At 37.4% G+C, this 72,089-nt stretch overlaps 1 protein-coding gene across 1 annotated transcript; it reads right to left on the bottom strand.

The window, feature by feature from the left end:
- Positions 1-33,065: 33,065 nt before the first annotated feature.
- On the bottom strand, positions 33,066-33,704 carry LOC113739081 (uncharacterized). The gene is made up of 2 exons (XM_027266327.1): positions 33,414-33,704; positions 33,066-33,251 (listed from the first exon to the last, which is right to left on the bottom strand). Exons 1-2 carry the CDS (start codon positions 33,702-33,704, stop codon positions 33,066-33,068), a joined length of 477 nt encoding a protein of 158 aa, XP_027122128.1.
- Between the last annotated feature and the right edge of the window lie 38,385 nt (positions 33,705-72,089).

Genomic DNA, 72,089 nt, shown 5'->3' with positions numbered 1-72,089 from the left:
TTCCCACTCTTACTTCGTCGCGAGTGGGAGAGACGTTATACCTTTACCTCTCCGCTGCTGAAGAGGCTGTGAGCGCAGTGTTAATACAAGATGATGGTGCCCAAGTACCAATTTATTATGTTAGCCGAGTCCTCCACGGACCAGAGACTCGGTATACCCTAGCAGAAAAATTTGTGTTGGGGTTAGTCCATGATAGCCCGGAGGTTGAAATCTTATTTCCTAATTCACCCCATACAATTGAGAACAGATCAATCCATTAGGCAGATACTGTCGCGTCCCGAGGCTTCCGGACGCCTCACCAAGTGGGCTATCGAGTTAGGGGAATATGATCTGACCTATGAATCTCGGACTGCCATCAAGGCCCAGATCTTGGCAGATTTCTAGGTCGAACTCACCTTTCCAGGGAGCTAAGAAGCCACCCCGGAGGACATTGAGCCACCAAAGTGGACCTTATATATGGATGGATCGTCCAACAGTGATGGTAGTGGAGCCGGACTGCTCCTCGAAAACCCTCACGGAGAAGCGTACTCATATGCCCTTCGATTTGATTTCTCTGCTTCTAACAACGAATGAGTATGAAGCTGTCATCGCGGGCTTACAATTAGCTCGCATACTGGGTGCTCGACGCATTTCAGTTCATAGTGATTCCCAACTCGTCGTGTGCCAAGTACTGGGGGAATATGAAGCTAGAGAGGAAACCATGCAACGGTACCTCTCTAAAATCCACCAGTTAGCAGCCTATTTCGAGTTCTTCACAATCCAACGAATACCTCGATCTCAGAACAGGCAAGCGAATGTCTTGTTTAGGCTGGCCTCCACCTCGTTCTCTGCTCTCAACAAAACTGTTCTCGTGGAAGTCTTAGCTGAATCAGGCTACCTGGAAGATAGAGTTTACCCAGTGAGCTCGGGGGACACCTGGATGAGTCCTCTGATCAGATTCCTGGGTCAGGGTATTCTTCGAGACAATAAAGTTGAAACAAGGAGAATTCAGCGCAAGTCAGCCCGATACGCACTCTGTGACAGCAATTTATACAAGAAGTCTTACCTCGGACCCTGATTGCGGTGTATTACCCCTAAGAAAAGGGAGAATGCCCTACGGGACATACATGAAGGGCTATGTGAGGCGTATGTTGGCTATCGGATGTTGGTAAAAAAAGCCTTGCTTCTTGGCTACTTTTGGCCGACCATCCGACGAGATGCCCAATTCCTAGTCCTCTGCTGCCCTTCCTGTCAACACCATGCCTCGAAACACCACCAGCCAACTAATCTCATGATCCCTATCACGTCTCCATGGCCTTTTGAGCAATGGGGGACAGATATCAGTGGATCTTTTCCCCGAGTCGTGGGTAACTATGCCTATGTAGTAGTGGTTGTCGATTATTTCACGAAATAGGTCGAAGTCGAGCCCCTGAGAAGTATAACCGGCCTGGCCATCCAGAAATTCTTCTGGAAGTGCGTGGTCTGTCGCTTCGGCTTGCTTCGGGTTATCATCTCAGATAACGGGAAGCAATTTGCGGACAATCCCTTTAAGGCATGGTGCGAGAATTTTAGGGTCAAACAAAACTTCACCTCGGTGGGACATCCCCAAACTAATGGACAAGCCGAGAACTTCAACCGTACACTTTTTCATGGCTTTAAAACTAGGTTACATCAGTTCAAATTTTTTTGGATAGATGAACTCCCTAGTGTGCTACGATCTAACCGAACCACGTCAAGATCCGCTACTTAGGAAACTCCATTTTCCTTAACCTATGGGACCAAGGCGGTAGTTCTCGCCGAATTCCTTACCCCGATCCCTTGAATAGCGGCTTTCACAGCCGAGGCGAATGAAGAAGAACGAAAACTCGATCTTGACCTAACCGAGGAGAAAAGAGATGCCGCAGTAGCTCGAGTCCTCTTGTACAAGAATATTTTGGTTAGTTACTATAACGCCCGTGTCAGACAGCCGATTTGAGCCCCAGATCAAGTTAAACTCGAGGTGTCTCGGTTTAACCCGGGAGACCTTGTCTTGCGCAAGAACTCAGTCAGCCGATTTGAGCCTCAGGGCAAGTTAATTCTGAGGTAGGAAGGACCATACTGCGTAGTTGAGGCTAATCAGAATGGGTATTGTAAGTTGGCTTACCGAGATGGTACTCTAGTATCCCCAACTTAGCATGGCGAGAATCTTAGATTGTATTATCCTTAAACTGTTTATATTTCATGCCGGACTACTTGTGATATATCTTTTGTTTACCTAGTTATTTTCTTCGCATCACTATCCCATTTTGTTAAAGAAAACAATGGGACAAATAGAGGTGGAATAAGTGAAAGAACAAGTAGAAATGGAATACAAATAGAAATGAGAATAGAAGTGACTTTTATTGAAAACATAGCTATTACAAGAAAAGTTCAAGTACAAAACACCGAAGTGATGGACTCGTTTAAGAGCCTCGCACTTTGACTCCACCCGAGCCTTATCCCTCCCCAGCGACAACCTCTCCTCCAGTAGTCCCACTGAACTCATCATCCAACACCTGTTCGAAGTTTGCCATTTCATGATTGAATTCTTCCCAGATCTCGGCAAGATTCTTCCCAGTTTGGATACCCTCAGCCATGTGATCATAAAGCTCTTTGGCATCGTCATTATAGTTGGACTTGTCTTTGAATGTGTTTAACTGCTCTAGAGTGAGGAAAGGAGCTACATCCTAGATGGCCGAAATATAGCTAAACATGAAACTCGACAGGGTCAGTTCGCCGAGGTCATGAGTAAAGGTTTCAGAGGAACGGAAGGCCTTGACGGCCGAGCTGCCGGCCTTCTTAATAGCTTCCCGAGAAGACTGCTCCCCTTCGAGTAATCTGTTTTTCTCTTCTTCCAGGGCAGTCTCCAAGGAATTCATGGTGGCCTTAAATTGTTCCATCTCGGCCATCGTAGTGTCGTGTTGCTTCTGAAGCTGAGCTTTTTCTTCCTCGGCCAACTTTAGCTTCTTTTTCAGTAGAGACCCTTTATCTTGTAGCTCAGCAGGAGACTGGTTTTCGACCATATTAATCTGTCTTTGCATCAATTCGGAGAGAAAGGCCCACGCCACTAAAATGCTCTGCATCAGCTCGTCGAAAGTTAGCTTCTTGGCATAGGTGTAGTCCCTTGGCAAACTAGAGTGGACTAGAAGGTAGTGGGCCACTTTGGGGTCCTTGCACCGATCGTTAATACTCACGTTCCATTCTGAATACCAGCGTTAGCTGGGGTGCTTCTTGTCCTCTCCGGCAGGTTGAGATGGCACATGATTCCGGTTCTAGAGTGACGATCCTGTGATAGGCGCCTCGGCAGTCTGAAACTGTTTACCTCAGCCAGGAAATGGAGCAGCCACAGTCACGCCTCGGGTAACCACTCCTTCCGGAATGGCAGAAGCTCGTGAGGTGTGTGACGCCTGCAGGAAAAGAAAAGGAAATTTTATTTATTTATTTATTTTTCTGCGTGCATTTTCTTATTTTATTTTAGTATCAAAATTTTCCAGAGACTTTTATAAGTGAATATAGTTTTCCAATCATTTTTCTAGTATAAATTAGTTTCTGAGAAATAAAGAGTGTATATTGGACGTGGGACCCGCTCGTGGCGTTAAGTGCGATAAATTCGACCAATTAGGTTATGTTTTGTATACCGGGATTAATATACTAGGTGTTAAGAGATAATTAGAGGTTACTTAGATGGATTAATCTTGGAGAGACAAAAGGATAAGTTTAAACTCAAAAAGGTGACATGTGTCACTTTATGATTCAACCTTGGATTTGACCACTATTCACCAACTTTACTAAATATTAAAATTGACCCAAAACATCATCTTCATTTGCTCATCTTGGCCGGCCATTGAGGAGAGAAAAAGAGAGGAAAGTTTCATCTTGTTTCTTCAAATCTAAGTTCAAATCTTGAGCTCCAACCGTTAGTCTCTCAAATTACTCCATAGAAACTTCTTGCTAAGAAAGATTGAAACTCTTGGTGGAGTTGTTTTGGAAGAAAAACCCCTAAGTTACTACCTTTCTCGAGGAGTTAAGGTATTTTGCTTGGAACTCACTCTTTGCTCCTAATCATGGTAAATTAGTGATTTATGGTGGCTAAATAGGTTGTTTTATGGAAGATTTCATGGATTAAAGTGAAGTTAGCTCCATTTCTGATTTTTTAGGAATTTTTCTGTTTTCATATGATAGTTAGTGGTTGGCCATGAATAATGGTTTGATATGGTGTTAAATAGCTCTCTTTTGTATCAATTGCGGTTATTTGCGGAAAATTTCAGCTTGTACGGAAAATTTCAGGTTAGGGTTTCAAATCTGCCCTGTACTGACCGGATTTATTTGGGCACGTTAGAGGCCAAATCAGGCTTAGGTTAAAACGTAAAAGTTGTAGAAAATGGTGTTAGCTAGCTGTCTCAAAAATTTTAGCTCAATCCTAGCACTGTAGCATATGAAATGACCGAAATACCCTTGACTGCCCATGAGCATTATTTCGCGCCCAGATTTCTGTTTTCGTGGAGTTTTCCATTTTTGACCTTGGAAATGCATTATTTGGCTTTGGAGGTCTTCATAAGAAATGTAGGTTTATGTCTTGGCTTCGAAACGCCATAAGATTCGTTTCAATCCGATAAGTGTAGCTTCAGTTATGGATATTGTACCGAAAGGTGTATTTGATAGTCTATGATGTGTATGTGGTTGATTTGAGATGAAATGGTGTTGCTTGTAGGATGGAAAAGTAAGGAAATTAAGGGGATTTGCTGTCCGATCTTTGAAAGCATTTGATTGATTTAAGTTTGAGTTGAAGGGCTTGGATTTGGGCAAGGCAATGATATATGATGGATGGTTCCGGAGCCGTGGAGGTGAGTGACCCTAAACTATTTCCAAAGTTACTTATGAACTGTTTCCTGCATTCTTTATTCAATTGCATATCATGTGTGCTTGCATGGGAGTTCATGGCATGATTTGGTTTCAGTGAGTTCTTGGAGAGTCTTGTGCTGAACACCAACGTCTCCACCACTTGTTTATGTTCATCTGGAGCTCAAAAAGGGGCTCCCTCTTACTGTTCAACGTGAAATGTTCTATTTGAGCGTTGGATGTTTAAGTGCAATGATTTCACTGGCCCACCAAAGCAAAAATACGTACATTTGATCTCGGAATCATGACATCATCAAAATGCATTATTGTGAAATATATTTTATTACTGATTTTACTGGTTACTCACTGAGCTTCTACCTCACTCCAAAACTATTTTATTCCCCTCCACAGGGCTCGAGGCGAAGGTAGTGCTTGTAGTACTTATTCACGTGACTGGATGGCATATATCTTATACAGTTTAGATTTGGATTTCTCGTGTAATAATTGGGTTTGTATGAATGTTTGGACTTGAATGGATGTGCGTGTACGTTCCACGCTTGGGAATTAGTTTCCGCTGTGTTGGTGATATGTAATTCTTGGGGAATTTGATGTAAATTTGAGATATATCTTGTAATTTAATTGAGAACTGTAGTGAACGACTGAGTCCTGACAAGAGTTGGGCAGGCAGCCTGCCGAACCCTTTGATTTGCCTTAGGGGAGGTAGGCTGTCACAAGGTGTCCTCGGGGATGACAGTTAATGGAGTGTTGGCCGTGGCACCCGGAGTGTCCTTTTTCTTCTTCTGTGCTGCCGAGGTCTCACTAGGAGCCTTCCTTTTTTGCTGCTTCTTGGCTACCACGGCTGTGCTCAAGGTGATTAGATCTGACACTCTCACCGCTGTATAAGAAGAAGGGATTACTACTTAGAATCAATGGAAAAAAAAACAAGACGAGGCAATGAATTGAAAAGTACAGTGCTTTTGAAGTCTAGCAGAGAAGTGGGAAGGATGATCTCGGCTGATCAGGGTTCGATTGATCCCGCCGTCAACAATGACCGCCACAGGATAAGCCCAACTGTTGATTTTGAGGCTCGACCCAAGAAGTTTGCGAAAATTCTACTGTTCGTGTCGACTCGGGGAAGGATCTTTCACCGAAGTGGGCGGCCTTCACCAAAACCCCTGGGGAAGTCCTCGGAGGGAACAAAGATGAAATTTCGCTTCCATTCCTTTATGGACGAAGAAGCGTCCACACCAACTTCAGCACGCTTTTGTTGCGATTGCCAAAGTAGAACCAATCCTTCTCACTCCCACTGTTCTTGATGATATAGCAGCGGCGGAAGAGATTCACTGTTAGATTCAAACCTTGCTCTCGGCACAGCATCTCGAATCCAACGAGTATCCGAACTGTGTTCGGGACCAGTTGGGTGATCCTAACACCCCAGTACCTTAAGATGTCTCGAAAGAATCTCGTTGTGGGCATCCTCAACCCGGTGACGGGATTTTTATATCAATGCAAGTTTAAATCTGATTTTATCCCGTTGACTGCAAGTATACAGGCAGAAATCGTAATGTAAGGTATGTATCGGGTCGATCCCACGAGGAGGAAATTATACAAGTATTAGGCCCTTATTTTTCTCTATTATTTAGACTTACAATAAATCTGAACAAGGAAATTATAATGCTATTGTTTACAACTCTGATTTAATCAATGTTAAATGCAAATGGAGAAATTTCACTAAAGATTGAATTTAGGGATGTAGATTCCACTTATGGCATAAACAACACAAATGAATAGATTTACCTCTTGTTATTTTTCTTGTTTAACCAGGAATTTATTTTTAATGCATTTTCATGATGAAATGGCCTAGAGCAATATAGTTTTCCCTATTTTCATGGTGAAATACCAGTTCTACTGTGTTTTCCTTCACGAAATGCTAGAAAATTCACTTAAGTGTATCTATATTTTCATGAACATACAATTTAAACTCTACTCATGTATTTCCATTGTTACTACCAATTCTTATTGAATAATAACAATTATAAACATGCTATTGGTGATCAAGCAATAACAAGTAATTATTACATGCACAAATAGACAAGTTAATACAAGATATAACAAGTGTAAATCACATTCAATTCATATCATTTAGCCATAAGTTTCATCTACTCCTTAGATAAAAAAGGTTAGCTACTCATGAATAGTTTAACAATCAAACTCACAAGTTTATTAATGCACAACATCATAAAGTACAAGTAGAAGAAGGATAAAAGAAAGTTTAACCAATTGATGGTGAAGCCTTCCAATTTCTGCTATGTTCTTGTACAAGATGATAACAAGTGAAACTCCAAAAAATTCTCTAAGAACTCCTAGCTAGAGAGAAACGAGTTACAAGAAGGAAAACTAGCTACGTAAGGTCTTCCCCATCTTCTCCCTTGTGTCTCTGCATAAAAGGTCGTAGAAAGGTATTTTTTTCTCCTTCATGATTTCAACCACTTAGATTTTGTAAAGGATGTCAAAAGGTATGTTGTTTTGACTAGTTAATAACTCATTTGGTCTTCTCTTTTGTTGCAGAACGATCCGAGCTCGGATCAATGCGGATCCGAGGCCTTTCTCTAATGATCCGAGCTCGGATCATTTGGCCTCATATGCTTTGCTCCAGAAGTACAGACGAGGGCTCGGATTGCCCTTGATTCACACGGATCCATGCTGGTCTTTTTCCAGTTTTTCACTTCCTTTTCTTTTTCTTCACTTTTGCTCCTAATTTCTTGTGTACTTTATCCTCTGGACGATCCTTACATTTCCTTCATCTCGTGCATGAATTTCATATATCAATATTCTTCACAATTTCACAAAATTAACGCATTAATCCACTCATTTATCAAGTTTTGAACACTTAACAATATTTAAGCAATTATCACCAAAAGAATTTAAATATGGCTTTAATCTTCTCAAAACATACCAAAAGTTCATGCCAAACTTGTACAAAATGTACGTTAAATATTTACTTATCTCCCGGCCTCCAATTGGTCCGTGTAGACGGCCACTCTTCCTTCCGGGGGCATCTCGGCCGTCTGGTTTACCCGGGATGGGTAAATGCTATAGTGTTGATGAAAAGGGTACTTTCTAATCACTTTGTTCGCCGTGGCCAGGCCGATGACGCTGCGGAACAAGGGGAGTTGGTCGAAGTCTATGGCCGAAAGATCTAGAAGGGTGGTTGGCTCTTGCACTCCTTCGTCTCTGGGCACCTCGGATCCAAGTTCATCGTTGTATAGCACCTCGGATCCTTCTTGGCCCTGGTCTTGTGATGCCTCGTCCCTACTAGATGCCTCGGCTGTCTCTTCCCCCGAGGTCGATGAAGCACTTTCTTCCTCTTCGGACTGGTCGGACCTCTCCGCTGTGTCATAGCTCGGCCTAATTGTTTCCTTGTATGTACGGGCTACCCGAGCCATATCACAAAAAGGGAGAGAAGAGGTGAGAAGATGTGAACTTACTATTAGTGTGGGAAGGAAAGGGCTGAAGCTAGCTACTCAGACATTTCGGGTATTTGCTCTGACCTCAGAGGCTCACTATAGGAGTTGCTATAAATACTTGTGGTAAAAAGTTAATGACAAGAAGGAACTCCCCTATTTATAGTAGTAAAAAGGGTAGCGAAAGGGCAGCGTTTATTGAATTCCCCGAGGATGCACCCTCTCCCCTCATTTATGACCATCTGACGTTCTGACTGTTTGTCACGCGTCTTTTCATGCTGACATTATGACTGACAACTGCCTTATCGTCCCTCACCTTACCCTGATGTATTAATGACCTGCTATGTTCATACGGAAGCCCTATGAGGGCCACAAGAAACCTGTTCCTTCTTGGGGCTTGGGGGGCTTATTGAGGGTAGTCATTTTGGCTCGGTTCGATTGAGCAGGCTCCGTGCCTTCAAAATTCCACCTCGGCCTCGCCATACTGGCTTGAGATGGGTAACCCTAGGGTTCCGATATCCGTCCCGATCACTTCGGCCATCATAGTGGCCATCGTGACAGTCCACTGTGCCTGATGGGACAGATGAGGTCAGGTTACAGACTAACACTCGTTGGGAGAACAAGATGTCTGATAAAGCCTGTCTGACAGACCTGACGGGACAAACCTGACTGGGCAGACTAAGCATGTCAGTTTGCCAGGATTTGGGAAGTTGATCCCTATCGCCATTCCTTCCCAATTGTCCCCTAAAAATACAGAAATCCCACTCAGAAAAAGGAATGAGAAAAACACTCTGTAAGCACTACACCCTAAAAACTCTTTTACAACTTCCCTATTAATCTAGACTAACTAGATCGTCGGAGGTAAATCAAGGGACTCTACACCACCTCTGTTAACTTGCGCCGGTAACTTCTGTGAGGCCGTACCCACTTCCGGGGAATTACTCCCACGCTTAGGTACTAATTGCTGAACCCGAAAATTGCCTCTTCAATTTCCAATACATATTACCAGATTGTTTGAGGGATCAAATTAGGGCTTCAAAGATTAAGAAAATTTTAGGAAAAAGAAAAATAAATCACCAATGGGAAAAAAATTAAGCCCAAAAAAAAAAAGAACAAAATTCAATTTTACCGATTTTCGATGAATTTTTTGACAAACGGGGATTTAAGATGACTCGAACTTGATGCCTGGCCAACTCCTGATTTGACCGGTCGAATCGAACAGTCTAGTCGGAGTTTAAAATCATATGTCTTAACCTACTACTATTATAGTTGAACAAAACCAGTGAAAGTAAAAAACAAAAACTTATATTACTAGGATAGGCTTAGGGCACATAGAAACTGGAGTGTGCTTCCAAGAATCCAACTGTCATACCTCATTTTGACAAAAAGCATTTCGAGCTTAGTGATCATACTATGCATGCTAAACCTCTAAAACTTCTGCTAAGGCTTTTGCAATTGGTGAAGTTAGCCTAGAATCTTTCTCAACCGTTCCTTGTAATGAGGGTAGGCTAGATAATGTGCCGCGCCCCACTTTTTGATAGTGTGTGTGAAAGTAGTGTGTGAGATATGTATGTGAACGTGTGTGAAAATGAAAATAAAAGGCCGTGGGATTGTGAAATGCGACGGTTTGGCCAAAAATATAGTTCAAAAAGGGTTTTTGAATAGCAAATGGAGTCGCCACTTGGTATAGAGTTAGGGTGTACCAAGTCACCCAAAAATGATTTTTCTTTTTGAAAGAAAAAAGTAAACAAACCCTTTTAAAGAACTTTTTAGGTCTACGTAACCAAAAAAAGGGATCGGGGGTCACATTTGATAAGGGAGAAGGCAAAGGCAAAGCCTAAGGCACTCCCATATCCTAGCCAAAGCTAGTTGCGTGACTTAGCCCTTCTTTTTCTAATTTTTCTACCCAAAGTATGTGTTGCATGTTGGATATGACTAATGGATATGAAAACAAATGCAATCCTAAATCTAAAAATGTTTCTTATGAGGCTTTTTGGTCCCAACCACATGAATTGTGATGGCCAGTAAGGAAAGCCCTCATAGAAGTCATGAATAATGCAAACGAAGACTCAAGTATGAGTGTAAGTGTGCAAATGTAAGAAAAGTGCATGTGTGCAAGTGCAAGGAAAGTGCATGTGTGCCAATAGAGAAAATAAAAGTGTTTCTGTGCAAGTGGATGAAAATAAGGTATAATGGTAGTAAGTGCATATAAATGCAAATTGGGTGCAATTTGTGAGGTAGAAAATAAATAAAAGAAAAAAGAATGTGCAAACATGGCATGTGGATTGAGAAAAATATTAGTGAGAAAATGTGGATAAAAAAGTGAGGAGGTGATATGATAAAAATGAAAGTGTATGAATCTAGAGGAATGCATCAAGTCGGGGGAATGACTCCTAACTTCACGACTTTAATTTTCCCTTTGATTAGAAGGAAGGGCTAGCGTGCTAAGGCTATTTTGTAGCCACACTCGCTCGTTTCTCTTACCGAAAGGGGACTCTCAAGCAAATGTACTCTATAACTAGCATGAAGATGCAAAAACCTAAAATGAAGGGAAAAGGTTTGGAGGAGCATGCCAAATGCTAGAAAACTAAGAAAAATGCATGGAATGTAGTGAGACATGCAAGTATGTACTAACGAGAGAGATCCCTAAGGGTCTAGCGTTGGACTAGCCCATATCTATGAATTCCTACTAGCGTTGGACTAGTGGAAAACGGGACAATGAGCCACAACTAGCGTTGGACTAGTGTGGTGACGTGCATTCATCCATCATATTCATCCACGACTATAGAAAGCAAGTAGACATGCCAATCACTTATAAACACGTAGCACATAACACTTAGCATGCTCGACTAAATGCAAGAGCCTAATGAAGCAAATTAACACGTAGCAACAAAAGCAAACAATCAACACTAATGAGCCTATTACATTGACTAACTAAAACAAATGGGGAAGGGGAAAAGTGAATAAAAAATGCTCTCCAAACCCTATCTATTACAAGCCAAGAGGAGTACACATACCCCATAAATAGAAGAATGACTTAATAAAAGCAAAAGTAAATGAAATGAATTAAGGAAAAGCAAGGAAAGCAAGCAAAGTAGACATGCAATTCTCACTTAGCACGTTGGATCACATAGGGAAGAGACAAAAAAGATAAAAGAAGTTATACCTCCCTTGAGTAGATGCCCTAACGAAGTGAAATTGCTAATTTACCCTCCAAAATAAAAGAAATGGTCAAGGTACCAATTTATTGGGGCAAATTAAAGAAAATATGCAAATACAGACTCACTGGGTCATAACGCTCTTAAAATCATGAACTAAGTGCAATTTAAACAAAGCATGGTGATTAATTGAAGCAAACAAGCAATGAAAAGTTGGACAGTTAGAGCTGCCAAGGACCAAATTGAGGGATTATTCAATTGATTGGGTCATAGCAGCATTAGTTAGAAGCCAAGGGGTCAAAGTGCAATTTCTGAAAACCATTTGCATGCAAATTAACGTGGGAAGACATTTTATAACAAAACTTCAGCAACTGATGAAGCTCTTGGCAAGGTTCTGCCGCATACTTTCATGCACAAAGTTCCGCAATTTCAGCAAAGCAGATTCATACAATAGCTTCGAAATTACTCCAATTAACATGGCTGAACACCCCTTAAAAATGCAAATAATTGGCAGAATTTCATGCAAAGTTTCATGCAAATACTATGAAGAAACATTCTGCAACAAACATTTCTGCTGAAAGCTTTCCGTAACAAATGCAAACTTCCTTTCATTCAAACATCCCTTAACAATTTCAACCGAACCAAAAACTGGAATCAAAGCAACAAGATAACAAAGCTTTCTTCCCACTTTTATCCTAGAATCTTGATGTTTATACTCCAGAAAATTAAACCGAAGGTAAATGACAAAGTTCTGCAATTTCTTTCGGCAAGCTCTGCTACATTATCACTTACAAACTTGCTGCAATTTTCTGCTATAACATGTAGACTCTCGGCAAACAGAAATTCACATAACAGCTTTGAAACGAATCCAATTAGAACCATTGCTCTACACCTCCTCACAAAACGTGAACACTTGAAACTAACCAAATGGACCCCAAATAAATATTTCAACTCCTCAAAGCATCGACTTGAACAAACAAAAGAAAACCAAATATGTGGTCCATCCTCCCTCCCCGTCTCAAACAATCAGCTTTTCTTTATTCCCTGGTTTTTAGTGTAAGTGTGCAAATTCATTGAGCAGCTAATTCAGGAAAACAAAACGCACACAAGCTGTCCGCGCGCACTGCTGCAACAAGCAGAGAGCTTCGGCACAAAAATTCTTTTTACCCAAATCTCAGCTTGCAAACACAGTCAGACCCCATTTAACTGAAGCAAACAAAACTAATACCTTAACTTCTCACTTTGCAACCTGAAAATTTCTGGATTTAAACACAAAAAATGAATAAAAGGGCATACAAGCATCGCTGAGATTTTTCCAGCCGCACTTCTCTACCATTGTTGTGTTCATGCAAATGCCATTTTTTTTATCCAAACCCATCTAACATCTCTACCAAACATCAAAGCCTTGATCTTAAACCAGAAAAACAACAACATTCAACGTCGAAACATGCCAAAATCAGTCCCAAAATGCAATCTTTTCTCAAAGATTTTCTTCTTCAGTTCACAGATTTTTAATATAAACTCTTTCTGGGTTCATTCAGCATCCACAACCTAATAACAAAAGTCTAAATGACAGCTTCAAACAGATCCCAAGCATTAACATACTTAACATCCAAATAAACAGTAAAAGACATCATCTTTGGGGCTATAAAACACAAAAAACAACGCAAGATAAAAACAAACAGCAACCCACAGATGATGGAGAATATGTTTACAGACATCTTAATATTAAAACCTAAACACCAGGAAAAGGCAGGAGCTTTTACCGTAAGAAAGTAAAAAATTTGGCCGCAGACAAAGTTGACGCCCAAAGCTATGCCCTTTCGATGCCGTTTCTTCCCTTCGCTGCTGGTTTTTCCTTTCCTTGCCCCGTAGGTTTTTCTTTTCAAGCCGCCAACCCAGATTCTAGCCGTCACCCTCTCTTTTCCTCTCAGATTGTTCTAGCCATCCCCCTTGTCTCTATCTGTTTTGCGTTCTCTCCAGCTCCTAGCCCAGCTGAAACCTTCCTCTGTTTTATCTTCGGCTCCTTTCGCTACCCTCAGGTCCTAGCCGCCTCCTCTATTGCCTTTCCTTCTCTGTCTCAGCTCTGTTTTTTGTCCAAGCTTTGACCCTCAACTCTCTCTCTAGTTCTCCCTCAGTTTTTCTCTCCAGCCGCTCCCTTAGTTTTTTTTTCTCCAGCCGCTCCCTTAGCCTCCCCGATTCTCTCTCCCGTTTCTTGCTTTTCAGCCGTCAACTTCCTCTCCCACTTCAGCCTCCCTCTATTCCTTGCTGCATTTTTCTTTTTATATCAGCTGCCCCCCTCAAAAACCTTATCTCAATGGTTGATAAATAACCTCAGTTCACCTCCTTTCTTTAGCCATCCGATCCAGAAAAAACTCCTATGAAAAAATGATATTATTTTTCCATGCTGCCGCATGTGCGGCATTCTTTTTTTTTTTTTTTTAATTAGGTAATAAACAAAAATATAAAGAAATATAATAACTGAAATAAATTTGAATAAAAACTAAGCAAAACTAGGCATAAAAAAATAAAAATGAAATGCTAATTTCCCCCTTTTTTTTCCTTTTTTAAAATTAAATAACAATGAATGAAAGCATATTTTTATGAATGATTTTCCCTTTTTCGATAAACTTTATGCTAAAATGGCTTAAAAATAAAAATATAAAATAAAAGTAAATAAAAACTAACATGACAAATAAAAAAAATAAAAAATAAATAGTAAATGAAATTATACTAAAAAAAAAAAATTTAGTGTCTACAGTTTGCCACTCTTTGTCTGAATTTTGGAAAAATTTGAGACAAAAAAATAGATACCAAATACCTACCTTCGTTATTCTGCTGCGAACGCCTCGAACGATGGACGCTTTAGAAATGGGGACTGACCCCAAAATTTCAAAATGGGACTGACCGAAACAGAAAAATTAAAATTGGGACTGACTAGAGAAAGAAATTTAAATCATGGGACTGACCCGAATAAAATGACAATCATGGGACTGGTCCAAATAAAACGAAAATCATGGGACTGACCCGAATAAAACGAAAATCATGGGACTGGGCAGAATAAAACGAAAATCATGAGATTGGCTCGAATAAAACGAAAATAATGGGACTGACCCGAACAAAATGAAAATCAAGGGACTGACCCGAATAAAATAAAAATCATGGGACTGACCCAAATAAAACGAAAATCATGGGACGCACGCTAGTGGGACTGACCCGCGGCTAGCGGCGGGGGAAAATGAAAGGCGCACTAGTGGGACTGACCCAACGGCTAGTGACGATGAAAATGAAATGCACACTGGCGGGACTGACCCACGCTCCAGTGGCTGTGAAAATGAAATTCTCACTGGCGGGACTAACCCACGCTCCAGTGGCGATATAAATGAAATGTTCACTGGCGGGACTGACCCACGTTCCAGTGGCGGTGAAAAATGAAATGCTTACGGAAATGCACACTGGCGGGACTAACCCACGCTCCAGTGGTGATGTAAATGAAATGTACACTGGCGGGACTGACCCACGTTCCAGTGGCGAAAAATGAAATGCTTACTGGCGGGACTAACCCACACTCCAGTAGCGATGTAAATGAAATGCACACTGGCGGGACTAACTCACGCTCCAGTGGTGATGTAAATGAAATGCACACTGGCAGGACTGACCCACGTTCCAGCAACGGTGAAAAATGAAATGCTTACTGGCGGGACTAACCCACGCTTCAGTAGCGATGTAAATGAAATGTTCACTGGCGGGACTGACCCACGTTCCAGCAATGGTGAAAAATGAAATGCTTACTGGCGGGACTAACCCACACTCCAGTGGTGATGTAAATGAAAATGCTTACTGGCGGGACTGACCCACGTTTCAGTGGCGGTAAAATGAAATGCTTACTGGCGGGACTAACCCACGCTCCAGTAGCGATGTAAATGAAATGTCTTGACAATCGGACAGTGGGATCAAACCCGAGCCTACCGTGATGAACTTGATTTGATTTTTGATTTTTTGATTTTTTGATTTTTTGATTTTTTGATTTTTTGATTTTTTGATTTTTTGATTTTTTGATTTTTTGATTTTTTGATTTTTTGATTTTTTTTTGATTTTTTTGATTTTTTTGATTTTTTTTGATTTTTTGATTTTTTGATTTTTTGATTTTTGATTTTTGGTTTTTTGATTTTTCGAGAGAATCTTTTTCAAAAATAATTTGCCCCAGTTTCCACCAGTTATTGTGCAATCGATCAATTGATTTTCATTACGGCATGGTTGCTCCTCCTTGAGGTTTTGATTCGTAAGATTCCGACTTACGCTCCTTCGTCGATTTCAGCCATGGATACCTGCACAGGGGGCTTGCCAAAGTAAAACATGCACTTAAAAATTAATGCAACTACCACTCATGGAAAGAGTAGCGTGATTGATTTGAAAGTCTTGCTTGAATTTTTGACGAAATCCTCAAATGGACTATAAAAAATTTGCCCCAGTGTGGGCTTATTTTGCGAAAATTGGCTTGGGTGCCTCTCCATTTATTTAAACAAAGTAAGAAACTATGTTTCCTAACAGACAATTTCATGATGAATTTCTCAAAATAATACCAAATTACAAATAATTCCTTCCTCACTTTTAGCATCTGTGCTTAGAGTAGCGGGTCACCACTTCTTGTTGGCTCATCTTTCAAAACCAATCAAGTGGGGCGTTATTTTTGATTTGGAAATGGGAGGTCAAGATTTGTCTTATTCTTGTGCCCAAATTGCATGTAATCCCTTCAATACCACATCTTAGTGAAAGCAAATAGTTTGTCACCCCTATTTCTTAAGAAAATTTAGTCACATATAAGCTTTTTAGGTTTGTGATGTGTGGACAAAAATGATAGCTAAACATGTGGATAGCTAAAATGATTGATGGATTCCTAGAAGCATAATCCTCACTTCGAATTGTCATGAAGGATAAGTCAACGATGGATTTTATGAGCTTGTAATGTGGCTTGAAAACGATAGTTAAAGAAATAAAATTCTCAAGGACATTGCACTGAAGATCGCATTTTTCCAAAATTGCCCCTATTTTGAACTCAAAATCTTAGACTTGGTGACTCTCACCATCACTTAACGGGGACTTCAGCATCGAAATTTTTGCATTTCCTTTGCATTCATTTTGCTTTTTCTTTTCAAAGGTGCCCTTGCGGATTTTCACATGATGAACAGTGTCAACCTCATCTAATCAATTCAGAAATACGTCTAAAAAATTTCTCGGCATCAGTACACGAGCATCACTTGCCAATTAGAAAATTTCTTGACAGAGATATTGCAAAGAACAGAAGTCAGGACTTTCGGCTTTTGTAATGGGGTCTGGTGGGGTGCTTAGACAGGTTAAGGCTTGAAAGTGGATTTCAAAAGCGGTTTGAATGATCTGAGATCGCATTATTGCGTCAACCCTATTTTAGGGTTAAATCAGAACTTGCCCCAGTTTATTCTCAATTGAGACTCTTTTCTCTTTCAACTTTCTTTTTTTTGATTGATTTTCACTTTCGGCCTTCCGCCATTCCTTTGAAATTTCAAAATTTGCCCCAGTCTATTTTTGAACTTGAGGTTCTCTTTTCTCTTTTGATTTTGTTGCTTTATCAATTTTCACTTCTTGAGACTTTTCCCTTTTCAACTCAAACTTGCCCCAGTGTGGGGTTTGCGATTCTCAGGAGTTGCCAAACGAAATAATTTATTCTGAAGGCTCAAAAGGGATAATTAAAGATAGAATGTTTGATTGGAAAAGAAGAGGGTCTAACTTTTCACTCCGTTCCTTACATTAACTCTGAAAGGAAACTTTCATTAATGCAAAATTTCTTGCATGTACCTGAATTAATTAACTGAGGAAAACTCCTATTCGTCCATATCTGTGAAACATAGGGGATCCGTCGGACAACTTTTCTTTCTTTTCTCTTTCTCTCTTTTCTTTTCTTTTCAAAATTGAAACCCAAGTAGAATCAAAATTTTCCATTTGGGGTTCTCTCTTTTCCTTTAATATTAGCATTTTTGCTTTTTCTCCTTTTGGAAAATTCTCCAATCTCCTTCCCCAATGTGGGGTGCGATCGTAAGTGATTTTGAAAAGAACCACCCATTTTAGCTCAAATGAGGATGCAAGGGATAAATAGTGTTTAGGTTGTAGAAACGATAGCCAAAGTATCATTCTTACACCTCATGACAACCAAAGTAACAAAATGGTTATTGAAGATTCACTCCCTTTTTGATATCTAAGAATTTTTCAATGTAGGGTAGTGATCATTAAGACTCTTAACGAAATTATTCTTTTAAAGGCTCAAATGGGAAAGCAAATGATAAAAATCTGTATGGGTAGAGAAACGAACGCTCGAAGTATCATTCCAAATTTTCAAAACAAACAAGAATAATGCACATTTTTGCTTTCACTTAGATGTGAGTTGAATCTAATTAGACACAGTGGACATTTTCAAGCAAAGATTGCCCCAATTTGCAATTTATCAATCAATGTGACTGATTTTATTTTGGGGTACTTTTGTGAAGGAGAAAAGGTATCTCATTGGGTCTTTTGAGTGACCGCTCACCTTCTTTTTCTTTTAAACTCTGAGCACCCTTATTGTATAGCTCGGATCACCAATTGAGTGTACGTAAGGATTTTAGAAAGCATACACTCGTGAAATTTCAGGTTGGAGGTTGAGAAAATCTCAATTTAGCTTTATTTCTCAAAATTCATCATGAAATCTCCGATGAGCAAAAGAATGAAACGTACATGATTATATACAAAACAATAATTGTCTAAAACTTTATTGCTGAAAAAGTTTAAAACAAAATTTCTCGTTCAATTATAATACAAATGAAAAGAGAAAAACTTCTAAAGAGCTCCACATATATACACTTGTTTGCCTCCTTTTCGGAACAGAATTTTTCTTTTCTTTGAAAAGTAATGATGAAGACTCTTAAAGGCTTTAGCCTAGCGCTTCCAAATAGATCTTTCATGTTTTTATTGCAGGGTCCGCCCAAGAATCAAGTAATACTTGTAATTTTCAAACTTTATTAGATCAAAATTGTTATCAGATATAGAAAAATATTTTCACCTTATTAAGATATTTTTTATGAGTGTAGGGGGCAGGGGGAAAAATAAAAGAAAAATACCCAGAGTTAGTAAGTCAAATTGTAAAATCGGTATGCATGTCCTATGGGGGAGCCCTTTTTGTACCTAGCATGAAAATGTGATCCTCTAGCGTAGGCACTATACAATACCTGATGTATCCGATCAATTGATTGAGTAAAAAATGATTTGAAAAATTTGGCCAATTTGGAGTGAGAAGAAACATTAGTCCTAAAAAAATGAGGACAAAGTCCGAATGAATTGCTTATTTTGATCGACGCATGATGTGTCAAAAGGGGTAAAATGGTCAAATTTATTGAATGAAATTTGATTATTTATTGAAAAGTGAATGGATAACCCTAAAAATGAATTAAACTAATCAAATGAATTGAATGAAATCAATTGATCAAACCGATCGAGTGAAAGAATGATTTATTCAAAATCGACCGAATCGCCCTAAAAATAGGTAAACTAGTCAAATGGATCAGATGATTTATTCAAAATTGATTAGATCACCCTAAAAAGGGTAAACTGGTCAAATGAATTTAAAACCGACTAGCTTGCCCTAAAAATGAACAAATTGATAAAATGGACTGGATGTAATTGGTGAATAAAATGATCCAATGGATTGAATGGAATTGACGGCTTATTGGTAGTTTCAAAAATTTATTGCGATGCATTAGTCTATGAGCCTTCTAATATCAGATTTTGGCCTCAATTTATTTATCGTCTCAATAGCGAGGAATTATTTGTGAATTTCTTCAAATTAATGTCCTTTTTGCAAGGGATTTTTACCAATTTGATAAAATGGCCAAAAAGTGATTATTAAACGCTCATATTCCAAAGATTGCTATATGAAAATGATCGGATCCTACCTTACCTTGTGCACTACCCCTTTGGATGGTATAAAATGTAAACGTTCAAGTCTCCTTGGATTAAATATCCGAGACACAAGGTGGCTTATTCCTAGCACGGGATCGCCTAAATGGCATTCCCTTCTAAGGCGGATGCATGATGCCAGTTTATTAAACCAATAAAACATGCGATTTAAAGAAAAACGTGCTCTAAGGAGCCCTTTATACGCCAGGGTAAGCCTAAAAATGACATGCCATTATTAATTTATGAATGAAATATACCAAAATTTCTAAACGTGCAATAACCTATCTATAAGGGTAGGTCCTAAAAGAGGATCGTGCCAGACCTCTTATTTCCTAACGTTTGTGAATGCAAAAGACAAGAGACAAGGAAAGTTAGTTCAACACATAACCACATAACAAGTTGGACAATTTAGATAATATAAAGCAACAAAGATATATAAGGAAAGGGGGTGGGATCCCTCCCCTCGTGAATGGTGTCCCTAATAGGGTAAGGTCGACTCTACCCTAGGCAATTCTAGTATGGATGCATGAGGCTGGGGTTCGCTAATGCATCTAGACTCGATAAGTTCAGGTCCCCGAGCCTTCAGACTTGGAACCAAGGGTCATCAATCTCAAGGTTCTTTGTCGGTGGCTCGAGCGATTCCCCAAACACCGCTACGCACACATCGTGTCATGGCTACGTGTTTGAGTGAATCTATCAAAAATCCTCAACCTTCGACTAAAACCTAAAGGCAAACAACCCACAGCTTAAAGCGGAAGATTGAGTGACCCATTGGATCATGCTACACACACATCGTGTCATGATCACACGTCCAAGTGGGTCGCCTAATCCTAATAGGGTGGAGTGGCGTGACAAGCCACTAAAAGAAAAATAAAGGAGGGATAAATAATAAAGCGTATGCACGTATGCTAGTGCTCGTTTGGAGAGGAGGGATCGAGAACCAACGCGAGGCTCTAGGGTAATATCCCCCACCCAAATGCAATGCAAAGCGCGAGATAAAACAAGTAAAACATACATCCAAGCAACCAATCATACATACATGAGTGAGGGAGTAGTTTGATACGAGCGCAAGGCAAAAGGTCCTAAAATGGAAAATGCAACCCTAATATCCAAATGCTATGCATAACAAGGGTAGAAAACGGAAAAGAATGGCTAAATCAAATGCTTGGACCCACTTAGGAAATCCCCAGTGGAGTCACCAACTGTCGTGCCCCACTTTTTGATAGTGTGTGTGAAAGTAGTGTGTGAGATATGTATGTGAACGTGTGTGAAAGTGAAAATAAAAGACCGTGGGATTGTGAAATGCGACGGTTTGGCCAAAAATATAGTTCAAAAAGGGTTTTTGAATAGCAAATGGAGTCGCCACTTGGTATAGAGTTAGGGTGTACCAAGTCACCCAAAAATGATTTTTCTTTTTGAAAGAAAAAAGTAAACAAACCCTTTTAAAGAACTTTTTAGGTCTACGTAACCAAAAAAAGGGATCGGGGGTCACATTTGATAAGGGAGAAGGCAAAGGCAAAGCCTAAGGCACTCCCATATCCTAGCCAAAGCTAGTTGCGTGACTTAGCCCTTCTTTTTCTAATTTTTCTACCCAAAGTATGTGTTGCATGTTGGATATGACTAATGGATATGAAAACAAATGCAATCCTAAATCTAAAAATGTTTCTTATGAGGCTTTTTGGTCCCAACCACATGAATTGTGATGGCCAGTAAGGAAAGCCCTCATAGAAGTCATGAATAATGCAAACGAAGACTCAAGTATGAGTGTAAGTGTGCAAATGTAAGAAAAGTGCATGTGTGCAAGTGCAAGGAAAGTGCATGTGTGCCAATAGAGAAAATAAAGGTGTTTCTGTGCAAGTGGATGAAAATAAGGTATAATGGTAGTAAGTGCATATAAATGCAATTTGGGTGCAATTTGTGAGGTAAAAAATAAATAAAAGAAAAAGAATGTGCAAACATGGCATGTGGATTGAGAAAAATATAAGTAGTGAGAAAATGTGGATAAAAAAGTGAGGAGGTGATATGATAAAAATGAAAGTGTATGAATCTAGAGGAATGCATCAAGTCGGGTACGGGAATGACTCCTAACTTCACGACTTTAATTTTTCCTTTGATTAGAAGGAAGGGCTAGCGTGCTAAGGCTATTTTGTAGCCACACTCGCTCGTTTCCCTTACCGAAAGGGGACTCTCAAGCAAATGTACTCTATAACTAGCATGAAGATGCAAAAACCTAAAATGAAGGGAAAAGGTTTGGAGGAGCATGCCAAATGCTAGAAAACTAAGAAAAATGCCTGGAATGTAGTGAGACATGCAAGTATGTACTAACGAGAGAGATCCCTAAGGGTCTAGCATTGGACTAGCCCATATCTATGAATTCCTACTAGCGTTGGACTAGTGGAAAACGGGACAATGAGCCACAACTAGCGTTGGACTAGTGTGGTGACGTGCATTCATCCATCATATTCATCCACGACTATAGAAAGCAAGTAGACATGCCAATCACTTATAAACACGTAGCACATAACACTTAGCATGCTCGACTAAATGCAAGAGCCTAATGAAACAAATTAACACGTAGCAACAAAAGCAAGCAATCAACACTAATGAGCCTATTACATTGACTAACTAAAACAAATGGGGAAGGGGAAAAGTGAATAAAAAATGCTCTCCAAGCCCTATCTATTACAATCCAAGAGGTGTACACATACCCCATAAATAGAAGAATGACTTAATAAAAGCAAAAGTAAATGAAATGAATTAAGGAAAAGCAAGGAAAGCAAGCAAAGTAGACATGCAATTCTCACTTAGCACGTTGGATCACATAGGGAAGAGACAAAAAAGATAAAAGACGTTATACCTCCCTTGAGTAGATGCCCTAACGAAGTGAAATTGCTAATTTACCCTCCAAAATAAAAGAAATGGTCAAGGTACCAATTTATTGGGGCAAATTAAAGAAAATATGCAAATACAGACTCACTGGGTCATAACGCTCTTAAAATCATGAACTAAGTGCAATTTAAACAAAGCATGGTGATTAATTGAAGCAAACAAGCAATGAAAAGTTGGACAGTTAGAGCTGCCAAGGACCAAATTGAGGGATTATTCAATTGATTGGGTCATAGCAGCATTAGTTAGAAGCTAAGGGGTCAAAGTGCAATTTCTGAAAACCATTTGCATGCAAATTAACGTGGGAAGACATTTTATAACAAAACTTCAGCAACTGATGAAGCTCTTGGCAAGGTTCTGCCGCATACTTTCATGCACAAAGTTCCGCAATTTCAGCAAAGCAGATTCATACAATAGCTTCGAAATTACTCCAATTAACATGGCTGAACACCCCTTAAAAATGCAAATAATTGGCAGAATTTCATGCAAAGTTTCATGCAAATACTATGAAGAAACATTCTGCAACAAACATTTCTGCTGAAAGCTTTCCGTAACAAATGCAAACTTCCTTTCATTCAAACATCCCTTAACAATTTCAACCGAACCAAAAACTGGAATCAAAGCAACAAGATAACAAAGCTTTCTTCCCACTTTTATCCTAGAATCTTGATGTTTATACTCCAGAAAATTAAACCGAAGGTAAATGACAAAGTTCTGCAATTTCTTTCGGCAAGCTCTGCTACATTATCACTTACAAACTTGCTGCAATTTTCTGCTATAACATGTAGACTCTCGGCAAACAGAAATTCACATAACAGCTTTGAAACGAATCCAATTAGAACCATTGCTCTACACCTCCTCACAAAACGTGAACACTTGAAACTAACCAAATGGACCCCAAATAAATATTTCAACTCCTCAAAGCATCGACTTGAACAAACAAAAGAAAACCAAATATGTGGTCCATCCTCCCTCCCCGTCTCAAACAATCAGCTTTTCTTTATTCCCTGGTTTTTAGTGTAAGTGTGCAAATTCATTGAGCAGCTAATTCAGGAAAACAAAACGCACACAAGCTGTCCGCGCGCACTGCTGCAACAAGCAGAGAGCTTCGGCACAAAAATTCTTTTTACCCAAATCTCAGCTTGCAAACACAGTCAGACCCCATTTAACTGAAGCAAACAAAACTAATCACCTAAACTTCTCACTTTGCAACCTGAAAATTTCTGGATTTAAACACAAAAAATGAATAAAAGGGCATACAAGCATCGCTGAGATTTTTCCAGCCGCACTTCTCTACCATTGTTGTGTTCATGCAAATGCCATTTTTTTTTATCCAAACCCAACTAACATCTCTACCAAACATCAAAGCCTTGATCTTAAACCAGAAAAACAACAACATTCAACGTCCAAACATGCCAAAATCAGTCCCAAAATGCAATCTTTTCTCAAAGATTTTCTTCTTCAGTTCACAGATTTTTAATATAAACTCTTTCTGGGTTCATTCAGCATCCACAACCTAATAACAAAAGTCTAAATGACAGCTTCAAACAGATCCCAAGCATTAACATACTTAACATCCAAATAAACAGTAAAAGACATCATCTTTGGGGCTGTAAAACACAAAAAACAAATCAAGATAAAAACAAACAGCAACCCACAGATGATGGAGAATATGTTTACAGACATCTTAATATTAAAACCTAAACACCAGGAAAAGGCAGGAGCTTTTACCGTAAGAAAGTAAAAAATTTGGCCGCAGACAAAGTTGACGCCCGAAGCTATGCCCTTTCGATGCCATTTCTTCCCTTCGCTGCTAGTGTTTCCTTTCGTTGCCCCATAGGTTTTTCTTTTCAAGCCGCCAACCCAGATTCTAGCCGTCACCCTCTCTTTTCCTCTCAGATTGTTCTAGCCGTCCCCCTTGTCTCTATCTGTTTTGCGTTCTCTCCAGCTCCTAGCCCAGCCGAAACCTTCCTCTGTTTTATCTTCGGCTCCTTTCGCTACCCTCAGGTCCTAGCCGCCTCCTCTATTGCCTTTCCTTCTCTGTCTCAGCTCTGTTTTTTGTCCAAGCTTTGACCCTCAACTCTCTCTCCAGTTCTCCCTCAGTTTTTCTCTCCAGCCGCTCCCTTAGTTTTTTTTTCTCCAGCCGCTCCCTTAGCCTCCCCGATTCTCTCTCCCGTTTCTTGCTTTTCAGCCGTCAACTTCCTCTCCCACTTCAGCCTCCCTCTATTCCTTGCTGCATTTTTCTTTTTATATCAGCTGCCCCCCTAAAAAACCTCATCTCAATGGTTGATAAATAACCTCAGTTCACCTCCTTTCTTTAGCCATCCGATCCAGAAAAAACTCCCATGAAAAAATGATATTATTTTACCATGCTGCCGCATGTGCGGCATTCTCTTTTTTTTTTTTAATTAGGTAATAAACAAAAATATAAAGAAATATAATAATTGAAATAAATTTGAATAAAAACTAAGCAAAACTAGGCATAAAAAGATAAAAATGAAATGCTAATTTCCCCCTTTTTTTCTTTTTTTAAAATTAAATAACAATGAATGAAAGCATATTTTTATGAATGATTTTCCCTTTTTCGATAAAATTTATGCTAAAATGGCTTAAAAATAAAAATAAAAACTAAAAGTAAATAAAAACTAACACGACAAATAAAAATAAAAATAAAAAATAAATAGTAAATGAAATTATACTAAAAAAAAAAATTTGGTGTCTACATAATGAGCAACTGACCGAATTGTTTGACAATGTACTCGCTAATCTAGAATTTGCTTGGCCTGTGAGTCACACCTCATCACTCCAAGATCAACAACATAACTTTACAAATGCAGGGCCTTTGTGATAGTCCTGATCTTGGAGGTAACATGCTTATTTATATTTTGACACCTTTGTTGTTCACCTTTTCTGCTTCTCTTCAAAACCTACGTTCTATTAATATTGGCACATTCTTTGTTTCTATGCCGTCTCCTTCTTTAGCCTTCAGTTTTTTGCCATTTCTTTGCTAAATTCCAACTATTTGCAAAGGTTCTTTCTTCATTACTATTCTTGGACCTTCTTCGTTTAGGGCTAAAATGCTTTAGCACATCTTGATCAAGGCTATAATGGTGCAAGAAAAAGAAAATTCTTTATCTTGCTCAACTAAGCCTGCTAAGCATGCTAAGGCTATGCCTCAGACTCAGCAATCAGGTTGTTTTTTTAGTGCTTACCTGTGCTTTATTAACTTTACTGCTATTCCTTTATTCGACTCTAGTAATTTTTTTGGTCCCTGAAAATTTTCCTTTGTCAAAAGTGATTAGCTAAGTGATAGACTAATTTTTGCAAGTGTATAGGGTCGATCGTAATAATAATTTACTTGGAATATTCCAACGGTCGAATCTATAGGGATGAGTTAATTTCCTATCTTCATTATTCGAATAAATTGCAAAAGTTAATTTAAAAGATTAAATAATTGATTATGAAGCAAAATAGTGATCAATCAAATAAAGAGTGGATGTGTGACAGCCCCACCTTCCCCTAAGGCGAACCAAAGGGGTTAGCGGACTGCCTGCCAAGCTCTCGTCAAGACTAACGGTGCAGTTTAGAGCGATCTATTGCTTTCCGGAACTTACAAACGCGCGTAAACAAGTCAAAATGTCAAAATAAAAAAAAATAAAAAAAAAGAAATCCGGAGTCGGCCATGAGTAGTAACCGACCCGTCAGAACCCAACCAAATATCAAGCAAATATTCACATCTTGAACTTTAATATTTACAGCCCAAAGTGGCATACAAAAGTATTCAAAGTGGATACATGTATGGTTTGCCAAAACAAAAGAGAAACGGACCCAAAAGTACATTTAGGATTTCAATAAATGAGCTATACAAAAGATATGTCCAACTAGCTTAATTCGGCAACCAAATATCAATTGCAGTCCAAAAGTATTTATTTTCCTGTAAGGAAAACAAAAGGAATAGAGTGAGCTAATTGCCCAGTGAGGTAATACTACTCAAGCAACCAAGTTCATACATGCATCAAGCTTTTTAGTCCAATTCATCAAAAAATAAATAAAGACACACATCAATAATGATGATAAAAGGATACGGGCAGCTCTCAAGAGCCCTTTTCCTCGTTTGCATTCTTGATCGGATCTCATTGACTCTCTGTCAATGTTTAAAAGTAACCAACCGTAGACTTCACTTTACTTCCATCCCTTCTACCTAACATTCCCCTACCGGGCCCGAACTCCAAACACTTGCACTGTGATATTACTCGAGTATACCGGAATCGAGAGTCTCTCATACTATAAGATTCCATAACAGTCCCCAAGGTTCATTAATTGGCACGACCAAGCCCTTGCCGGCTCGATTCAATCAACTACCAATGGGGTTGAGCTCAATGGTAACAATCATGGTCGTTGGATATTCGTCCAAACGACACCAAGTCAAGTACTTTCATTTCATGTAACATTTCATGTAACGTTCCAATAACATGATAAGTAATAAGTGAGAGTGATAAAGTACGCTCTCACTTCAATCATTTAACATTCAACGCATCAAGTTCAAGTATCAAAGCCATATAGTATCACACAAGTGAGTAGTACACTCACCAAGCTTGCAAATGGTGTTTCATGCACTTCCGTCAAAAGAACGTTGTGAACCACCGTCACGCCCTAAAACATGCAAAAAAAAGTACAATGAGACTCGATAACGAGTCATAAACCAATGCCAAATACGACCCCAATAGGGTTCCATAAGCATATACAAGCATTAGAGGAAACCAGAAAAATTCGGAAATGGAATTAGCTTTAGCCCTGAAAAACAGTTTTTGACCTTATTTTACGGTAATGGCACCAAAGGCACTACAATTATCGGATGAAGGTGCAAGACTCACCATTTCAAAGCTAAGAGATAGGGCTACAATGTTCCAGAAGGCAACTCTGTCCAGTTTCGAATGTAACAAGGTAAAAAATGCAAGATACTACACCAGAACCGGAAAAACAGATTCACAAAACGTATTCTGGTGTAAACATCATAAAACAAGCTACCTAAGTCCAAATCCAGTAATTCCAAAGCCATCCGAAAGCTTAGAAACAGGGCTACATTTCATCAGAAGACCTCAACAACCATATCTGAATCATTCCTAACCAAAATAACCAATTACAGACGCAATTCTCAAATTCGGGTAAAACCAGGACAGCAAGGGTAATTTCGATTTTTCTCAAGCTACACTACTCCTATTGACCTGAAATTTTGTAGGGACCCCTAAAATATCATTCCCTACAACTTTCATGTTTTAACCCAAAGCCAATTCGGCCTCTAACCATGAGCTACAAAACCAGGCAGAATGTATAACTTTGAAACCCTAGTTTTTCAATTTTCTTCCAAAACAGAAATTGCTTGCAAATAACCACTTTTCCCACCTCCTAGCTTCATTACATACCAATTTCAATCATCATACATGCCCACATAATCATATTCATATGAAAACAGAAAATCTCCAATAATTATAAAACTTCACCAATTCAACCAAAAATCAAAACTTGCATCTCATACTATCACCAAGCATGAATTAAACATCATTAGAGGGAGGAGAGGGGTTCATCCACTATTCACCTTAGTAAAACAAGAGGGAGAGCAACTTGTCACCTTAGCTTCCCAAACAACTTCACCAAACACCCTACAAACACTAAGTGAAGAGGTTTTATGGAGTAATTGCAAGTTTAAGTGGTTGATTTGGTAGATTTGAGCAAGATTGAAGGTAAGAAAATGGAGTAGTTTTTCTTCTTTTTGCTTGAGAGAGAGCCGGCTTCAAGAGCTTGAAATGAAGCTAATTTTTGGTGATTTTTGGTTTATTTGGTTATTGGGTCAAATGGTCAAAAAAATGAATAGTTGTCATAACTCAAGACTTAATCATAGGGTGACACTTGTCACCCTATTTAATGCATCAATATCCTTTTGTTCCCTCTCACTCTAATCCATAAGGTATCCTCTAATTATTTCTTAGCACCCGATAAATTAAACTCAGTATCCGAAACATAATCTAATTGGTCGAATTTTTCCGAACTTTCCGCACTAGCGGGTCCCACGTCCGGTATATGCTCTTAATTTCTCAAAACCTATTCGATACTAGAAAAATCATCTAAAAACTATATCCGCTCATTAAAAATATCTAGAAATTTTTCTAATCACGAAAATGCAGAAAACAAGCCATGAAAGATAATAAAACCTAGAAAATGGGAAAAATTACAGGTTCTCACAGGATGGGCAAATAATAGATAAAAACCTAAGGTTTTAGGTATTAAACCAGAATTTGTATTAATTCCGTTGTTATCTTCTTAATAAGCGATAAATGTATCACACAATTATATTTTAGATTATTTGTCGATTCATCTAATGTGTCTTTAACTAAATCTCACATCTGTCTCGATATTGCAAGTGTTCAATTAAACCTTGTAAGAATTTAGGTCATATAATTGTATGATACAAACCTTAATCTACTTTCCTAATTAGTCTAAGTACATTTATCTATCTAGTGCATAGCTGTATCTCACTTTTCAGTTTAATACAAATCCAAAGGGCATGTTCATGTTGATCAGGCATAAACAAGTCATCAAGAGCAAAATATATAAGTCATAGTAGTAGTCAATAATTTAACTGAAAAAATTAATCAAAATTCCTTCATGAAAACCCTAACCGTAGAAGTAGTTTAGTTCAACATGTTTGGAAAATTAACACAAATTCAAAGAGTTAATACAAAATAAGAATAAGAGTAAGAAAACTTTTCAATTGCTTGCTCTAATCTTCTACTTGTGCTCTTCTTGATTCATCCATATTTGATCTTGATTTCTCAAGGAAAAGCTATGAAAAGTGGTTGGAACTAAGCTATACCATTGTTTTCTAACCCCTAAAATGTCCTAAATATCTCCCATTTATAACTACTAAAAATTACAAGTGAATCCCAATTGTAATAGGTTTCTTAAAGTTGAAGAAAATTTGCATGTGACCAAGTCCCGATGAAGTTTAGCTACAAGTCCGAAGTAATGTCTAGCGTTGGACATCAGTGGACTACTGATCATTATGTCTAGATAGAATACACCTCGGAGCCAAGTCTAATGCTGAGCATCAGTACATTTTCTACACCTTTGTTCACTTGCGCATCCAATCCTTGCTTTCCAAATTTTCCCTGTGAGACCCAATATATACTAAAATGAGGCATTTTTCATTTAATTTAAACAATTAGGGGATAAATAACCACAAGCAAATATAAGCATACTACAATTTACATCCTATCAAACTCACCCACACTTAATTCGTGTTTGTCTCCAAGCCTTTTAATGTGAACATTGGAATATTCCTAAATGAATTAGTCCGATTACTCAACTTTCATTACTAAAAAATCATATACTCATAGCTATCATCACTATTTGATGTGAAAGTCAACACTTTTAAGTGAAGACTCCTAAGTACAAGACAACGACAACCAGTAAAGTAGAGCTCAGTTTAATAAATAAGCATATAACCATAATCAAGAATAGAAAATCTTGCTTCACATCCTAATAATATAGATGATATGAACTACGCCAACCCTGTGACGCAACCCGAACATGATAAGCCCAATATCTAGAATTTGGTATCAAAATCTGAAACAGCGAAAGACCTCACTTTTTAATCATATGGTTAACGAACTTTAGTATAAAGGTAGAAGACACTACAATCAAACGTGATCTTTGATTGATAAGTCAATGAACACTTAAAGTAAACTCTAAGATGCTTAAGAAGCTTTCAAGAAAGCCAAGAGAAAGTCTCTCAATTTTTGTGTATGATTTGACTTCTTGTTCAAACATTTACAGTTAGGCTTTTATAAAGCCTTACAATAGGTTTTCCTAATAACACTAGGAAACTTTAACCAACGATCCATTCCTACTAAACTAGGACATTAGCTTTGGCCTTAGTCAATCAACAAGCTGGTTGAAACTTGATAAACCTACTTAAAATATCATAAGAATAATGACTCAAGTACCACTAATGAAATTAACTCCAATCGGACTAAATCAAGCATCCAAGTAAGTACATCGAACCATGCCAACCAGAAGACTACAGGCATGTTAGGCATGCCCACATCTAACCCCGTTTCCAACTTGAAGCAATTAAGACTTGAATTTGATCAATCTGTCTCCTCCTTGACTCAAACCGAGTTGACAAGTTTCTGTTCGGACAAGTCAAGCCCTTCAACACTTGTTTGGTTAGTTCCATGGTCTTGGACGACTTGAACTAGTCCTTGCAACTCCTCAAGAAGCCTCTTAGCCCTTGTGCATGTAATTGGACCTAGTGGAACTGGAATCTTATCCATGTAAATTGATGGCCGCTCTTGATTTTCCACACCATTCCCCTCCTCTTGAGAAGGATTTGCCCTCAAATCATGTTCAACCTCTGTAAGAAAAGGATGTAGATAAGAAACATTGAATATAGCACTAACATTATACTCACCTGGAAGATTGAGTTTGTACGCATTGTCATTGATGCATTCAACAACTTGAAACAGCCCATCTCCACGAGGTAGTAACTTATTCTTCCTTTGAGTTGGAAATCTCTCCTTTTGCATGTATAACCATACCTAATCACCTGGATCGAAGATCATCCTTCGACGACCCTTGTTAGCTTGCTTAGTATAATGTGCAGTTCTTTGCTCAATACTCAATCAGACACGTTCATGCAATTTCTTAACAAAATTTGCCTTTTTAGCACCATCTAGATTAACACTCTCAGACAAAGATGAAGGTGAAAGATCCAATGCTGTTAAAGGATTAAGACCATAAACAATTTCAAGAGGTGAACATTGAGTAGCACTATGCACTGAACGATTATAAGCAAAGTCAACGCATAGTAAACGCTCTTACTATATTTTAATATTCTTTTTAATAATTGCACGTAAGAGTGTAGACAATGTCCTATTGATGATCAGTTTGTGGGTGACTAGTAGTAGAAAAAAGTAATTTAGTTTCTAATTTTTCTCCCAAATTTTTTCAAAAGTAACTTAAGAATATTACATCCCTGTCAGAGACAATTGTCTTAGGCATGCCATGCAGCCTAATGATCTCTTTGAAAAATAAATCAGCAACACGAGATGTATCATCAGTTTTGTGACAAGGAATAAAATGTGCCATTTTTTAAAATCTATCAACAACAATGCAGATGCTATCATTACCGCTCTTAGACCTAGGTAACCCTAGCACAAAGTCCATAGAAATATTAATCCGATGTGCCTTTGGTATAGGTAAATAAGTATAAAGACCATAAGGTTGAAGTTTGGACTTAGCTTTCTGATATGTGATGCACTTAGTTGTCACATGTTCAACATCTCTCTTCATCCTTAGCCAATGAAAATGTTCTTGAAGGATTGTTAACATTTTTTATATGCCAAAATGTTCCATCAAATCTCCTCCTTGTGCTTGCCTAACAAGTAAAGAACGTATAGAACAGTTAGGAATACACAACTTATTAAGGTAAAATAAGAAACCATCAAGGATGTAGAACTTATCTTGTACAACCAAACCACAAGATGAATAAATGTGAGAAAAATCTAGATAATTGGAGTACAATTCCTTTACTAATTCAAAGCCTATCAACTTAGTATCAAGTAACGTAAGTAAGGAATGTCTACGTAATAGTGCATCAGCAACTATATTAGTTTTCTCAACTTTATACTTGATCACATAAAGAAATGTATTAATGAATGCAATCCACCTAACATGATACTTATTCAATTTATGTTGAGACTTAATATGATTAAGCGATTCATGAACAATGTGTATGACAAATTTCCTTGGCCTCAAATAGTGTTGCCAAGTTTCTAAAACCCTAACCAATGAGTACAACCCTTTATCATAAGTAGAGTAATTCAAAACTGTCCCATTGAGTTTTTCACAGAAATATGCAATAGGTTTCCCTTCTTGCATCAAGACGGCCCCAATTCCCACACTCAAAACATCATACTCAATTTCAAAAGTTTGGTCAAAACTTGGTAACACAAGTAATGGTGCATGTATGAGCTTGTGTTTCAGTAATTGGAAAGTGTTTTCTTGTGCATTTCCCCATGCAAATTATTCATTCTTTTCAATCGAAGAAGTTAAAGGTACAACAATGGTACTAAAATCCTTAACAAATTGCCTATAAAAATTTGTTAAACCATGAAAGCTGTGTACCTCACCAATCATTTTGGGAGTTGGCCATTCACAGATGGCTCTTTTCTTTTCCTCATCCACTTTGATTCCTTGTTCATTCACTACAAATCCTAGGAATACAAGTTGGTTAGTACAAAAAGAGCACTTCTTAAGATTATCATATAACTTTTCCCGTCTAAGTACTTCAAGAACAAGGTTTAAATGTTCAATATGATCCTCTATAAACTAGAATGTCATCAAAGTAAATAACAATAAATTTTCCTATGCATAGATGAACTACATGATTCATTAACCTCATGCATATACTAGGTATATTAGTTAGACCAAATGGCATGACTAACCACTCATACAATTTAAAGGCTGTTTTCCACTCATCACACTCTTTCATCCTTATTTAATGATAAACACTCTTTAAATTAATTTTTGTGAATATCAGAACGCCATACGACTCATCCAATATATCATCTAATCGAGGAATAGAGTGACGATACTTTACTGCTATTGAATTCATAGCTCTACAATCAATGCACATTCATCAACTTCTATCCTTCTTAGGAACCAACTTGACTAGAACTACGCACGGACTCAAGTTCTCTCATGCCCATCCTTTCTTCAAGAGCTCATCTACTTGATATTGAAGCTCTTTAGTCTCCTCTGATTCCATCCTATAAGCTGGTTTGTTAAGAAGTGAAGCTCTCAAAACCAAATCGATTTGATGCTTGATCCCCCTTATTGGTAGTAGTCCACTTGGGATCTCCTCGGGGAAGAAATCTTCAAAACTCTGCAAAAAAGAAACAACACTTGAAGGTAAAGTGTTAGTCAGGTCACTAGAAATAAACATCACTTCTTTGCACTAAAGTCCAAATATAGGTGTGTCAAAACTTAATGCTTTCCTCACTTCTTTGGTTTTTACCAACATATTTTGCTTTCTCTCTTGTCTTACCTCTTTGGCTGACTCTAAATAAGCCTTTTTCCTCTCACATTGCTTAGCCAACTCACTCACTTTTATACTCTTGGCTTTCTCTTTTTGTCTCTTTTCATTCTCAATCTCCCATTCCTTTTGTAGGCTTTCTTGATCCTCATGCACTTGATTAGGTGTTAGGGGTACAAGAAAAGCTTTTCTATTACAATGCTGGAATGAATATTTGTTAGAAATACCATCGAAGTGGATGCCCTTGTTGAATTGCCATGGTTTGCTGATGAGCGCGGGGTATACATATAACAATAAACTCATTCCATAGTCAAGTTTTACATTTATAAATCCTAAATACCCACATGTGATTTTTTGTAAGTATACGAGTCGTTTATTGAGTATAGGGGTATTAGATATTGATCCCACAGAGAACATTATCAATTACCGGTGGTTTTCAAATTTCTCTATTATTTAGACTATCACAAGTATAAGAAATTAAATCTATACTACAAATGTAACAAAAATACAATAGAAAGCTCTTAGAGGTATGAAATTCTTTACTACTCTTGCAAATGACATTACCGGTTAAGTGAATGTCATTATCTTGACTAGTTATAGCGTAATTTCCTTATGTATGTTAAACTTACTTTCATAGTGAATCAACTATACTTGTAACTAAGCCATACCTACTCTCATGGTCAAGAAATTAACAACAATCTCATTTCTTCTATGAAATTACATGAACCAATTCACTAAAGCCACAAAGGTTCACCGCTATTCTCGTGAATGTATTCCCAAGGTTTACCACTTCCTTGAACTAGTGTTAAATTCCAATTTTCATTGCAAACTTAACACCTTAATATTATCATAATTAATGGCCAATTAATTATGATTAGAAAAGTAAAAGTGATAAACAACTTGCTCAAAATAATATTATCAATTAACCAAGTAAACATCACTAATAAGATATAGAAAGTTCATTCATACTCTAGGCATAAACTTTATCTAAACATGAAAAACAAGATCTAACCTTGTATTATAGTTAAACATGAACTTAAATACAAAAGAGAAAGTGATAGGAAAGAAATCACCTTTGTCACATGAGTTTCAAGCTCTCCATCTTTACTCCTCAAATGTTCATTCAAATCTAGCTGCAAATATAAGAAGGATAAACTACTCCAACTATACTATACTACCCTAACTAATGAACCAAGGAAATTTTAGTGAAGACTACATTTTTGATGAGTTTCTCTAGCCTTCCAAAGTTGTCAAAAATGGTCTCCAAAGGCTGCTATTTATAGAGGATACAAGAGCCAAATGAGTTGTTTCTAGATTGGCAAATTTGTTTTTTGAACTCACCAAGAGTTGTTCTCTAAGTTTCCACACTCTTCTTGGTCAGATACAACCAAAATTACTTGTTGGAATTGACCTGGAAAGTTGTGTGAACAAAGAACAAGTTATAGAGTAATTTGTGGCTAAAAATGATAAATACGCTACTCAAAAACACGACCTTAAGTTGCGTATTATATCCCACGTATGGCCTTATTGTAGGTTTGCACTTTCTGGATAGATTTCATCCTTGCTCTATTTTTGGTCCAATTTCAATTGATATTTTCTTGTTGATAAAGGCTGAACTTGTTCTTATACAACCATGAAAGTTAGTTTTCCAATGCATCAGAAATCATCCAATTTGGAGCTCTGTGGACTGATAAATAACCAAAATAACCTCGACTGATCAAAACTCTATTTCGGCTTTCGACCATGAAATTACGCTTCTATATTTTGACTTTTTGACTTGGAAAACGACTAAAATGGACTTCAATATCTTCATACCAAATGTAGATCTATCTCTTAGCTTCAAAGTGGTTCAAGAATCACCTCAATCTAATACTTGTAACCCAAGATATAGCCAAAATATCACAAGGTGTCAAGGCTGAAAAACTTGCATTTCATCCTTTGAGTATTTTGCACTACATGTTCTTTTTTTATCACTTCAAATCATCAATAATCATCTAATTATCTTCTCAATTCACTCCAATTGATGATTGAATCATTAAACCTACAAAAACATGAAGTTTTCACCATTAAAATTCATAGAAATGCAATTTTTACGCTTTGAACCACAAAATGCATATTTCACTAAAAACTTAGTTAATTAGCTATAAAAGTAGTTAAAACACATCAAAACTAAATAATAAAACACACTTAAAACATGTAAAATATGCACTTATCAAACTCCCCCACACTTGAACCATTACTTGTCCTCAAGCAATAAGAAATACTAACCAACAATGATCCAAAATTTTGAAAATAAACATATGTGCATAATTCAACTTCATTTCCTCAAAACAAGATGAATAACTATTATATAATCATTCAACTAAACTCAAGTACTCTTAATATCAAGTAAAAAAGAGTCAATTATATGATAATTTTAACTAGTTCAACTCAATTTCTCATCCTTACCCAATTTTACAAGCAACGCCTATGGCCAATAAAATATTTCCTAAACCCATGATCATCTTCTTATTCATATTTAAAGAGCGATTATTCATATAACATAGCTAAATATTACTCAAGTTGCGAAAGTGCCTTTTGAGGCGAAGATTGAAACACTTCACATTCTTAAGTTGCCTTGCATACTCTTAATTTAAGTACCGTTTTATGCAAAAGTCGATATTTTTAGATGAAAACTTCCAGTTACTAAGTACATGAACCATTAGAGTAGAACAACTTTTATTCTTTTCTTTTTTTTTTCTTTTTTTCTTTTCCTACTTTATTTTTTTCAAAGCAAAGATAATAACATTCCCTCAAAAAATAATCATGAGAAGAGTGTTACACTTATTAACTATATTAATTATTTAACTATGTAAAATCAAATAAAGAGAAGCAATTTCATCAAATATGCAAAATGTAGGCATAATTTTCTCTACATTTCAAGATATACTTTCCTATAAATACACAAATTATAATCACATAATAGTCATTTCCAAATTAAATGAGAAAAGAAGTTTCCAAGTCACATATATTTATCTTAAAAGTAGAAGGAATTTGAGTTACTAATGGTGTGGAACTTGTTACTCATTGGATAAAATTGAAAAAATTAAAACTTTTTGGGGCATGCTGCGATTTTGGACAAAATTTTGGTAGAGTTACCCCTTATAAATAGAGAAAACTCTCTGCCAGCAAACCCAAGATTGACAAATTTAAGCACAAGAAATATTTCCAAGGCAAGTCCAAATTATTTCAATCACAAGTCAATCACAACCGATGCATATCATCTCAATTCTCTCCCCCTCACTTAACATGCACATTGTCTTCAATGTGTAAGAAGGGAAAGCAAGATACAGAAAAGAATACTCCCCTATTATTGTGATTGAAATGTGTAACATTGAAACTTCACAATCCATTGTCCGTGTTTCTTCAAAACTTCATGAGTTCCATTTGAATCCATTAGTAATACAACCTAAAATGCAAAATAGCAAATAAATTAGGTAAGGGTCAAGGATGCAAAAAGTGACAAAGGTATGAAGAATATTTTGCAAATAACTCTTTGCCAGAGTCTCTCATATCATCACACCATATTTCCCAAACTCTTTAAGCATTTAACACAATTATCACCCTCTTTACCTAGAATAAGAAGTACAAACATGTTTCCTTCTCTAGGTAATTATAATATCACCATATAATAACGAAATTAGGTGCAAAACTCATTCTAAGAACATACATTATGCACATGTTCAATTTTACCCATAAATTATCACCAAAATTGCCAAATTCTTCACATATTCAAAATTCATCATCCAATCATACTCTATATGAAGATTAAGTAATCAAATCGTCTAAAATGTTACCGTATAACGAATGTGTACATGTAAGTATCATAAATAAGTCACATTTTGGCAATTTGAACCACCCAATTATGCTTAACAATATTCCAAGAGCAATTACTACATTTAATCATAAAATAGGAATATGCAAAAATTGAAACATTACATAGATCATCGCATTTCCACATTTTGATGATCTAAACATGCTTAGAGATGTTACATAAGTATAATAAAACTTAGGGCAAAAAACTTCAGCGGCCATTAAACTATTGACGGGATCATGTTTTGGCCATCGACCTATTTTTTGTCAATAATTGGACATTAAACAATTTAATTGTGAGGACCCGAAAATTTCTTATTTCTATCTTATTTTACTGGCTTAATTAAATATTTATTCACCTGTTTTCTCTGAATAATTTATTTCAACCATTTTAAACCCATTTACGCGGAACGATGTCTCACTTACATTTTTAAAACGTCCCATTAGCAAATTTAATTTTTCGGAGGCTCGTTTAGTAAGGAATAATAAGTACACATTTTTCGAGGTAAAACTCGATCCGAGAGTGCAATAATCTTGGAGATTTGAAGACTCATGTTTATTCTTAAAATAGTTATTTTTATAATTATTTACCTTAGAGTTTGTTAATTATATCACCGTTACATAAATTTCTTGTAAGTTTCGCTTTATCTGGAAAGGGTAAATGGAGATTTAAGAAACTTGTACTAGATTACTAAGAGTGAATAATTATAATGTTAAAGGAAGTACATTAGAGATTTAGTGCACAAGTGAAACAAACCTGAGAGAAATCAGTGATACGAAACCCACGCGCGACCACTAGTGAGAGTTGACTTTTTGCACATAACTTAAAGTAACTTTCCTTCATTATTTCTCCCCAAGTTTCGCTACACAATCACTCCCTCACCATCTCTCATTTTCGGCTAGCCAAGGGTAAAAGGGGGAAAGAAAAATTTCATTCTTTGGCTCCAAGTTTGCTAGCTAATCATTATTCAAGCTTTCCTCACAAGGTAAAGACACCAAAAACGCTTCTCTTTCTCTCATCTTGGCCGGCCAAAACAGCAAGGAAAAGAAGAAAGAAAGCTCCAATTCATCTTGTCCAATTCTTGCTCCAAATCACTTCTAACTTTGCATCCAACTCACAAACCACTTGGGAATTCACTTAAGCTAGAAGAAAGATTTCATCTTGGCGGTTTTCTTGGAGCTTTTGGTGCCAAAAAAATTTCTGGTGTCTCTCAAAGCTAGGAGGTAACCATCCAACACCATCCAATCTTTCATTCTTGGCTTTAATGGGTTTTATCCTTGGCTTTGAAGCTTGTAGTTTCATTATTGTTGTTATTACTTGGATTAGATTGATTGAAGTGGGCTCTATGAATTCCCACCTTGGTTGTATGGGCTGATATGATGATATAATGCTTGATTTGAGTTGTTTAAGTGTTGGTTAAGATGATTATGGATAGAAAATCGAAGGAAAGTTGAAGGAAAATTTCGCATGGTTGCTGACTGAAATCTGTCCTGTTGTTGCCGTGCATTTAGTTCGAATTTTTTATTCTCAAATGACTTTGAAACTGATGTATATATGTTGTGTATGGTGTGTAAAAAGTTTCTACCAAAAATCATTTGAATTGGTTGGATAAAAATTGAATTTTGGCAAGAACAAATCTGGAAAAATTCGTGTACCAATGGTCCACTGGCAGTGTTCTTTGAACGAACATATCTCTCTGTTCAGAAGTCAGAATTGAGTGTCGTCAGTGGCATTCAAAACTAGACATCCGTAGTTTTCTAACGGTGTAAAATGTATCATCTAGTTCAAACTGAGTGAACCGTAGTAGTTCACCAAAGTTTCCTATTCTGTTCTGCTGTTCTGTTCAAATGACAATGGTAAGCTGCGTCTTGTCGCTTGAATTCGAACTACCTATGAACTAATTTTCAAAAGGACTTCTTCTGATCAAATGTAACCTTTTGAATCTGGTTTTCAACGCCACTGACCATTCTCAATTCTGAGTTGTATTGAGTGAAATATGATTCAATTTCCAAACTATAACAAAGCTGAAAAACCCTTCTTTTTGCTGGCCAACTGGTTAGTTGTTGGAGAGATGTTGTATTTCAAAATTTTGATGTCAACCAACTACCAATTGCTTATGAGATGTTTCTTGGTCCTTGGTTTCACAAATGAACCAAAATGGGACTGGTTTCATGGTGCAAAGTGTTTGAAAAGGAAAAGAAAACAAGAAGACAGATTTGTCTTGAAAATTTCTTGAACTTTGGTAGTTTTGTAAACTACCTTTCCATACGAGTTTTTCCATGAAATTCGATAGAGGAATATCCCTCATATGTAAGTTGAAATGTACCGAGTTTAGTGTCATTCTAAGACCATTTCGATACCCAAATGATGTGTCAAAGTTGTTCTTCAAACCTAGAAAATTTACTGAACTGTCTTCGATTTTGGCCAACTTTGAATGGCTATATCTTGATGCTCAAAACTCCAAATTTAGTCTCGTTTGGCCTGTTTGAAACTTTGTTAGGGACTCGTATTGTGTTACAAATTTAAGAGGCTAGTTCACTTTCTGTGAATTTTGCCGAATTTCCGAATTTTGCCGAATTTCCAAAATTTGCAGAAAAAATAACCAAAACTGCCTTGCTTGTTCAAATCAGCCACTTTGAGCTGAAATTTGAATGCCTTCTGTTTAGAATCTTGGAAAAGTATCTCTAAGAACTTTTAGTACTCTGAACCAAGATTCCAATGGTATATATTTTTCCAATTTTGGACCTACTGAGTGCAAGTTATGATTTTTCTAAATTTGACGTGCAAAACTAAAATTTTCCAACTTAATGGGAAATAAGCTTTTGGATACTTTTCCCTAATCTTTGATATTGATTGATTGTTTTAAACTTGATTTCACGGAGGAAATTAGTTTTTCTTGTTTTATTAAACCCTACTTTTGAGTCTCGATTTTCGAGTAATTAAGGTTCTCTTTCATGACATTTTCTTAATATGGTACAAGTGTACAATCTTCCATGTTAACAAGGGATTTACAAGTAATAGTGTGTGATAGTCAATTTGTGACGCCCCGAAAAAAAAAGAGTTTGAGAACCCGTAAAAACCCTAATCTTTTCCGAGGGTTTTATTTCCTTTAATAGCATGTTTTCTGCATTTCCTGGCTTAGGAAATTTTCCTGAGGAATTTTTATGAGTAATTATAGTTTTTAGATGGTTTTTCTAGTATTGGAGAGTTTTTGGAAAATTAAGAGTGTATAATGGACGTGGGACCCACTAGTGCGAAAAGTTCGGAAAAATTCGGCCAATAAGGTTAAGTTTCGGATACTGTGTAAAATTTATCGGGTGTTAAGAGATAAGTAGAGAGTAAGATTTGATTGATGTGAGAGGAAAAAGAAGTGATAAGATTGCATTAATGAGGTGACAAGTGTCACCCTCTTATTGGTTTTACTTTAAGATTTACTATTCCAATTTTTGACTTTTTTTGACCAAAGGTTAAATATCTTAAAAATTGCCCAAAAATCACCATTTCTTACCTTTGGATGGCCGGCCCTCTCTAGCAAGAAGAAAGACAAAACTCTTCAACATCTTGGCAAATTCCTAGCTCAAATCATCCAAACTACTTGCCTAAATTAGTTTTTACTCCATAAAATTCCTTCCTTGGGTACTAGTAGGTAGTTTAGTGAAGTTTGTTTGAAGAGCTAAGGTGTCCAACATCTCTATCTCTCTTGGTTACTAGGTGAGTGGTGTGTGTATCTTCCTCCTTCACTTAATAAAGCTTAGGTTATGCTTAGTAGTGGCTAAAGTGATGATATATATGGTTTATTTCTTGGTTTGAAGTGATTGGGTGAAGTTTTCATTTTATTGATGAATTTTCTGGTTTAATGTGGTCATGATGGTGTGGTTGTTTATGATGATTGGCAATGGCCTATAATGACACTAGTAGGTGTGAATTGTTGATATTTGCAATCAATTTTGGGTTTGGAATGAATTGTGAAAAGTTAGGGTTCATAAACCCCTAATTCTGTCCGGTTTTAGATCATAGGGTTAGAGGCCGAGTTGGACTTTGCTCAAAACATGAAAGTTGTAGGTATTGATGAGTTTGAAGTGCCTGCAAAATTTCAGGTCATTTGGATTAGTGTAGAGTGAGATATGTCGATTTTACTATTGCTGATCTGGGTTGCTCAGAATGTGAAAACTGCGCTTGTAATCGTTTGTTTTGACTGGAATTGGTTTGGATTTTGTTGTTGGTGTCTTCTGAGGAAATGTAGCTGGATGTCTTAGCTAACATATGCCTTTGGAACTTCGGCATTTGGACCTGTATAGACTGAGTTAGACTCATTACAGCATTGTGTGATTTGTGAACCTGTTTTAGTGGTTCTGGTTTGGTATTTTTGGCATATTTGACCTAGTTGTGCTAGGATTTGGATTGAGTGGCCTTCTACATTGTTGTAGCCCTGTTTCATATCTTCGAAACGGTGGGTCTTACACCCCCATCCGATAATCATATTGAAATTGACACCATTACCGCAAAATGACGTCAAAACTATTTTTCTGGTTTTGAGCTTAACCTTCATTTCCGGACTTTTCCCTAGCTTGACTTGTCTTTGTACTACTTGGAGCTTGCTGAATGGATATTAGATGAACTTATTTGTGTGACTTTGGGACTGGCTGAAGTAATAATGAAGCCATGATGGCTGGAAAATTTAGCAAATGTAGGGGAAGTGCTGTCCGAACTTTGAAGGGACTTGTTTGCATTGGGTTTGTGATCTAAGGCTTGGATTTGAGCAAGACAATGTTATGTGATGGATGATTTCTGAGCCGTGGAGGTGAGTGACCCCAAACTATTGTTAAAGCTTCTTATGAACCGTTTGTTGCACTATTTACTTGATTGCATATCATGAGTGCTTGCATGTGGCCCATGACATGTTTTGGCTTAAATGAGTGCTTGGAATTCGTGTGCTGAACACCAACGTCTCCACCTCTGTGTACTGTTCATCTGGAGCAAATGGCTCCCCCACTGACTGTTTACTGTTGTAGACACCAAATTTTTTATTTTTAACTTTTTTTGTTTAATTAATTTAATTTTTGCTTTATTGGTTTCAATTCTAGAGTTTTTATTTTTATTTTTATTTTATTTTTGTTCTAGTTCATTTTATTTTATTATCTATTTATTTTTGCCTTCATCCTAATTTTCAAAAAAAAAAAAGGTGGAAAATGAAAAATACAAAAATACAAAACAATGTGGAATAGGTGGAAGTGTGCATGTTGAACAAGTGTACAAAATGATCATTAGACAAGTGTCAAAGGAAGTATGAGACAAGTGTATAGGAGGTGGCATTTGGCAGCAGCCGACAAAAAAAAATCTAAGGGGGCTGAATGGAAAAAGAAAAGAGAGGCGGACGGCTGAAAAAAAGACAGAAAAAGAGAATGGAGTGGCGGCTGAGGGGTTGGCGGGAGTCAACAACGGAAAAAAGAAAAAGAAGAGAACGGCAGAGGGGATCGGCTAAAAAAAACAGAGGAAAAGCTGAGGGAAACAAGAGTGAAGGAAAAAAAGGGCTCAGAAAAGAGGGGAAAACAGAGGCGGCTGTGGATTGAGATGAGAAAGGCGCGGCGACGAAGCAAAGGAAAAAAAAGGAGGAGTTTTGCAGAGCGTTTTTGGCAAAAAAAAACAACGGAGAGGAAAACAGGACGGGCTGACGGCTGAAAGGGAAAAGAAAACTGGGCAAAGGAAGGAAGGGGCGGCTGAGTATTGAGGAGGGTGTTGAGGATGGTTTTGACGGCTGAAGGTTGAGGCGGAGAAAGGGAGGAGCTTTCGGCTGAGGAGAAAAGGAAGCTACGGGTTCAAGGAAGGCTAAGAAACTGAGAGCTTCACGATGGCGGCAACTCTAAGGCTCAAGCAGAGAGGAAGGTGCGTTCCAGCAGTGAAACAGAGGTTCAAGCTGGAGGTTGGAAGCATTGAAATGAGCTCAGGAGCGGACAACCCGTGAAGAATCGGAGCTGCTGCCATCACCGGAACTTCCCACCACCACCTGAAAAATAATTTCACGAAGCAGGAGCAGGTAAGCTGTCCTTTTCCTTTTAAAATTTTGGTTCTGTTTAAGCTCTCAGAGCATGTCTGCTGTGGGATTTGAGGTTGCAATTGTTCTATTGATGGTCTGTAATTTTTGTTCGCATATATCTTCTGTGTTTGTTGGACTGAATTCCTTGCTTTTTCTGATGATTTTGGGACCGGTTGTAATGTAAATTGAGCAAAGATTCGTTGAACTTTTTAATGCCCCCAACCTGTTCGACAAAATGCCTGAGCTGAAAATCTTTGTTGGAAGATGAATTGTTTTACATTTTTCCGTGTGAAGAAACAGGCTAAGTCAGCAAGTTCCTCTTTTTGCATTTCAGAAATTGAGTGTATTGGTGCCTTGCATTTTTTGTTCCTCATGCTTCCCTATGTATCGATTATCGATTCGAGCTACTGCTATGGGAGGAATGGCTACAGTTGAAACCAAATTGTTGATATTGCTTTGATTGAAAAGAAAGCCAAAATGGTAGTCGATGTTAGCTTGATGATTTCTTGTTCGAAACTTGGGTTACATGATTTTGTAGGGGGCTTTGAATCACATGTTTAAACTACTGCAATATCTTTTTTCTTGTCTATGCAATTTTTGAATCCTAACTTGAGCTATGTTTTGGAACTTTATTTGGGAATTCATGTGGGTTTAGTTGCTGTGTGTGCAAGAATGCATGAATGTTCTCTTGGTTTCGTTTGTGCATGAATGCAGAATTGCTATGGCTAGGGGATGTATAGTGTACAGTTTGGTTTGGATGCTAAGACGGATAAAGGGTCATTTTAATTAGGAAAAACTGCTGCAATGAGATTGTCAAACCTGAAAAAAGATAGAGGAAATCAGTGAGGAAAAGTGACATGTTTTGTTTCCATTCTAAACTTTTTGTTATTTGTTCGGATGTTGAAGTCTGTTCCTGATTTCGTTGCCGAAGTTTTTAGTTTGATGTAAATCTGTGGCTTGTCATCCTAAATTTCCTCCTTTTGTACCTTTGCTGCATTTTATGTCTCGCTGCTGTGATTGGATTTTCTAGGGATAAATGATTGTGTTTAGACGATGTTAATTGAATGGATTGAAGCTTTGTTGATTTTAGATTGATAAAATAGGGAGTTTGGTTTGAGTTTTGCATTAATCTACATGTTAGAACAAGAAAGCAGGTTGCGGAAATAAAACTGCAGAAGTATTGTTAACGAGAAAGAAACCTGTTTTTCGTAAGCTTGCATGAGTTTTCCCTAAAGAATCGCAATTAACCCCCTCAATTTCTGTCTAATTTCATTGTGGCCCAAAACTAAAAATTTCCAGTTGATTTGGCCCTTCTAAGTTTCAATTTGCCCTTTTATATTTTCAGCAAGTGATTGGGTAATTTAGTTCTGAGATTATGATATGATTAGGTTTTAATGTTTTTTTTTTTAGTTATCTTATTATTTTGATGGGTTTAATAAAATTAGATGAGAATTGGATTAGGATTAAATTTCATTGAGTTTTGATGGTGGGTTGGTCCATTTTTGATTGGGTCTTTGGTTGTTTGTTTCCTGGGTTTAGTAATTTGGGCTCGAAAGCTAAAGCCCATACATTTTGTTGGGTTTTACTTGATAAAAGTGAAAATGGCCCATTTCCTTTTGTTTTGGATTTTCGGTTGGGCTTGGAAGGTTTTGACCCAAGCAAAAAAAGGAAAAATGGCCCAATGGTTTGGTCCATTAAGAAACCAGAAAACAATTTTGCAAATCAGTCCCTGGATTTCTTCTTAACTACACTATGGCTCTACAAACTTTCAATGCTGTCAGTTGGGTCCTTAAATTAATTGCAAATAGGTCCCTGAACTTTATTTTTCTTTGATTTTGACCCCAAGACTTTATTAATTTTTGCAATCAAGTCCTTTCTTCTTTTGACTTCTTAAATGTAGGTTGTCTACATGATTTAATTGATTCAAATTCATGTTTGTTTTTGTCATTTGTGATTATTTGTCAAATAAATTGGCACCTTGACTCCTTTATTATTTTGGAGGGTAAATAAGTTGATTTCACTCCATTAGAGCTTCATTTCAAGGGAGGTATAATTTCTTTTATCCCTTTTGTCTCTCCTATGTGATCCAATGTGCTAAGTGTGAATCGCATGCCTAATTTGCTTTCATTACCATTCTTTAGTTCCATTATTTCATTCATTCTTGCTTTTATTAAATTATTCTTTTAGATGGGGTATGTGTACACCTCTTGGCTTGTAATAGATAGGGCTGTGGCGAGCAATTTGATCCATTTTCCCTTTCCCCTTTTGTTTTAGTTAGTGAATGTAATAGGTTCATTAGTTTGGTTGCATGCCTACGTGTTAAGTGTCAATTTGCTTTGTTAGGGCCTTGCATCTAGTCGAGCATGCTAAATGTTATGTGCTATGTGTTTATGAGTGTTTCGCATGTCTACTCGCTTTTTATAGTCATGAATGAACGTGATGGATGAATGGACGTAACCACACTAGTCCAATGCTAGTTGTGGCCCCCTTTCCCGTCACCACACTAGTCCAACGCTAGTTGTGGTTCATTGTTCCGTTTCCAATAGTCCAATGCTAGTAGAAATTCATAGAAAGGGCTAGTCCAACGCTAGACCCAATAGGTCCATTTCCTTTTCATTCGTGCATTGTTTGCATGTTCATTACATGTCATGCATTCTTTTAGTTTTTCTATCATTTCGCATGCCCCCCGACTCCCTTTCCCCTCACTTTAGGACTTGCATCTCATGCTAGCTAGGGTACATTTGCCTGAAGAGTCCCCTTCTGATAAGGGAAACGAGCGAGTGTGGCTACTCGATAGCCTTAGCACGCTAGTTTTGCTTTCTAATCAAAGGGAAAATCGAAGTCGAAAAGTTAGTAGTCATTCCCATACCCGACCTGATGCATTCCTTTAGGTTCATTCATTCTCATTTATCACTTACTCATTTTTTTTTCCAATTCACATTTCCTCATCACTTTTCCTTTCCTTATTGTTCAATTTGATTTCTACTTCACAAAATTGCACTTAATTACACCTATATGCACTTATCACTATATTTCATACACTTGCACACAAACACTTGGATTTTTTATACAATTTCACACATGCACCTTTTCATACACTTGCACACAAACACTTGGATTTTTTATACAATTTCACACGTTCACCTTTTTATACACTTGCATACTTGCACTTTAGCCATCATTTGCATTAATCGACCTCTATAAGGTTTTCCTTTATTGGCCGCCACAATTCATGTGGTTGGGACCAAAAACCTTACAAGAGACATTTTAGAATTTAGGTTTGCATTTTTTCCTTCTTTTTGCATTCATGTAGTGCATCCAAATGTAATAAATTCTTTGGTTAAAACAAGAAAATCTTTGATTAAATCATGCAACTAGCCTTGGCTAGGTCAAAGGGGTGCCTTGGATTTTATCCTTGCCTTCCCCTTTGTCAAATGTGACTCCCGAACCTTTTTCATTGGTTTACATAGATTAGGAGTCGTTTAAAAAGGGTTTCTCACTACTTTTTCCTATTTTTCTTTAAAAATACATTTTTTAGGTGACTTGGTACACCTTAACTCATTACCAAGTGGCGACTCCGTATTTAGTTTTAAAAACCCTTTTTAAACTATAATTTTGGGTCAAATCGTCGCATTCTCAAAACCCCATTTAGACCCATTTTTTCTTTTAAATCACGATTCATTTTCCAATCACAAAAATACATTTTTAAACCATTTTATTTATTTATTCAAAAAATGGGGTGCGACAACTGTTTAATGTTTGTTTGGAGCGTTGGGTGTTTAAGTACAACGATCTCGCTAGCTCACGAGAGCAATAAATGTACATTTGATCTTGAAATCATGACATCACTGAAATGAACGACTGTGAAACTGAATTGATTACTGATTTTAATGGTTACTCGCTGAGCTTCTAGCTCACCCCAAAAATGTTTTATTTCCCCCCCCACAGGGCTCAAGGCGAAGAAAAGCTTGGAGTGCTTATTCACGTGACTGGATGGCTTATATCGTGTACAGTTTAAGTTTGGATCTATTTTATGTATGAGTTGGTCTTGTGTAAATATTTGAAATTGATATGGATGTAAGTATACGTTCCACGATTGGAATCAGTTTCCGCTGCATTTGTAATATCTAATCATTGGAGAATTTGAGGTAATTTTGTGATTTATATTGTAATTGGGTTGAGAACTGTAGTGAGCGATTGAGTCCCGGCGAGAGCTGGGCAGGCGGCCCGCCGAACCCTCTGGTTCGCCTTAGGGGGAGGTGGGGCCGTTACAAGTGGTATCAGAACTTAGGCTTCAGATCTCTGTAGTGTATCCTAGACTTGAAGTTTAGGATGCCGGACTGTGGGATTGGTTTGAAATATTAGTGATTCTTGCGGGTTGACTTGACTTGATTAGTACAAGAGGGAATGTCGAGGACGACATTCTTTTAAGGAGGGGAGATTGTGACGCCCCGAAAAAAAAGAGTTTGAGAACCCGTAAAAACCCTAATCTTTTCCGAGGGTTTTATTTCCTTTAATAGCATGTTTTTTGCATTTCCTGGCTTAGGAAATTTTCCTGAGGAATTTTTATGAGTAATTATAGTTTTTAGATGGTTTTTCTAGTATTGGAGAGTTTTTGGAAAATTAAGAGTGTATAATGGACGTGGGACCCACTAGTGCGAAAAGTTCGGAAAAATTCGGCCAATAAGGTTAAGTTTCGGATACTGTGTAAAATTTATCGGGTGTTAAGAGATAAATAGAGAGTGAGATTTGATTGATGTGAGAGGAAAAAGAAGTGATAAGATTGCATTAATGAGGTGACAAGTGTCATCCTCTTATTGGTTTTACTTTAAGATTTACTATTCCAATTTTTGACTTTTTTTGACCAAAGGTTAAATATCTTAAAAATTGCCCAAAAATCACCATTTCTTACCTTTGGATGGCCGGCCCTCTCTAGCAAGAAGAAAGACAAAACTCTTCAACATCTTGGCAAATTCCTAGCTCAAATCATCCAAACTACTTGCCTAAATTAGTTTTTACTCCATAAAATTCCTTCCTTGGGTACTAGTAGGTAGTTTAGTGAAGTTTGTTTGAAGAGCTAAGGTGTCCAACATCTCTATCTCTCTTAGTTACTAGGTGAGTGGTGTGTGTATCTTCCTCCTTCACTTAATAAAGCTTAGGTTATGCTTAGTAGTGGCTAAAGTGATGATATATATGGTTTATTTCTTGGTTTGAAGTGATTGGGTGAAGTTTCCATTTTATTGATGAATTTTCTGGTTTAATGTGGTCATGATGGTGTGGTTGTTTATGATGATTGGCAATGGCCTATAATGACACTAGTAGGTGTGAATTGTTGATATTTGCAATCAATTTTGGGTTTGGAATGAATTGTGAAAAGTTAGGGTTCATAAACCCCTAATTCTGTCCGGTTTTAGATCATAGGGTTAGAGGCCGAGTTGGACTTTGCTCAAAACATGAAAGTTGTAGGTATTGATGAGTTTGAAGTGTCTGCAAAATTTCAGGTCATTTGGATTAGTGTAGAGTGAGATATGTCGATTTTACTATTGCTGATCTGGGTTGCTCAGAATGTGAAAACTGCGCTTGTAATCGTTTGTTTTGACTGGAATTGGTTTGGATTTTGTTGTTGGTGTCTTCTGAGGAAATGTATCTGGATGTCTTAGCTAACATATGCCTTTGGAACTTCGGCATTTGGACCTGTATAGACTTAGTTGGACTCATTACAGCATTGTGTGATTTGTGAACCTGTTTTAGTGGTTCTGGTTTGGTATTTTTGGCATATTTGACCTAGTTGTGCTAGGATTTGGATTGAGTGGCCTTCTACATTGTTGTAGCCCTGTTTCATATCTTCGAAACGGTGGGTCTTACACCCCCATCCGATAATCATAGTGAAATTGACACCATTACCGCAAAATGACGTCAAAACTATTTTTCTGGTTTTGAGCTTAACCTTCATTTCCGGACTTTTCCCTAGCTTGACTTGTCTTTGTACTACTTGGAGCTTGCTGAATGGATATTAGATGAACTTATTTGTGTGACTTTGGGACTGGCTGAAGTAATAATGAAGCCATGATGGCTGGAAAAGTTAGCAAATGTAGGGGAAGTGCTGTCCGAACTTTGAAGGGACTTGTTTGCATTGGGTTTGTGATCTAAGGCTTGGATTTGAGCAAGGCAATGTTATGTGATGGATGATTTCTGAGCCGTGGAGGTGAGTGACCCCAAACTATTGTTAAAGCTTCTTATGAACCGTTTGTTGCACTATTTACTTGATTGCATATCATGAGTGCTTGCATGTGGCCCATGACATGTTTTGGCTTAAATGAGTGCTTGGAATTCGTGTGCTGAACACCAACGTCTCCACCTCTGTGTACTGTTCATCTGGAGCAAATGGCTCCCCCACTGACTGTTTACTGTTTAATGTTTGTTTGGAGCGTTGGGTGTTTAAGTACAACGATCTCGCTGGCTCACGAGAGCAATAAATGTACATTTGATCTTGAAATCATGACATCACTGAAATGAACGACTGTGAAACTGAATTGATTACTGATTTTAATGGTTACTCGCTGAGCTTCTAGCTCACCCCAAAAATGTTTTATTTCCCCCCCCCACAGGGCTCAAGGCGAAGAAAAGCTTGGAGTGCTTATTCACGTGACTGGATGGCTTATATCGTGTACAGTTTAAATTTGGATCTATTTTATGTATGAGTTGGTCTTGTGTAAATATTTGAAATTGATATGGATGTAAGTATACGTTCCACGATTGGAATCAGTTTCCGCTGCATTTGTAATATCTAATCATTGGAGAATTTGAGGTAATTTTGAGATTTATATTGTAATTGGGTTGAGAACTGTAGTGAGCGATTGAGTCCCGGCGAGAGCTGGGCAAGCGGCCCGCCGAACCCTCTGGTTCGCCTTAGGGGGAGGTGGGGCCGTTACACAATTATTATTTGCTCAGGCGCTCAAGGGGACCTTCAAGAGGATCTCGAAGTAGACGCCTAAAAGCTTGTTTGAGCACTTACTCCCTCATTTTGATTGGTGAGTGTCAAGTACATGAATTTGTTGCTAAGTGCTTGATTTGCTTCTTATCCGTTACGTGAATTTGGAATTTTAGAGACTAGTGCGTACTTCACCGTACTCGTTCTCTTTCAAATGAAATTATATTTGAACTTTGCTATGTGAATCCATATTCAGCTTGTACGAAGTAATGTGGGTGTGATTCGCATTTGTGATTTGTATATGTGATTCGTATTTGGAATCGTCGATTTGAGCGCTGATCATCGACTTGTATTCGTATTTGTATTCGAGGGACGCCCAAAATCGTTGGCTAACTTTGCGAATCGAGCCAGTGTGGGCTTGATCGATAAGCTTAGCAAACCATGTGATATTCATAAATCATGATCTATTGGAGAGATCTTGCTTGGCATACTCGCGTAGTATTGCCATGATATACTCGAGTAATATCAAAACTTTGATGAGCGGGCCTGGTAAGGGGGTATAAAGGTGACGGGATTTGAAAAAAGTGGTGTATCTACAGGATTTGATACTTATATTATTGACGGAGTATCAACATAGAATTTGATCAAGACCTTGATTCGACTACGTGGAATTTAGCTCCTAAGAGTTACAGTATCCTTAAATTGCTTCTGTTTACTTTTTTTCCTTGAAATGCTAAATACTCGAACTTTACAGTTTTTACTTATTATGTAAATGTGTTTGCTACTTGGACTACATGCTTGCATGTGTGTTTCTTGGCCTCACGAGTATTCACTCACGCCGTTAGATTTATTTTCCTTAATAGGACTGGATAGAAAGATTTTGGAGAAAAGCCGACTAGATTACTCTTTTGATTAGTACATTGGTTGTAATTGTTTAGTCGACTTATAATGATTGTATTTTGGGACTTGATGCACTTTTGATTGGAATTTTGAGTGTATTTGTCTAGACAACTTTTGGAGATTGTATATTTTGGGAATAAGATGTACTTTTGGTATCTTGTGATGCAAGACTTGAATGTTTATTAAGGAAGCGAACTTTCTGTATATTTTGACTTTTAGTATTGACAGTTACCCTTAAATTTGGATTGAATTTGTACCGAGTCCTGGCGAGAGTTAGGCAGGCGTCTCGCTGATACCCTTTGGTTCGCCTTGGGGAGAATTGAGGACGTTATAGTTGGTATCAGAGCCTAGGTTTCAGATCTTTATAGTGTATCTTAGGTTAAAAGTTTAGGATACTGGACCGTGGGATTTACTTGAACATTCACCTATCGTATTCCAGTGGTTAAAGAGAATTGGTACTCGAGAGTTTCTTGAACGGTATTGGTGGAAAAGAGACTAAGTTTAGAGATCTATTTGGGAAATATATTCGAGACCTTACATCTGAGAATAGGGATTAAATGACTTAGTTATACTTTGAGCGATATTTGAGCGAATTAGTGACTTTAAGTTTCTAACCTAGAATTTGCGGTTGTTTTGTAGAGATGGAGAATGGTAATGGAGGTCACACTGCTAATAGTAATGGACATGTGGTGCCTCTTAGGTCTATTCGATATAGAATGCATGAAGGAGAATCTCGTATCCGATACATTCTTCGATGATTCCCCGTTGTCCCTGTCGGACGACGTACACCTACCCTAATGAGTTGGTATTGTCCCTTGACGATGAACGTCAGCAGTTGGTGAATACCAACGGAGCTTTACTCCAGGAGATCGAGGAGCTGAGCGCTATGGTAGATGCGAGGATTGAGGAGTTAGAGGAGACAGTGGTAGACGAGACGGCTAGGACTGAGGCCGCTCGTAATGAGTTTCAGAGGGCTAGAGCTCGATTGACTAGGATAGGTGAGGAGGTCTGAGATCGGGCTTTTGGAAATCTAGTTGATACCACTACATTGATCGAGGAGGTGATAGAGACTTTCGATAGTCTGGCTCGTGAAGGCATTCCTGAGGAGGAGCCTTTTGAGGAGGACCCTGAGGAGGAGGTTCCGCCCGATAGTCCTGCTGAGGATTAGATTTAGCATGATAGATCTTTTGACTTGTATGGTTAGGATTAGCTAGGGTGGTGCTAGATTTGGGGCCATCGTACATGACTGTTTGGCCTACTTTTGAGGCACTTGAACTTACTTTTGACGCACATGACTGATTGCACTTTAATGGCACCTGTAGGCCATATTTTTGTAAATGCCCCAGACTTGCTGATCTTGTATGGATCTTTAATTGCTAATATATGCTAATTATCGTTATTTCAAATGTTTTTTGCATTGGCTTGTATTTTAAGTATTTTCTCGCATAATTAATTCTATTCTTGTATTTGGGCATAACTAAGATCATGGATAGGCGAAAAAGAGGTAGAGGTCAGGGACATGGGGCTAGGCAAACCCAACCTCTAGGGGACGATCAAGGATCGGCAAATGGGCCGACCCAAGGACAAGGACAAAGACATGTGGAGGGTGACTAGGTGGCTACTGCTATTAATCGGATGACCGATATTATAGAACGATTAGTAGAATGACAGGGTCCAGGGCAAATTAACCAATTCGGGGCCCAGGATAGAGGGGATGATAGAGCCTTAGAGAGGTTTTTGAAATTTGCTCCGCTTAAATTTATTGGGGGACCTGACCTCGAGTTATCGGAGAATTGGCTAGAGAGAATGACCAACATTTTTGCCACCTTAGACTATACATAAGAGAGGCGTGTGAGGACTCGCAAAAATTTACTTATTTTAAATTCCTATTACTAATTTATTTAAATATTTAATTGTCCGTTTACTCTAAATATTTTATTTCAACTTTTTTAGACCCAATTGCATGGAATTATGACTTGCATATATTTTTAAAATGATTTGTTTCCAAATTTAATTTTTGAAAGCTCGTTAAATGAGAATAGTGAATATGCGATTAGAGTTAATAATCGATTTGAGGATGCAATAAACTTGAAAAATTGGAGACTTGTACATTAGTCTTAAAATAGGTATTTTTATGCTCAAATATTCAAGTATTAGTTAGTAAAGCTATCGTTATAAAAATTTCTTGAAAATTTCACTTTATCGCGCACAAATCGGAAGTACGCGTTTTTACGCGTGCGATTAATTGAGGGACTTTAGACTTTTATTTTTGGACTATTAAGAGTGAATAATAATAATATGATTGGAAGTGCATTAGAGGTTTAGTACACTAGTGAAACAAATTCGAAAGGAATCGAGCACGAAACGCGCGCGTACGCACGGGAGAGAGAGTTGACTTTCGGACTAACTTAGAGCCACACATTTTAGCTTCTCTTGGAAGCTTCATTTACAGCCAAAACCTCTCTCTCTCTCTTGCTCCAAACAGCCGGCCAAAATAGCAAGGAAGGACAAAGAAAAGCTTCACCATTTTTACTCCAAATCTTTGCACCAATCTTCACCATTTCATCTCAAATTTCACCTACACTTAGCTAACCACTTGGAGACCACCTCAAGCTAGGAAAAGAGCTTTATCTCACGGTTTTCTTTTAGCTTCAAGAGGCCAAAATTTTCTGTTTTGTTCATCATGGAAGGCATACAACGATCAACTACTAAAATCTTGACTTATGGAAGTTGTTTAGCACTTATGAGTTCATAATTTCTTATAGGTAGCTTTATTTATGTTGGAAATTTGGTGTGTGGGCTCTATGAACTCCCACTTTCTCTTGATGGACTGATTTGTTGTATTTTGAAGTTATTAATGTTGGATTAGTGTTTAATTTAGTGGAAATAGGTTGTATTGTTGAAGGAAATCTCAAAGGAAGTGAAGGGGAGAATTTTTCCATTTCTGCCCCTCTACATGCCGTGGCCCTTAGAGCAATTTTTTGTGATTCTAATGACTTGTTTCTGATGTATATGTGTAATATAGGTTGTGTACAAAGTTTCATCAAAAAATTTTATGATTTGGTTGGCCAAATATGGTGATTTCGGAAGTCTAGTAAAACTAGAAATTTTCCCGTAACTGCTTTGGCAGTGTTTTTCAAACGGCTATAACTTTTTGTTCCGATGTCAAAATCAAACAGCACTGGAAACTAGACATTCCCAAATTTCCAAAAGTATAAAATTGACATTTTGATTCCACGTGAGTAGTCCATACCAAATAAAATGGACATTCTGTTTTGCGTCTACACTGGGAGCTCTGTTTTGAGCAACGAATTGATGCTCAAATATGAGCTAGATGTGGACAGATTTTGAAAATCATTTCTTCTAAGAAATTGTAGTTTAATGAATCTAGTTTTCAACGCTACTGACCACGCTCAATTCCAAGTTGAATTGAGTGAGTTGTGGCCGAAGTTCGAAACTGATTCAGCGATTGAAAACCCTCATTTTGGACTTATCAATGGCCTATCTTGTTTGAGACTTGTTATTTTGAAAATTTTGGTGTCAATCACTTACCAAATGTATCTTGAATATTTCTTAGACCTTTGTTTCAATAATGGGCCATATTTGAATCGTTTTCATTGGGCAAAATGTTTGAAAAGGAAGAAGGAAGCAAATGACAGATTGGTCTTGGGATTTTCTTGTACTTTGGTAGTTTAGTTCACTACCTTTCTGTGTGAATTTTCAAATGAAATTTGGTAGAAGAGTAGTTCCTATATGGAAGTTGAATTGTACCAATTTTGGTGTCAATCTAAGACTATTTCGATATACAAATGATGTCCCAAAATTACTCTTAAAATCGGGAAAATTTTCCTTTTCTCATAACTGAATGGTCAAATCTGATTTGGGATGTTATATTTTGAATTAATTGAAGTTAATTGTGGGGAACAAAGCTTCTAAAACGCAAAATTGAAGTACAAGGCAGAATTGCCTTGGAAATTCTTGGAACTTTAGTGGCTTTGTTAACCGACTTTTCGAGCGAATTTTTATATGAAATTTGATAGAAGAATAGCCCTTACATGGTAGAGTAATACTACCGAATTTTGTGCCATTCCGAGTCTATTTCAATGTCCAACTGAAGTCCCAAAATTCATGTTTCAAATCTGGAAATTCTTGATCAATGAGGAATTTTTGGTCAACTTTGAACTGCTATATCTTGGCACTTAAAACTTCGATTCTTGTTCCATTTATTTTTTTTTAAACTTTGATTGCAACTCTAAATGATTTCCAAATTTTGGAGCTTAGTTCGCATTGTGTGAATTTTGCCGAATTTCCAAAGTTTACCAAAAACCAACCCAAATCTGTCTTGGGAGTCTAAGTCAGCCACTTTAAACCAAGATTTGAGTGTCTTTCATTTTGAATCTTAGAAAAGTGTCTTCTAGGAACTTTTAGTACTTTGGAATTATTTTTCAATGGTATCAAGTTTTCCAATTTCAGACCTATAGAGAGAGAGATACGATTTTTCAAAGATTGCCTATAAAATCTGAAATTTCTAAACTTGGGGAAATTGAGTTTTTAGAACTCTTCATTTTCCTTCAATACCACTTGACCTTTTTACACTTGTTTTAAAAAATGAAAATTAGATTTCTCTTGTATTTTAAAACCCCACTTTTGAGTCTCGATTTACGAGTAATTAAGGCTCATTTTCGTGATATCTTCTTAAATTGTACACTAGTACTATCTCCTTGATAGTTAGGGATTTTAAGTGACTATGTGCAATAGTTCATTATTAATTGCTCAGGCACTCAAGGAGACCTTCAAGAGGATCTCACGGGGGACGGTTAAACAATCGTTTGCACTTGCTCCTTGAATTACTTGGTGAGTGTCAAGTGTATGTAAACCTGATACATGCTTACTTGTTATTAATGATTGGAGATTTTGAAAATGCTGAATCGAGTGTGTACTTTACCACACTCGGTCTCATTTAAATGAATCATGAATGACTTGATTGAAATGAAATGAATGAATCATGAATGATTTGATTGAATTGAAATGACTGAATCATGAATGACTTGGTTGAAATGAAATGAATGATGGAATGTATTGAATGATTGAATGAAATGATAAATTATGCTATGGCTGCATAAGTCGATTGGAGCGACGTCTCATTGACCATTGAACGATTGTAAGTACCACACCGATTCAGGTGGGAGGTACCTCTTGAGTCGTCTCAGAACCATAAAGTATTCTAAATCGATTGGAGCGGAGTCTCATCGACCTCTGAATGATAATAGGTACCACACCGATTTGGTGGGAGGTACCTCTCAAGTCGTCTCAGAACTATAAATTGAATGATAGCAAGTACCACACCGATTTGGGTGGGAGGTACCTCTCGAGTCGTCTCAGAAACATAAATGGAATAAATGAAGTGCTACGAATTTGATTACTTATCCGGGTGACGGGGTGCCGTCACGAGAAGGTATCAAATTGAACTTGGGCAAAGCAATTGAAAATTAACTCCTAAGAGCTCCTGCATCCTACTCAAGTGTGTTTATTATAAATTATGAATTACTTGAATGTTATGGCTTTTATTATTGTGTAAGTGCTATTGTTATTGAACTACGTGTCTTGCATGTTTTCTTGGTTTCACGAGCATTCGCTCACCCTATTAGATTTGTTTTCCTTGATAGGAGCGGATATGGGAGGAATTATGGAGAAGTTTACTTGGTGGCCCATTTGATTAGAATTTTGAATGTATTTGTTTAGACAACTTTTAGAAGTTGTATATTTTGGAAAAAAAGTAATTGTAAGTTTGAAATTGTGATGTAAGATTGAATATTTACGTATGGAAATGATTTCGTACTTTTATTCTGATTTTTATTGTTGGTGTTAGACTTTAAGTTTGAATTGGAATTGTCTCGAGTCCTGCCAAGAGTTGGGCGGGCATTCCGCGGATACCCTTGGATTCGCCCTTAGGAGAAGTGGGGGCGTCACAAGACGAGTGAACTTTGCTGCCTTTCACTTTGAGGGTGTCACACGTGCTTGGTGGGACTTGATAAAGGGAAAGTGGGAAAGAGCGCAGACCCCTTGGATCTGAGAAAACTTTATCCGAAAGTTTAATGAGAATTTCCTCCCGCCCTTGATTCAAGAGAAAAGGGAGGACGAATTCATAAAGTTGAGGTAAGGAATTTCTAGTGTGGCCGAATATGAAGGAAAATTTACTAAACTTTCTAAATATGCCCCAAAATTGGTGACTAATGAACGGAGGAGGATAAGGTGCTTTGTACAAGGATTTAATGTGGAGATTCAAGAGGGGTTAGCAGCAGCCCAAATCTCTACGTTCACTGAAGTTTTAGAGAAAGCGCAGAGAGTCGAAAGTGCAAGATTGCAGGTTAGAGACTTTCATGCCAAGAAAAGGGGCACTCCTAGTAATCCTCCTGAACAAGCGAATAAGGGTGCCCTAACTTTTAAAAAGAAAAAAGACCGGGAAGAGTTGAGACAATCAGTACACCAAAAGGGACTCAATCAAGAGGAGACCACAATGGACGAGATCAATCGAGAGGAGCACGCCCAAGTGGTCAAGCTATGGCTCCTCAAGTTGTTTGTGGTTATTGTGGCAAGCTCAACCATACGAAAAATGATTGTTGGAGGAAACAAGGGAAGTGCTTGTATTGTGGTAGTACAGAGCTATATATCGAAATGCCCAACCATACCAAAAGAAGGAGGTAGTACTCAAAGGCCTGAAAAGCCAGCCGCTAAATAGTCTAGTGCTAGAGGAAGTCGATCTAAAGCATCGGCTATAGTTTATGCATTAGACTATCAACAAATTTCCAATTCCACTAAGGTCATGGGAGGTATGATTCTTGTTTTTCATTGCTTAGCTAAGGTTCTAAGTGACCCTGATACGACACACTCTTTTCGAACCCTAGATTTATGAGTGAAGTGCACGTGAGGCCGATTCAGTTACCTTATAACTTGGAAGTTAAAACGCCTATTAGGGGAAATCAAAACTTAGTTGCTAATTTGGTATATAAAAATTATGAGTTATGGGTCGCAGAGTGTAAGTTATTGACTGATCTGATAAGTCTAATTATTAAGGGGTATGATATTATCTTAGCTGTGAATTTCGAGAATAAAATTCTTTTTAAGGAGGGAAGGATGTGAGGACTCAAAAATTTTCTTATTTCTATATTATTTTACTGGTTTAATTAAATATTTATTTACCCGTTTTCTCCGAATAATTTATTTCAACCATTTTAAACCCATTTACACGAAACAGTGTCTCACTTACATTTTTAAAACGTCTCGTTAGCAAATTTAATTTTTCGGAGACTCGTTTAGTAAGGAATAATAAGTACACATTTTTCGAGGTAAAATTTGATCTGAGAGTGCAATAATCTTGGAGATTTGAGGACTCATGTTTATTCTTGAAATAGTTATTTTTATAATTATTTATCTTAGTGTTAGTTAATTATATCACCGTTACATAAATTTCTTGTAAGTTTCGCTTTATCGCGCGCGAATCGGAAGTTCGCGTAAATCGAGCCGGAAAGAGTAAATGGAGATTTAAGAAACTCATATTAGACTACTAAGAGTGAATAATTATAATATTAAAGGAAATACATTAGAGGTTTAGTGCACAAGTGAAACAAATCTGAGACAAATCGGTGATACGAAACCCGCGCGCGACCACTAGTTAGAGTTGACTTTTTGCACACAACTTAAAGTAGCTTTCCTTCATTATTTCTCCCCATGTTTCGCTACACAATCACTCCCTCACCATCTCTCATTTTCGGCCAGCCAAGGGTAAAAGGGGGAAAGAAAAATTTTATTTTTTGGCTCCAAGTTTGCTAGCTAATCATTATTCAAGATTTTTTCACAAGCTAAAGAGGCCAAAAACGCTTCTCTTTCTCTCATCTTGGCCGGCCAAAACAGCAAGGAAATGAAGAAAGAAAGCTCCAATTCATCTTATCCAATTCTTGCTCCAAATCACTTCTAACTTTGCATTCAACTCACAAACCACTTAGGAATTTACTTAAGCTAGAAGAAAGACTTCATCTTGGCAGTTTTCTTGGAGCCTTTGGTGCCAAAAAATTTCTGGTTTCTCTCAAAGCTAGGAGGTAACCATCCAACACCATCCAATCTTTCATTCTTGGCTTTAATGGGTTTTATCCTTGGTTTTGAACCTTGTAGTTTCTTTATTGTTGTTATTTCTTGGATTGGATTGGTTGAAGTGGGCTCTATGAATTCCTACCTTGGTTGTATGGGCTGATATGATGATATAATGCTTGATTTGAGTTGTTTAAGTGTTGGTTAAGATGATTATGGATAGAGAATCGAAGCAAAGTTGAAGGAAAATTTCGCATTGTTGTTGATTGAAATCTGTCCTGTTGTTGTCGTGCATTTAGCTCAAAATTTTTATTCGCAAATGACTTTGAAATTGATGTAAATGTGTTTTGTATGGTGTGTAAAAATTTCTACCAAAAATCATTTGAATTGGTTGGATAAAAATTGAATTTTGGTAAGAACAAATCTGGAAAATTCGTGTAGCAATGGTCCACTGGCAATGTTTTTTGAACGAACATATCTCTCTATTCGGAAGGCGAAATTGAGTGCCATTAGTGGCATTCAAAACTAGACATTCGTAGTTTTCTAACGGTGTAAAATGCACCATCTAGTTCAAACTGCGTGAACCGTAGTAGTTCACCAAAGTTTCCTATTCTGTTCGTATGACAGTGGTAAACTGCGTCTTGTCGCTTGAATTCGAACTACCTATGAACTGATTTTCAAAATGACTTCTTCTAACGAAATGTAGCTTTTGAATCTAGTTTTCAAAGCCACTGACCATTCTCTGTTGATCTTGATCCCTATCTTTTGATGTTTACAAAACAAACGGATGATACTAATATTTCTTCAAGATATATTTTCAGTTATGAAGTTATTTGATTCCATGAACAAGTGCAATTGAAAGAAGACAAAGGTTGCTGAAAGCTGTCGGACGTTTGTGATGACAGTATCGGACGTTCGATAATCTTTGCACAACTTCGAACGCATGCTTCGAACGTCCGATAGGATTCCTCAAGTCGACGAAACCATCGGACGCTGAATATGTTTCTACCGAACGTCCGATAAAAACAAGATGATTTCTCGAATCTCTTTGTTTGCTATCGGACGCACAAAGAGCTTGCACCGGACGTTTGAAAGAATTGAAGAAAATCTCTTAAACTCGCTGCTTGCTGTCGGACGCAAAAAACAGGGCTATAGGACGTCCGACACTCCAACGGCTAGTTGACTCTTCAGCTACTTTCTATCCATTAGAAGCATTAATGAGGCACTTTCTTGGTCCTATATAAATAGTGGTTAGTCAGATACTTCAAACAACTTTTGCACATTGAAGATACAAAAGATCTAGAGTGATTTTAGTGAGAAAATACTCTCCAAAGAAGATTTGTAGTCTTAGTGGTGTGAGGTTTATTGTAAACTTTTCATTTGTGAGTGAATACTTCATGAGTGTAACTCTGCGAGACTTGTTCTGAGGGATAGTAAAACTTCCTAACTTGACCAAGTGGAGTTTGGAGCAAGGAGGAGGTGAACATTCCTTTGTACACAAGAATGATTGTAATTCATCAACTTGAAAAAGCTTGTTTGAATTAATTTACAAGTTCAAGAGGAGTTGGGTAGTTAATTGGTTTGCAATTTTTTCCTTTCTATTTACTTATTGTTACGTTTGTGATCTTTTCATTGTTTATCTCTTTCACTTGGTTGTCTTCAATCCTTACAATTCGTATCAGAATTTGGTCTCCTAGAGATTAAGCTCAATCGGCTTGGGAGTAAAAATGACAACCAACAATACCATATTTTTGGAAGGACATTTGTCATTAGACCACCTATGTTTAATGGGTCAAATTATGTGAGTTGGAAAGAATGAATGATTATCTTTTTGTAATCTATTGATATTGAATTGTGGTTTATTATTAGTGAAGGTCCATATGATGTCTCTCTTATAGATGAAAATACTCATAGATCTAAATCGAAAATAAGAAGTGAACTTACTGCTGTGGATAGAGCTTATCTCACCTGAAATGTAAAAGTCATGAATGTGTTATATTGTGCTTTAGACTCAAATGAATCTATTAGAGTCAAGGGTTGTATGTCTGCTAAAGAAATCTAGGACAAATTTAGAGAAATCCATGAAAGAAGTGAGAATGTGAAAGAACAAAAAAATCTATTTTGGTTACCAAGTATGAATCGTTCAAGATGGAACCTCATGAAAATATTGATAAGATATACTGTAGATTCAATGACCTCATTAAGGATTTAGAGGTGTTGGAAAAGGAATACTCTCTAGGTGGGAAAAATAAAAAAATTCTGAATAATTTATCAAAGGATTGGGAGAGTAAAGTGACTGCCATTGAAGAAGCTAGAGATCTAAATTCCTTGCCTATTGAATCTCTTATTAATTCTCTAATTTCTTATGAGCTGAAACTCAAGTTCAAGGTGCAGGAGGAAGAAGATACAAAGGTGAGAAAGAGTATTGCTCTAAAAACCTCACAAGATGAAGATGATATGGAAGGTGATGACAGTGATATTGCACTAATCACAAGAAACTTCAAACGAATACTCAACAAGAGGAGATTCAGAAAAGGTGGCCAGAGCAATTCCTTCCAGAATCAGTCCAACAACTTGAGAAACAAAGAAAAGCTAGAGTTCAACAAAAAGCAAACTGATAAGTGCTTTGAATGCGGCCAACTTGGACACTACGCAAGTGAGTGTCCAATGAAGAAGAGAAAAGATGAAAGAAAATCAAGATTCAACAACTTCCAGTTCACATGGAATGAATGCAACTCCGATGGTGAAATTGAAGAGAAAGATGAATCTGCTCAATTGGCTTTCATGGCCATTGGAGATGATGAGGTAACATCTTCTAACTCTCAATTTGAAAGTGATGATGAAACTGATGATGATCTTGAATCTTTCATTATAAAATTGCATGATAGTTTGAAAGAATCTTATACTAGAAACAAGGAATTAAAACATAAAATTAGCTTTCTTCTTCAGGACAATGCACCTCTTTTTCAAGCAAACAAAAAACTGAAAACTGAAAGTGATTTCTTAAAAAAGAGTGAGACTATTTTACACTTTGAGCTTGATAGAAAAACAAAACTTTGTGATATGTTTAAAAAGGAATAAGGTGATTTGATAAGAAGAATGGATAATTTAAATGAGTTGCTCCAACATAAAAAAAAAAACAAGACTGTTTTCAAAGTAATAAATCAAAACCTCATTTTAAGATAAATTCTGCTGCAAATGAATTTGCTATTTATAAGAGAAGACAAGTAAAATTTATTAAACATGTTCATGTAAATAACTCTTTGGTTATATGTAATTTTTGTTGTCAAAAATGTCACATGAAAAGTGATTGTTATGTGAGAAAGAACATGAGAAGAGGCATGAAATGTATGTGGATAGTTAGACATGATAACTCTAACAAGTAAGAGATATTGGTAAGATTTTGATGAGATTCTTGTTCATAACGTTTTTTTTTTGTAATTCTCTTTTGATGTTTCTGATGGTTTGAACTGAGTTTTTCTTGATATTTTTTACTGAATTTATATGATGTCAAAAAGGAAAAGAAAAGAACAATTCTGATCTAATGATGATTTGGTTTGATAATTATTGTTATTTCTCTGAGATATGTTGGTAATTGCTGTCATTTATCTGTTTTTATTTAGAATATTGGATTCTCTATTACTGTTGCTGGATTACGGTATGAGATTTTTACTCTTATCTTATGATGACAAAAAGGGGGAGAAATAGATGCTATGTGTAAGAGGGGTTATTCTGAGATTATGAGTTTGGCACTTAAAAGTTTTGGATGCGATGATTGAGGGGGAGCTTATACTTATTTTTGTTTCTTTCCATCCATTGTTTTGTCATCATCAAAAAGGGGAGAATGTTGATCTTGATCCCTATCTTTTGATGTTTACAAAATAACTGGATGATACTAATATTTCTTCAAGATATATTTTTAGTTATGAAGTTATTTGATTCCATGAACAAGTGCAATTGAAAGAAAACAAAGGTTGCTGAAAGCTGTCGGACACCTGTGATGATAGTACCGGACGTTCGATAATCTTTGCACAACTTCGGACGCATGCTTCGGACGTCCGATAGGATTCCTCAAGTCGACAAAACCATCGGATGCTGAATATGTCTCTACCGGACGTCCGATAGAAACAAGATGATTTCTCAAATCTCTTTGTTTGCTATCAGAAGCACAAAGAGCTTGCATCGGACGTCCGAAAGAATTGAAAAAAATCTCTTAAACTCACTACCTGCTGTCGGACGCAAAAAACAGGGCTATCGGACGTCTGACACTCTAACGGCTAGTTGACTCTTCAGCTACTTTTTATCCGTTGGAAGCATTAATGATGCACTTTTTTGGTCCTATATAAATAGTGGTTAGTCAGATACTTTAAACAACTTTTGCACACTGAAGATACAAAAGATCTAGAGTGATTTTAGTGAGAAAATACTCTCCAAGGAAGATTTGTAGTCTTAGTAATGTGAGATTCATTGTAAGTTTTTCATTTGTGAGTGAATATTTCATGAGTGTAGCTCTGCGAGGGTTGTCTTGAGGGATAGTAAAACGTCCTAACTTAACCGAGTGGAGTTCGGGGCAAGGAGGAGGTGAACCTTCCTTTGTACACAAGAGTGATTGTAATTCATCAACTTGAAGAAGCTTGTTTGAATTAATCTACAAGTTCAAGAGGAGTTGGGTAGTTAATTGGTTGCAATTCTTTCCCTTTTATTTACTTATTATTACGTTTGTGATCTTTGCATTGTTTATCTCTTTCACTTGGTTGTCTTAGATCCTTACATTCTCAATTCTGAGTTATATTGAGTGAAAAATGGTTCAATTTCCAAACTACGGCAAAGCTGAAAAATCCTTCTTTTTGCTGACCAACTGGTTTAGTTGTTGGAGAGATATTGTATTTCAAAATTTTGATGTCAACCAACTTCAAATTGCTTATGAGATGTTTCTTGGACCTTGGTTTGACAAATGAACCAAAATGGGACTGGTTTCATGGTGCAAAGTGTTTGAAAAGGAAAAGAAAACAAGAAAACAGATTTGTCTTGGAAATTTCTTGAACTTTGGTAGCTTTGTTATCCACCTTTCCATACGAGTTTTTGCATGAAATATGATAGAAGGATACCCCTCATAGGGACATTGAAATGTACCAATTTTAGTGTAATTCTAAGACCATTTCGATACCCAAATGATGTGTCAAAGTTGTTCTTCAAACCTGGAAAATTTACTAAACTGTGTTCGATTTTGGCCAACTTTGAATGGCTATATCCTGATGCTCAAAACTCCGAATTTAGTCCCATTTGGCCTGTTTAAAACTTTGTTAGGGACTCGTATTGTGTGACATATTTCAGATGCTAGTTCACTTTCTGTGAATTTTGCCGAATTTCCAAAATTTGCAGAAAAAATGACCAAAAATGCCTTGCTTGTTCAAATCAGCCACTTTGAGCTGAAATTTGAATGCCTTCCGTTTAGAATCCTGGAAAAGTATCTTCTAAGAACTTTTAATACTCTGAACCAAGATTCCAACGTTATAAATTTTTCCAATTTTGAACCTATTGAGTGCAAGTTCTGATTTTTCTAAATTTGACATGCAAAACTGAAATTTTCTGACTTGATGGAAATAAATTTTTGGAAACTTTTCCCTAATCTTTGATATTGATTGATTGTTTTAAACTTGATTTCATGGAGGAAATTAGTTTTTCTTGTGTTATTAAACCCCACTTTTGAGTCTCGATTTTCGAGTAATTAAGGCTCTCTTTCATGACATTTTCTTAATATGGTACAAGTACACAATCTTCCATGTTAACAAGGGATTTACAAGTAAAAGTGTGTGATAGTCAATTATTATTTGCTCACGCGCTCAAGGGGACTTTCAAGAGAATCTCGAAATGGACTGCTAAAAGCTTGTTTGAGCACTTACTCTCTCATTTTGATTGGTGAGTGTCAAGTGCATGAATTTGTTACTAAGTGCCTAACTTGTTTCTTTTCTATTATGTGAATTTGCAATTTTAGAGACGAGTGTGTATTTTACCGCACTCGTTCTCTTTCAAATGAAATTATATTCGAACTTTTCTATATGAATCCATTTTCGACTTGTACGAAGTAATGTGGATGTGATTCGTATTTGTAATTCGTATATGAGATTCGTATCATCGATTTGAGCGCTGCTCATCGACTTATATTCGTATTCGTATTCGGGAGACGCCCAAACTCATTGGCTAACTTTACGAATCGAGCCAGCATGGGCTTGGTCGATAAGTTTAGCAAACCATGAGATATTCGTAAAGCATGATCTATTAGAGAGATCTTGCTTAGCATACTCGCATAGTATTGCCATGATATACTCGAGTAATATCAAAATTTTGATGAGCGGGCCCGGTAAGGGGGTGTAAAGGTGATGGGATTCAAAGGAAGTGATGTATCTACAGGATTTGATACTTATGTAGTTGACAGAGTGTCAACATGAAATTTGATCAAGACCTTGATTCGACTACGTGGAATTTAGCTCCTAAGAGCTACAATATCCTTGAATTGCTTCTGTTTACTTTTTTTACTTGAAATGCTAAAAACTCAAATTTTACAATTTTTACTTATTGTGTAAATGTGTTTGTTACTTGGACTACGTGCTTGCATGTGTGTTTCTTGACCTCACGAGCATTCGCTCACCCTATTGGATTTGTTTTCCTTAAAAGGACCGGATGGGAAGATTTTGGAGAAAAGTCGACTAGATTACTCTTTTGATTAGTACCTTGGTTGTAATTGTTTAGTCGACTTATAATGGTTGTATTTTGGGACTTGATGCACTTTTTATTGGAATTTTGAATGTATTTGTCTAGACAACTTTTGGAGGTTGTATATTTTGGAAATAAGATGTATTTTTGGTATCTTGTGATGTAAGACATGAATGTTTATTAAGGAAGCGAACTTTTTGTATATTTCGACTTTTAGTATCGATAGTTACCCTTAAATTTGAATTGAATTTGTACCGAGTTCTGGCGAGAGCTAGGCAGGTGTCCTGCTGATACCCTCTGGTTCGCCTTGGAAAGAAGTGGGGGCGTCACAGTTGGTATCAAAGCCTAGGTTTCAGATCTTTATTGTGTATCTTAGGTTAAAAGTTTAGGATACCGAACCGTGGGATTTACTTGAACATTTACCTATCGTATTCCAGTGGTTAAAGAGAATTGGTACTCGAAAGTTTCTTGAACAGCATTGGTGGAAAAGAGACTAGGTTTAGAGATCTATTTGGGAGATGTATTAGAGACCTTACATCTGAGAATAGGGATTAAATGACTTAGTTATACTTTGAGCGATATTTGAGCGAATTAATGACTTTAAGTTTCTAACCTAGAATTTGTGGTTGTTTTGTAGAGATGGAAAATGGTAATGGAGATCACGCTGCTAATGGTAATGGACATGTGGTGCCTCTTAGGTCTATTCGATATAGAGTGCATGAAGGAGAACCTCGTATCCGATACTCGCCTTCTTTGAGAATTCCTCGTTGTCCCTATGGGATGACGTACACCTACCCTAATGAGTTGGTATTGTCCCTTGACGATGAACGTCGGTAGTTAGTGAATACCAACGGAGCTTTACTCCAGGAGATCGAGGAGTTGAGCGCTATGGTGGACACTAGGATGCGAGGATTGAGGAGTTAGAGGAGACAGTGGTAGACGAGACGGCTAGGACTGAGGCCGCTCGTAATAAGTTTCAGAGGGCTAGAGCTTGATTGACTAGGATAAGTGTGGAGGTTCGAGATCGGGATTTTGGGATTCTAGTTGATACCACTACATTGATTGAGGACGTGATAGAGGCTTTCGATAGTTTGGCTCGTGAGGGCACTCTTGAGGAGGAGCCTTTTGAGGAAAACCCTGAGGAGGAGGTTCCGCCCGATAGTCCTGCTGAGGATTAGACTTAGCGTGATAGATCTTTTGACTTGTATGGTTAGGATTTGGTGGGGTGGTGCTAGATCTGAGACTATTGTATTTTACATGACTGTGTGCCCTACTTTTGAGGCACTTGAACTTACTTTCGACGTGCATGACTGATTGCACTTTTATGGCACCTGTATGCCATATTTTTTTAAATGCCCCATGACTTGCTGACCTTGTATGGATCTTTAATTGTTAATATATGCTAATTATCGTTATTTCAAATGTTTTTCGCATTGGCTTGTATTTTAAGTATTTTCTCGCATAATTAATTCTATTCTTGCATTTGGGCATAACTAAGATCATGAATGGACGAAAGATAGGTAGAGGTCGGGAGCGTGGGGCTAGGCAAACCCCACCTCTAGGGGACGATCAAAGATCGACAAATGGGCTGACCCAAGGATAAGGACAAAGATATGTAGTGGGTGACCAGGTGGCTACTGCTATTAATCGAATGATCGATATTCTAAAACGATTAGTAGAACGACAGGGACCAGGGCAAATTAACCAACTCGGGGCCCAGAATAGAGGGGATGATAGAGCCTTAGAGAGGTTTTTCAAATTTGCTCCGCCTAAATTTATTGGGGGACTTGACCCCGAGTTAGCGGAGAATTGGCTAGAGAGAATGACCAACATTTTTTATGCCTTAGACTCTACAGAAGAGAGGTGAGTGAGCTTTGCTGCCTTTCACTTTGAGGGTGTCACACGTGCTTGGTGGGATTTGATAAAGGAAAAATGAGAAAGAGCGCAGATCCCTTTGATTTGGGAAAACTTTACCCGAGAGTTTAATGAGAAATTCCTCCCGTCCTTGATTCAAGAGAAAAGGGAGGATAAATTCATAAAGTTGAGGCAATGAACTTCTAGTGTGGCCGAATATGAAGGAAAATTTACTAAATTTTCTAAATATGCCACAAAATTGGTGACTAATGAACGGAGGAGGATAAGGTGTTTTGTACAAGGATTTAATGTGGAGATTCAAGAGGGGTTAGCAGCAGCCTAAATCTCTACGTTCACTGAAATTTTAGAGAAAGCGCAGAGAGTCGAAAGTGCAAGGTTACAGGTTAGAGACTTTCATGCTAAGAAAAGGGGCATTCCTAGTAACCCTACTGGACAAGCGGATAAGGGTGCCCCACCTTTTAAAAAGAAAAAAGAACCGAAAGAGTTGAGACAACCAGTACACCAAAAGGGATTCAATCAAGAGAAGGCCACAATGGATGAGGTTAATTAGAAGAGCACCTCTAAGTGGTCAAGCTGTGGCTCCTCAATTTGTTTGCGGTTATTGTGGCAAGCTCAACCATACGGAGAATGATTGTTGGAGGAAACAAGGGAAGTGCTTGTATTGTGGTAGTACCGAGCACCAGATATCGAAATGCCCAACCGTATCAAAAGAAGGAGGTAGTACTCAAAGGCTTGAAAAGTCAGCCGCTAAGCTGTCTAGTGCTGGAGGAAGTCGATCTAAAGCACCGGTTAGAGTTTATGTATTAGACTATCAACAGATTTCCAATTCCACTAAAGTCATGGGAGGTACGATTCTTGTTTTTCAGTGCTTAACTAAGGTTCTAAGTAATCCTGATTCGACACACTCTTTTCGAACCCTAGATTTATGAGTGAAGTACACATGAGGCCGATTCAGTTACCTTATAACTTGGAAGTTAAAATGCCTATTGGGAGAAATCAAAACTTAGTTGCTAATTTGGTATATAGAAATTATGAGTTATGGGTTGGAGAGTGTAAGTTATTGACTGATCTGATAAGTCTAATTATTAAGGGGTATGATATTATCTTAGGTGTGAATTTCGAGAACTAAATTGTTTTTAAGGAGGGAAGGGTGTGAGCATCCAAAAATTTTCTTATTTCTATCTTATTTTACTGGCTTAATTAAATATTTATTCACCCGTTTTTTTAGAATATTTTATTTCAACCATTTTAAACCCATTTACATGAAACAATGTCTCACTTACATTTTTAAAACGTCCCGTTAGCAAATTTAATTTTTCGAAGGTTCGTTTAGTAAGGAATAATAAGTACACGTTTCTCGAGGCAAAATTTGATCCGAGAGTGCAAAAATCTTGGAGATTTGAGGACTCATGATTATTTTTAAAATAGTTATTTTTATAATTATTCACTTTAGAGTTAGTTAATTATATCACTGTTACATAAATTTCTTGTAAGTTTCGCTTTATCGCGTGCGAATCAGAAGTTCGCGTAAATCGAGCTGGAAAGAGTAAATGGAGATTTAAGAAACTTATACTAGACTACTAAAAGTGAATAATTATAATGTTAAAGGAAATATATTAGATGTTTAGTGCACAAGTGAAACAAACTTGAGAGAAATCGGTGATACGAAACCCACGCGCGACCACTACTGAGAGTTGACTTTTTGCACACAACTTAAAGTAGCTTTCCTTCATTCTTTCTCCCCAAGTTTCACTACACAATCACTCCCTCACCATCTCTCATTTTCGGGCAGCCAAGGGTAAAAGGGGGAAAGAAAAATTTCATTCTTTGGCTTCAAGTTTGCTAGCTAATCATTATTCAAGCTTTTCTCACAAGCTAAAGACACCAAAAACGCTTCTCTTTCTCTCATCTTGGCCGGCCAAAACAGCAAGGAAAAGAAGAAAGAAAGCTCCAATTCATCTTGTCCAATTCTTGCTCCAAATCACTTCTAACTTTGCATCCAACTCACAAACCACTTGGGAATTCACTTAAGCTAGAAGAAAGACTTCATCTTGGCAGTTTTCTTGGAGCTTTTGGTGCCAAAAAATTTATGGTTTCTCTCAAAGCTAGGAGGTAACCATCCAACTGTGAGGACTTGCAAATTCCTTATATTTTTCTTAAAAATTTCCTTTTATTTGGAAATTATTTGGAAATTATTACTTTATAATGGCACTACTACCCAATCACCCTACAATAAATGTAAATGAATATAGAAGTAAGTGTTTTCGTTGTCCGTTTCCAAGTTAGAGCGAATTAGGGTTTTCATGTTTTTCCGTAGTGTGACTATTCGGTACGGAGTGAGGATCAAATTTGGTAGCTAAGAGTGACTTTTGGATGAGGAAATGTTATATGATTAGAAGTGATAATAATAAGTTGGTGATTAGAAGGTAAAAACCCTAGTATACGCGATTTAAGAAAAATCGGCTCAAACCGACGGGTATCGATCACTACCGATTGAACCCACCACTTGACCTCCACTTCCTTACCACCACATACCCTTGATATTTGTGCAAAATATCCCCCCTCATCCTCAGCCATGTGACCAAAAATTGTGGCCAAAATGCAAGGAAAAGAAAGAGAAATTTAGTTGGTCTTGGTGGTGACAAGTGTCAACCACCTATGGTTTCTTGACCAAGCCAAGTCTCACCTTCTTATCTTCCATTTGAGTTCATTTTTCCCTCATTTCTTTCTGTTTTTGGCTGAGAGCAAGAGAGTGAAGAGAGTTTTCCATCTTCTACCTTGAATCCAATCATTTGAGTGCAACCAAGAAAAGTTAAACCGATTAATCACTAGTTGGAAGCTTGGGAAGCTTAAGGAACCGAGAATTTCAAGGAGAGGTGAAGGATCATCCTTGCAAGCTTGTGTCTTGAGGTATAATGGCTGATCAACCATTCTTTCTCCATTAATCATGATTAAGTTGGGTATTAATGTGGTATTGTGTTTGTGATGCTTGTTTCAAGTGATTTTGATGATTAGATGGATGACTTTTGAGTTAGGGTTTCTTGTGAGTTAGGTGTGGTATGATGTATATATATGGTATATGATCTTGTGAAGGTGATAGTAGTGGTAGTTTCAAGGTGAAAATGTGAATTATAGCTTGAAATATCAAAAATTCCAGATTTCCGGAAAATTTAGCTTCAGTTCTGCTCGATTCTATTTCATCATGTTAGAGGCCGAATCAGGCTTGGTATAAAACATGAAAGTTGTAGAGAATGACATTTTATGGTTGCCTACAAAATTTCAGTTCAATTGGAGCAATGTAACCTGTGAAAAGATGAAAATACCCTGACTGCCTAGGAGTGAAATCAGCGAACAGTTTTGCCAGTACACTAAGTTGGTTGCATTTGTTCACCTGGATACGTACTGAACTAGCTTTTAGTCAAAACATGAAAGTTTTAGTACTTTGTCTTACCTTTTCAACACCTCCAAGAAGTCTTAAAAAGACTTTGGTAGCTTGAGATATGACCATTTAAAGGTAGTACGGTTAACTAGTCGGTTAGTTGGATTTTGGTTCTGTAAATTGGGAATTTGATTGGGTTACACTGGAATTTGGACTAAGTGGTTTTCATCAAAACTATAGCCCTCTGTCTTAGCTTCGAAATGGTATAAATTACATCCCAATCTGATAAGCGTAGCTTTGGTTGTGTCCGTTACGCAAAATCACGTCAAATCTGTCTTTTGCTAAACCTCATTTCCGCACATGTCGTTAGCTTGATTTTGTACTTGTATGACTTTGAACCTATTGAACGGCTATTGAAATGAGATAATTTTATGTGTGACTTTGGGATTGATTGAGGAAAAGAATGAAGCATAAATGGCTGAAAATAGGAAAATACAAAGGGCGTGCTACCCAAATTTATGTTCAAGGGCTAGGTAGCCATACTTGCACCTTGAGTAAGGGTTAAAAGTGATTACTACTTGAACCATCTAGGATATTTGCGTCTTGTTTTTCGAGGTCTATAAGTTAGAATTTGGCCGAACCTTGTACCCTTTGGAAAATGGAAATAACGACTACTTAAAATATGTTTTCCTCGTTTTTTCAACTCCAATGAAAACTTTAAAGTTTTAACCGCTTCCTTACCGAAACTAAACGAGCGAGCATGAATTTTTCGGGATTTGATAAGTATCTTGAATACTACCTAACGAGTTACATTTACTTAATTTTCTTGGAGCGAAACTCCTATGTTTCGAACTCTAGAAAGGTTTACATTCGTAAATGATATTTTATCGCAGATTCGGACTCCAACCAAGGAGTTG

Source organism: Coffea arabica, chromosome 4c (genome assembly GCF_036785885.1).
Source record: "Coffea arabica cultivar ET-39 chromosome 4c, Coffea Arabica ET-39 HiFi, whole genome shotgun sequence".
Lineage (NCBI taxonomy): Eukaryota > Viridiplantae > Streptophyta > Magnoliopsida > Gentianales > Rubiaceae > Coffea > Coffea arabica.
The sequence above is the reverse complement of the archived record's forward strand: the minus strand, read 5'-3'. Positions and strand labels throughout refer to the sequence as shown.

What these genes read in the sequence shown, in the direction of transcription:
- LOC113739081 (XM_027266327.1), bottom strand. Translation starts at nt 33,704, where the DNA reads ATGAGTTTATTGTTATATGTATACCCCGCGCTCATCAGCAAACCATGG. An exon ending in ATTTAGAGTCAGCCAAAGAG is followed by an intron (nt 33,252 to 33,413) that starts GTAAGACAAGAG and finishes TCTTTTTTGCAG; the next exon opens with AGTTTTGAAGATTTCTTCCC.